At 43.9% G+C, this 72,089-nt stretch overlaps 1 long non-coding RNA gene across 4 annotated transcripts; it reads right to left on the bottom strand.

Annotated features, from left to right (window-relative positions):
* Positions 1–21,108: 21,108 nt before the first annotated feature.
* Positions 21,109–60,780, bottom strand: LOC149747730 (uncharacterized). 4 transcript variants are annotated; one of them, XR_016395424.1, is made up of 3 exons: positions 59,391–60,780; positions 38,804–41,407; positions 21,109–29,379 (listed from the first exon to the last, which is right to left on the bottom strand). It is a non-coding gene; the product is annotated as an uncharacterized LOC149747730 (long non-coding RNA). The 4 variants fall into 4 exon arrangements; XR_016395421.1 differs by lacking the exon at positions 59,391–60,780 and adding an exon at positions 42,038–44,716; XR_016395422.1 differs by lacking the exon at positions 59,391–60,780 and adding an exon at positions 42,083–44,716.
* Positions 60,781–72,089: the final 11,309 nt, after the last annotated feature.

Below are 72,089 nucleotides of genomic sequence, written 5' to 3'. Positions count from 1 at the left end.
CCAAATTCCTGGGTAAGGAGCACAGTGGTCAGTTTGGGGTCAGCTGTGTACTGCTGGAACAATCAACTGAGGCAAGGGGCTGGAGTCACGTCAGGGAATGTACATGCTCTCTCAGTGGCCCTGAGAATGGAGGGAAGAAAAAAAAAGTTCTAGAAAATTATAGGTGAGCAGACAATCCAAATTCCTACAAATACATTGACAACACTGACAAAATTTGCGAGCAACCCTGGACAAACTGTGACACCTGACTCTTCTTTAGCCTCCACTATTTCTGCCCTGCCTCTCACGCCACAAAGTTTTGTCTTCTTCAGCTGTCCAAGGCTTTCAAGTGATCTAAGTAGCAATCCAAGGTGCCCACTATGAGACCCTACCCAGGTGTACATCCTCATCCAAACTCCAGACTTTTCTTTTCGACCCGGAGTTTCAGGATTCAAAAACTGAATCCTTGAAGGAACCTTGAAAAATATTTCAGCAGCCAGGCCTGATGGGATGAATAGGAAGTAGAATTCAGCATGCCTGGTAGAGACAGGAACCAGAAGATCACTCAGTGTTCAAGATCCAGTCTGACAGCTCATGCCCTTCAAAGACCATCTTCGCAGAATCCTTTTCTCATATTGTCATTTAAAGGAGTCAGGTCCTCTCCGTGATCCTTGAGATTTTTCTACTCCTATTCCTGAAACCACTGCCCTTCTCTTCTGTTTAAATTTGTGATTGGTTCATCATGCCCTTTTGATCAGAGGTCAGCTCACAGATTGGCTGGCTTGGAGTCAAATGCCCAACCCCTGCTGTCCAGTTAGCTCTGTGCAGGAGACAGGGTCATGTGCTATAGACGCTCATTACTCCGGGTGTGCTCTGGGGACCAGCAGTGTCACCAGGGAGCTAATTAGAAATGCATATTCTCAGGTCCCACAGAGACCTACTGAATCAAAATATGCATTTTAAGGAGATTCCCCCTAGGTGATTCATAGGCTGATTAAAATTTGAGAAGAGCTGGTATAGAATATAGCCCTTCACGTTGGGAACTGCCTTGAGCTGCATCACAAGCAAGCAGCTGTGGACAGCACTGATAACTCAGTCTCTTTTCAAGCCACTAATCCCACCAATAACAACAGCATTATCTATCTCTCCTTTCAGGAACACTTCCATCTTTTTATAATAGATTCTAGAATCACAAAATCTATAAAAAGAAAAGGAGGGATCTCTTGGTGACATTTCAGGCACCATGATGGGTAGCTGGAGAAGAGAGTACTGTTCATTTATTGTGGGAGAGATTTTTATTGGAAGGGTGTGTTACGTTTTGCTTTGTCTTTTAACAGAGTCTTCATCATCTATTAAAGCTTGCCGTCAGAGAAGCTACTTATTCTGTTGACTCTTCTGTCTCTCTATAAAAAACAACCCTGCCAAAGCAAGTGTCTCTACCTCCTGCTGTAATCAAGTCCTTCCCTGGAAACATCACTGCCAACTTCCTACAGAAAGGGGATTCTAAGGTCTTCTGTCCAACCTCCTTACTTTACAGATGTGGGAACTAAGGCCAAAGAGAGAAGAGGTTGAGACAAGTTCACAGAACTGAGTAAAGCTTCAGCTGAGGCCAGAACCCAGGGATCCTGACTTCTCTGTGAGGGTTCCCTTTGCTAAACGGAGCTGCCACCAAGCAAATGCTCCAGAATATGGCTTGCTGGCGTGGGATGTTGGGAGGACATAGTAAGGGTGATCTGGGAGAACACGCTGCTGGTGAAATTTCGGATGAGGGCCTGGAATCCAAGGGTCTGCCTCAGACTCAGTCCCTCAGAATATGGATGCCACAGGACCTTCCAGAACCTTCTGAAAGGGCTTTTAAGAAAACAGCAAGTACAAAATATGAAAACAACTGCCCCCAGCTGCTCCTGGGGTCGTTGTATTCTGACTGCAGCTGTGGAGAACTGTTGTTGAATTCCATTCTCAATGTTGCTCTAAAAGCATTTCAAAGAAGTTCAGAGAAAGCTGTGTGCACTTTGGTAAATTGGAAACTATTTGTGACTAACCATCCATCACCGTCTCTCAACATTCGCCACTAGAAAGAGGTGGGGGCCAAGGGGGCAGAAGGCCAGACCCAAGTCAGGGGGGAGCTGCTCACAGTCCCAGTTGCCCCTGTCTTTCTGGGACACCCTAGAATAATATATGTCCCTTTCGGTCCTTGCCAAGGAGATTTCAGAAGAAGGAAAAAGAAAGATGAAGAAGCAGCAGACACTTCTGTTTGCCATATACCTGCTTCTCAAGAATTGTAAGCATTTGTGAAGTTAAAATAAAAATCAATCCTTCCATGAACATCCTTCCATAAATACTAATGACAGCGACTCTGCATTGTCTTTAATACCCACCCACTGTAATTGCCTCCAAGCTGGAGACATTTGTTAAGAGTCACTGTTATTCAACTACTTTTTCTCATTATTCAGTCTTATAATGTAGAAATGTTATTGCAATCTGTCCTAAGATTTACAGACAGTATTTCTGGGGGGGGGGGGGCGTGGGGTGAGGGAAAAAGGAAGATGATGACATTTAGCAAAAGAAGCCATATTTTATTATTCCATTAAGATAAATTTCAAAACCAGGCAAGACCAAACTGTAGTGGTTAGGGAGGCCTGCTGAGGTGAAAAGCCAGGAAGTGATCACCGTAAAGCTTAGGGTAGTGGTTAATTTGGGAGTGGTGATGGGTAGAAGCATGGGGGAGGGGAGGGACCTCAGGAGTACAGGCTAAGTTCTAGCTCTTGACCTGAGTAGTGGTTACATGAGGACTCACTTTCTGATCCATTTTTGAACAATGCAATTTTATATATTTGTACCTTTTCATTTGTGTCTATTTCACAATTTTAAAAAATTAAAAGAAAATAAAGGGCCAAGATGAAGAAATGTGTCTCAGCCACCAAGCCCTTTACTTGTATGAAACCCTATTCGGTTGTGTTCCCTCTGAGTGACAGGAACAGACAAGCTCCAAGAAGGGCATGCTGTGGACAAGATGAGAAGCAGGTAAAACCTGCTTCCCTGTTCCATTCCTGTCCTCTAGGTTATTAGAGGGTAACCAGATAGGCTCATTCGCACAAGTTTTTAGTCTCAGGAAGTGCTCCCCAAATATTTTTTTCAAGCAAGACCCTTTAAAGGAACACTTACAAGGAGGTAACCATATGTAAGATACACAAATGGTGCTGCATGGGTATAACCAAATTGCAGATCTGGGGACACCCATCCTGGTTCCTTGTTGGCCTCTATGGTGGCCCCAAAGGTACTTTCTGGGTGGCCTCCTGGGCTCTTGAGAACACAGTTAAAAAGCCCCAGATCTAATGAATAGCCATTGGTTAGCCATGACTAACCTAGAGGCCAAGACAGTGGTCAGGGGAATTGGGATGTAGGACAGATAAGTCTTAACATGAGAATGAAGTTGTCAAGCACAGTTAAGTGTCAGCTGGCGAGCGACCATGGAGGGACTCAGGACAGCTGGAGAGCAGTGGGTGCCGGCCCCAGGCAACATGGTGAACAGGGACCCAGTCATGAGACTAAGTTGTGCAAATGGGCGTGAGAACACGTCCGGTCAGTTAACATGAACACAGCTCCCAAAGACCCCCAAGGAGTCTCGCTAATGGGAGTGGCAGGGACTCCAAAAGGCCCGCAGGGAAACACTTTGGGTCACGCAGACCTTTTTGTAGCTTTCACGTAACAAGTAAGCAACGCGTGCCCCAAGTTCCAATGAAATTAAAGAAACAAAATAGCTGTGATTTTTCAGAAGGGCACCGTCACCAGGAAGATGTTCTGCTGCTACGCGGCCAAGGCTCTCTTTCCCTGCCCCCTCCCCTTATTGAAATGAAACAGAGAGACAGGGAAGTTCACTGGGCAGTCCTCTACTTTTCTCCACGTGGAAGAGAAGAATGTTTCATGTTGGCCTTTAAACTACAAGGCTTTTCAAACCAGATATCCCCATGCTGAAAATCCTTGCTTCAGGCTGGGCTTAGTTTTGCTTTGTTTTTAAATCAAATGAGACCAAGCAGAGGAAGGTAAGCACCTCTGCACAGCTCTCCGGTCACTGCCAAGTGCTTTCCCATTCTGTCCCACCCTCACCCCACTCAGCTAGACTCTGATCAGCTGCGGGGGCAGCGAGCTCTTCCCCAGCCCCTTGGTGACCTCTGGTGTCTCGTGTGAGGTGGGCCCACGTATAGGATTTGGCAAACATGATGTACTCAACAAATGTGAAGTCAGAGTAGTAACAGTAATAGTAGCAGTAATAGCAGTAATGTTTGCCAACAGCCATTAAACTGCTGAACTGCCCAGTCTGCCCCTATTAACGCTTGAGCATGTGGGTAGGAATCGCTGAGGTCCCCACAAGACATAGTATTGAGAACAGAGGACTTACTAAATCTGTGACTAAATCACTGGGTATTTGAGGATCCATAAAGCATCACAACGGACACTGCAGTATTATAGCTGACACTGTATACTACAGTGGCCTGTGTTTGATGCAAAACCAGTTGACAGGCAGAGGTCTCCCACTGAAGACAGGATACCCGCAGAATCACCTCCAGAAGCACAAGCAAAAGTCACCTGCCAAGCACCTGACGGTGCGTCCTGAGAGAACAGAGTCACCACAGTGAGTGCTGAATGTGGGAACTCCTAGGTTACCCTCCTCTGGACCAGGTATTAGGCATCTCTGGAAAAGTCCCTTAGCTTCCCTAGAACGCAGTCTCTCATTCCTGAAAACTTCGTTGAGGTTGGTCTTCAGAGCCCTGTCACCCCCTTTACAGTACTGCTCAATGTCACTCCGCCCCCCACACACACATCCAGGAAAGGTATTTATGCCCTTCCCCCACCTCCCCTCACCCCCAACCAATGGCACCTGGGCAAACAGTGATGCTGGGGTAATCCAGAGGTTCCCCTTAGTCCCAGTACCATTTTTACACTCTTAGCAACAACTGACATCCCCAAACAACTTCTATTTCTACGGGTTATGTTTATCACATTGATCATATTAGAAGTTTAAAATAAATATTTTAAGTACTTATTAACTGGTTTGAAAATAACAATAAACACATTATGTATAAGCATAAATAGCATTGTCATAAAAACAACTATATTTACCAAAACAAAATAAATTAATGAGAAGAGTGGTGTTGTTTAGATTTTTTTCAATCTTTTTGTCTAGCTTTATAGAAGATAGCTGGATTCCCCCATCTGCTTCCACATTCAGTCTATTGTGATCTGTTGCTTTGCTTGAACTATATGAAGAAAATCTGATCTCACATAGAAATGTGTAAGGAGAGAGAAAGGAATATGTAATAAAGTAGTCTTTTCAGATAATTATAGATACTCTTCTTTGACATTACATCAAAATTCAACAGTGCTGATTTAATACTGCACTAAAACTCAAGAAGTGCCAATGAGGGATGGGAAGCCATATTAATAAACTTTTCAGATTCTGTTATATTAAAGTTCATTAGTGGATCTTGTACTTTGAATGGAATTTTTTCCCACACATAATTTTATAACATCATGCCTTGGCCATTTGGAAAATTTTGGTTTACTGAGTTATGCAGATCTTCCAAATGTACAGTGGAAAACTCCACTACATATTCATGAGAAACTAAGAGTGGAAAAGGGAGATAACATCTCAGTATTATAATGAAAGTAATAGTTTTGACCTTGGGGACCCCCAAGAGTCCCTGGACCACACTCTGAGAATTGCTGAGTTAACCCACCACATAAAGTAATAGTTGTGGATGTGTCATTTAGAGAATTGTCACCTCTCCCAGGTGAATGACTTAACCCATTTAGGTAATGCCTACTACTTTTCCTTCAAAACCTGTCAAAAGAGGATGGATAGTGAGTGTGGGTCAGAAGGGAGGCCTGGAGCCCATCAAACTCTGTATGAACTACTCATCCCTGCCCCTACCAGCATCTTGGAATTTTTCAATACAAGCAGTGATGTGCCTGTGAGTGTTGAACAACCAGCTCTCCAGGAAAAAGAAAAGTCCTGTTTTTCAGCATTTGCCAATTCCTATGGTATAAAATGTTCCACCATGTCTGATTTCAAGCGACCAACAGGACATCACTGAACAAGTTGCTGGGACAAGAGGCACACAACTGGTTTTCACAAGCTGGTGTGAGCCAGCTCCAGCACACCACTGAGAAAGAGGCAGAGACCCACCTCTCAATGGGAACAGTGCCAAAGAATTTCCAGTCATTTGGTTTTAGCTTCCACACTCTACCCTCTGGCTGTAGATGATTTACATTCCTGTGACATGCAAGAGCCAGTCTCATCCCATCACAATATCAGACTTAGGCTCAGGCCCAGTATCTAGTTCACTAGACCAGTCCCAGGTGTGAAGGAGGCTTCTCAAGTATCATTGTCAAGTACAGTTCCTGTTGCTTGGAAGACCTGTGAGCTAAAGGGGCAAATTTTCTGCCTCTAACCACGCCCAACATACTATACACCCTACATGCAATAGTGAAACCTGGCTAGGATGACCAAATAGACATTCCTGTTCAAAAACCACGGGAATGCAAGGCACATAGCCATCCCTGGTCCACAGCAGTTCTGAAATCCAGCCTGGCACAAGTCACCAGCAGTTCCTTGATTAAGACTGTTCCTGGGGAATAATTCTTTACAGACCTTGGTTCCACCCATGGGTTCTTGATTCTGCCCTCTGGGTCATCTTTTTTTCTGTAAGAAAAAGCCTGCATTTGAACCTGAGTGGTATTCGTAGCCTGCTTCCTGCCTAAAGTAGTTTGGGTTCCAAAGGTCTCTTCTCATAGTGTACTATCTCTTTCTGTTTTGGTCCCCAAAGGAACAGAGACAGCAAAATCAGGTTAAAGTGAGTGGTGTGGAACAGCATGAGAAGAGAAAAGAGTCTGGGAGGTCAAAGGGTAGCCTGAGAAACATGTGAGGATAAGAGAAGCTGTGCCTTAGGAATAATCCACGGACTGCTGATATAAGATTCCTATGCAGAAGAGGGCCGTTCCTCCACTCCCAGAGGGCCCTGGAGGCATGGCCCCCCCATTACCTGAAACCTAAGCCTAACCCTAGCTTTACTATTTGTCTTTTAGTCTGAAAAGATTTATAAAGATATGTATCTTCTTACTTGGTCATTTTTCTAGTTCTTTTTTTCAACTCAAAAAATAATAAATACTCATAACTTTTAAAGTGTCCAAAAATAAGTGTTCTTCCCACTACAGTTTCTCTGACCAACCCCCAAGGCAGCACTATTAGCAATCTCTTAGTGCATCCTGCCTAAAATAGTCTGTGAGCAAACACATAGATAAATGATGATAGATAGATAGATAGATAGATAGATGATAGATAGATAGATGGTTGTTTTACATAAATGAGGACATGCTGTGCATTCTGGTCTGCCCCATTGCTTTTCATCATTAATTATCTATCTTGGAGATTATTCCATAAGAATACATGTAAATCTACCTATCATGCTTTTCCCCCCTAGTTTATTTTGGATTCAGTCCCCTCCCCCCCTTTATGGAACTTCACTTGCTTCTTTCTTTAATACGTTTCCACAGCATCTGATCTTCTCCCTTTTAAAGCTCATCACACTCAATCAACAGTTATAGATTGCGGACACGATATATGCCAGACATAATTCTAATACTGTGTAAGTATCAACTCATCGAATTCTTGCCCTATGAGGTGAGCAATAGTAGGGTATGAGGCCTTCCAAGGGCCATACAGCTAGAAGTAACAGAGCTGGATTCAAACCCAGGCACTTTGGCACCAGCTCTTGATCACTTTGCTCCACTTCCTTCCCCCACCCCCATACCCCATGCACTGCCTTGACATAATAAGGCCTCACTGTCTGTCTTTCTCACTAGACCTGAGGGTAAGGAGCATGTCTACATTGCTAGCTGTCAAATCCCCTAGTAGGTGCTCAATAAATATTTCTGAATTGAATGTCAGTACTGATGCCATGTTCTGGCAATTCTTTACTGTGGTCGCTGTGCTAAGCATCTCACCATACAGCCACGCTAGGAAATTGCTACCATGATTGCCCCAACTTTACAGCAGAGGAAATTAGAGAGCCAGGTGTGAAGCCACGTCTGTCTGACTCTAAAGCCTACATTGGCCTCCAGACCAGCCATTCTCTCCGACCCACCAACCCCCTTCCCTCACCGAAGCCCACCACAGAGAGCCCCGAGCGCCCAGAACCAGCTATGCAACAAAAGCCTCCTGCAGCAGACTCGCTACGGTTCCTGCTGCTCCAGAGAAGATTTAGAAGGTGCCTGTGTTATTATGATTTTTAAAGAAGTGTCTCTCCACACACAGTGCTGCCTTAGGACCCAGTGCAGTTCAGTTTCAATGGGTCGTAAGGCACTAAATATCCTCTCGATCACCATCACGGGGATTTACATGAGACACTCACACCCCTGAAGAGAAGAGGGTTCGTGTCTGCCACTCAGCCAGGCATAATACTTGATGTCTTGAACTGGGGAAGAGGGGAAAATCTTAGAGGGACTTTCTTCGGAGTGAAGCTAACTAGCATACATTTACTGTAAATCCAATAGACCAGTTTCCCCATCTAACATAATTTATCTTGAAACAACACAGGTGGCCTCTATTAAGAGCAGCTCTGGCCAGGCCACTCGGCTCCCAGCGCTGCAGTCTCACACTGCCCTCTGCAGTCTGACTCCGGTCTTCACACGGCTCCCCGCACCCTCCGCCCCCTGACCAACCCCAAGTGTCACAACTTGGAACATCCTGCACACACCTCTAGTCCTTCAGGTAGAATCACCATGGACCTTTGGTCTGGAGACAAAAGGTAAACGATTATGGAACTTGCTGCCTGAGCTGTTGCATTTACAGCCATGACGCATCTCTTCAGAGCTGGTGGATTTGGAAAGCACACCTTGGGGGGCTCCATTCATAACATTCTTTTCCCATAAGAGGGCTAAATAAGGAAAACAATATTTTACCCGGATCGGTGTGATTTGTTCACTCCAACCGCTCCCAGCCCATCTCCTTTTCACAACACAGCACACAACCCCTGAAGAGAAGGCAGATGCTATCCAGGTCAAAAACATATTGGGTGAAGAGAGAAGCAATCCAAGGGAAAGAAAGCGAGTTCTGCACACTTGACCTATTATTTAAGAAGAAAAATCCTTAACAGATTTTTCTTCCTGAAAGAGGATGAAGAACCTATCCTAAAACCCAAAATAAATACATTCGTGAAGGTCAGAAAAGAGATCTTTTTTTTCTTGGATATATTGTGTATATGTGTATCTTTCTATGTGTATATGTATATGTTCTCCTGGAAATCTCTTCCTAAATTGGTTGGAAGAGAGTTGTCATTGTGTTTCAACATCCCGGCCTCCAAGAAAGACAGCATAAATTCCCTTGGCAAACTTACCACTAGCCTGCCAGATATTCTTAGAAATCTGCTTCCACCCACCACCCCCCCACACACACACACAAACACCCTGCACACACATGCATTCTACAAAACCCTCTCTGTGAGGGAGCTTTTCTGGGAAACCAGCTTGAGACCACAGGCAAACACCAGTTCCACACCACTCTACACCAAGTTCCAGGGCCCTTCCTTAACTGGGCTTTTAACCCAAAGCTCAAGTTTATTGTTTTTGGACTACACATTTGGGTGTCTGATGGGGATGGAGGGAGATCGTTATCTGAAGAAAGAGAAAAGAGAAGATAATGCCCAAGTTTAAAACTTCTAGGAATGGGGCCAAAAAGGGCCTAAGGAAGTCTGTGAACTCAAAAGTTGGCATCATTGGCTTCAGGATCAAGTTCAGGCTCCTTGGTGTATTCAGCGCTCTTCAACCTCTGTCCAGAGTCAACCCCTTGTGTCTTCAACCTCCCACTATCCAGCCCAGGTGTCCTCGGTACATTTACACCACGTCTCCCCACTCCCCTTCCCTGCAGCACCCACTTGCCCATTCCTCCAGCCCTGTCTTTCTAGACATAATCAAACCCCTTTTTAGTGATGAGCTGGATGCCCACTCCAGCCAGACCTGTTCTGCCTGTGGCCGGTCCTTGTTCACCTTCTGCCGCTCCCACGGGAGTTGCATTGCTTAGGGAGCAAAGGCACAGCCCTCACACTGAGTAGACTGCACGTTGCTTGAGGCTGGGCACTGTGTACTTGTCTGCTGACCCACCGGTTCCCTGGCTCCTGCTGGCTGGGCAAGCTGCCTTATGACCACATCAGAGCAGAGGGTCCCTGGAGCAGCAACAGATCTGCTCTAAGTGGCCATCATCATGGCCAGCACAGTTCCAGGCATTTTCTGGGCACTCGGCACACTTTAATTAAATGAACTGAACTGGCAGAAAAAAAATGGAGAGTGACTGCCCGAGGTCACATATGCTAGGAAATATGTCAGTCCACTGATAAACTCCATCCAGTCAGCAAACGGGAAAATACTGAGAGGCCAATTTAAAATGATTTGATAGTTCTGCCCATTGCTCTTATTGTACAATCATTGTCATAAAAGGCTAGTCAATTGTTTATAATTTAAACATACACACACCCAATCACTCCACTGGCAGGGACAGATCTGTCCAGAGTTTCTGAAATGTCAGTGATTCTCCAGGTTACCAGAATTTCCAAAGTTCTAAAAGGAGAGAGACATTTCAGACCAGGAGAAAGGATGTTTTTGCAGGGTCAGTTAGATCCTTTAGAACGACAGCACCAGCCAACGGGTCGAGAGAGGGCACAATTTACAATTTATCCCAATTAGTGAGGCTCGTGTCCTTTGTTTCTCAGTATGAAAGGCTTTCTTGGATTGTAAGGAGGATATCTCCCTCTAACCCCCCAATGTTTCCCCTTTTTATTCCATAATTTATACATAGATAGGTGGATAGGTATATGGTAGATAGAGACAGGGAGATAGATATATAGGTAGATAGATAGATAGATGATAGATAAAAGCAAGAAAGGAAAAATAAAAGATCAATAATAGCCCAAGATATCCAGCCAGGTTTCTAGACATCCTCTGGAGACCGTCAGCTTTAGACATAAGGTTCTAATTTTTATCACTTCTGCAGCATTCATCCTCTGTCTTTGGAAGGAAAAATCTCAAGACATAGGTGAGAAGTAGGAGGCCTTTGAGGTTTTCTTGGGTCCTTTCTTTTAATTTTATCAAAGAAGACCAGAGAGCCTTTTTCCCTGTGAATACTTACTTTACTCTCTGCCTCCAAAATTGACCATACTGACTCAGCTAGGGCTGCAGGAACTCTTATATCCATTCTGCCCTTTGTATCCATCTGTGTATATGGTCACCCAAAGCCTTGAATCAGATTCATTGTGTAAGATTACCCAAACTGTCCAGCATTTTGAGCATTTTGATCATCCAAACTGTCCAGCATGGTGAGGAGCTAGTTTTTACAGTGTCAACAGTTTAAAGGGGAAAAATGTTTTTCTCAAAGATTCCATAGGTTCAGAATCATAAATGGAATTATGCCACATTTCAACCCAGCAGCCCTACATGTCGGTAGAAGAGAAGAGCTAAAACTTTTGTCAGTGCCCAGATTCATTTTTTATTATTAAGCTACATGGATGTGCACAGCATCAAGAGGTGTCTATTTCCAACTCTATTTGTTGTAGACTGTATTAGTAACCAAGTTAGCACATACAAAAATTAAAAAGAGGAGGAAGGAGAGAAAGAAAGGGGGAGGGAGATTTATTAGCAGAATTCTTATTTGGGGTATCTTTCCAAATGCAAAGCCAAGAATATGTAGTCAGACCTAAGAAAAGACTGGAGCTAAGAACTGGAAAAGCATGAGGAGCCCAGGGAACAATTCTTGTCCATCTCCCAACTCTGTTTTTTTCCGTGCCTCTCTCTCTCTCTCTCTCCCCCTCCCACCCTCACCCATAGTCACTTCTCTGTCCTATAGTAGCACATGGCTCAGTCTATTCCAAGCGTCCATACATGGTCCCATCAGAAGTAAGGTCGGCAGGATGGGGGCAGCAGTCACGTGGTCCAGCAGGGCAATAACTTACAGATTGAGGGGATCTGACTATTGGGCTTGGCAGGCTTCTCAAAAGATATCTACCCCATTAATACCTTCAAGCTATTAGAGGGTGAGGAAATGTATATAAATTACAAATTAGTCTGAAACTATGTATATCTTACACACGTCTAGACCATAGCAATTAGGAATTTATGTGTTAGAGGTTGAAACATTCTGCTCTAAAATGATAAAAATAAGTTGCATTTGATGTACTCATCTAAAGAGGCTCTAAGGGGCAACATCCCAGAATCAGGCTTATAAGACGGTGGAATAGATATTTATGTGAGGGTATTTGAGGGAGCCCATGATGGTGGAGGGGTCGTCCTGGGAAAATAACAGAGGCAAGAGGGGTGCAAAAGTAAAGAGAATACACTACAAAAAGGAGGGAGCCATTACAGCCTGAAAAATAAATCGCCTTACTTGAAAATCCTTCTGGGGAACAATATGATATTATGTGCTAAAAAGCCTTAAGTATTCCTTGCCTGGGGATTTATCTCAATTAATATTTCTTCCCAAAAAGAAAGAATTTATGGTATGAAGATATTCATTGTAATATTATTTATAACAGTGAAAAATCATGAGCATTCTAAATCACCAAGAATAAGGAAAGTGACACGTGAATTGTCACATATCCACTTGGAAGACTGTCCATCTACAGAAAATGGTGGTTATAAAGATCAGGTGGTGACCTGGAGAAAATGCACGTGAAAGGATGCTAACCCCCAAAAGGCAAATTACCAAATTATATGAATGTTATGATTAAACCCATATTAAAATACATTTCTATGGAACAAAACAAATAAGGACTCCTTATACTTGAAAATACTTATATGGGGAAGTCTCTGTTTCAGAGACTTTGTATGATGCTATTATGGTATTTATAAAATATATATTTTAAAATTTATTTTATTAAAGTATAGTTGATTTATAATGTTGCGCTAATTTCTACTGTACAGAAAAGCGATTCAGTTATACGTCTACATACAGTCTTTTTCATATTATTTTCCATTGTGGTTTATCACAGGATATTGAATATAGTTCCCCATGCTGTACAGTAGGACCTTGTTGTTTATCCATTCTCTATGTAACAGTTTGCATCTGCTCATCCCAAACTCCCACTCCATCCCTCCCCCACGCCCTGCTCGTTGGCAACCACAAGTCTGTTCTCTGTCTGTGAGTGTTTCTGTTTCATACTTGCTTCATTTGCGTCATATTTAAAATATATTTTTAAAATCTACATGCAGTGAGCCCTGCTGGTTCCCCATCTTCAGCCTCTAGTCCTCGCCTAGAACGTGTCTTTTGCTCAGAAACGTAATTTCCCTAACAGGCTGGAATTCCTGCTTCCCAGGGAAACCCACGAACACCGAACACCCCAACTCTCCGTCAGCACAACTTCCTCTACTGTAAGTGCCAGCCTCTCTTCTGTTGTGCCTGAGGACCACTTGGACGGGTCAGAAACTGAAATGGATTTCTGGAAGCTCCAGAGCAACCAGGAAAAAAGCCAGACACCTCCAGAGGCAGATGGTTTAGTCTTACAGTTTTTATTTATTTTCTCTGCACACCAGGAAAGGTTAGCTGATCTACTGGGCGGGAGGGGGTGTGTGGGAGCTGTGTGTGTGACCAATACGTCTCTGCTTTAGAAAACGTCTGTTTGGCAGGGTGGCATTCACACGGGGCGAAATGTCACATCTTTTGTCCCAGCGTTCCAGGGGATGCTCTATCAGGAGAGTTTTATCAGTGCAATTAACACAAAGGCCCCCTTCTGTCTTAAAAACACAGGCCCCGGATACATGGTGAGATGAACTAGCCATTGTTTCTGCACTGCACAAAAACTCCCCTTCTCCACCCCCCAGCACCCAACCCATTTATGGGGTTTCATTAAGGCCCACGGGTGCCCCTGACTTATTTATTTAGGAAACACTGTTATTGTCTTAATGTAAACAGAACTCAAGATCAGTTGACAGTTGGAATGGAGCAGCAGAAAGGTTTTCAAAGGCGCCTCCTTGGAACGGGGTCCCTGCATTCAGGCCGGGTTCCTGTATCATACTGCCAGCACTGTTCACAAAATAAACAAATGTTTGTTTTACAACATGGCAAAGGGGGCTCCCATTCAACGCTGGCCAGATATGAAAACAAACTTTCACATATAAGGGCTTTTGATACACATGACTTACTTGGATGACAAGGGGCTCGGCTGGGGAGTGCTTAAAGCTTATTAATATTGCACAAAAGACTTTTGTTTATCATTTCGCCGGACTGCCTGGGAATCACAAGACTCAAGCCGCCACCCGGCTGGTGTCCTAGCATTTCAGCAGCCGTAACGTGTGGAGATTGCGAAAGCACTGCTGGTTTGGAGCCAAAAACAAACTCTCCGCAGACCCAGGTGAAAGAACTCCGAGCTTGCCGGCGTCTGAGAACCAGATTTGGAATTTTATAAAGAGTGAAGCGACAAGAGCTCCCCCTACAGGTGGAAAAAATGAATACCTTGCACCTTCCTGTTTGGAAGGGGGTAAACTTCCTTCCAGAAAACCTGGAAGCCGTGGCCTGCCTAATTTGGGGACATTTCCCCTTCTGTTCAAAAGGACTGGTTCTCCAGAAGCTCTGGGGGACTTTCTCTTTTAAGTTGACAGCTCCACTCCCAGAATGTCTTATGAGATGTTAGCTCTCTGAGCAGAAATATGAATGTGTGAGGGTGAAAAACTCACAATCAAAAATCAGTTCTTTAGGCACTGGTTTGTTTAGCTAGAAAGGGAACCGTGTAAATCCGACACAACCCCTCTTCTCAAGACTCGTTCTGCCAATACAGTGGCCACCCACTGCCCACTTAAAATGTGGCTAGCCCAAACTGAGATACATTGTAAAAGAATGTCAAATATCTTGACAATTTCTTACACTGATCACCTGCTGAAATGATCATATTTGGGATATATTGGGTTAAACAAGATCTATTAATTTCACCTATTTCTTTTAATGTTTTGTAATGTGGCTACTAGAAAATTTTAAATTAAATACACATCCTACACATCACATTGTATTTCTACTGTGGTATATTATAGAACTACTTCAGGCTCATAAAATAATAATAATAAATTTTGACTCTATAACATTAGTGATTTGTGCCAGGTGAGATGATTTTTTTTTTTCTTGAGTACATGTATTCAATCCAGACACCCTGAATCTCCTAAAGAAGGTGAAGTTGAAAAACACTACTACCAACTGCCTTGCAATTCTCAGTTTGTTATATTTAAAGTCGCAGAAAAATTAAAGTCTTCAGTGTGGGTTAAGTTCATGTCTGTTGAGAAAAAGTTTTCAAAAGGAAGGACGTATTTTCACTCCACAAACTCCTTCCTTCTCCTGGCCATACCTTATGTGCGTTTAACTACAAATTATTCCAAGAGAAAGAAATTCCTTCTACCGTAACGGTCTTGCAAGAATGTTTTCAAGTCACTAGACAGCAGATATTTGCTTAATCCCCCCCATATCTGACAACCTCACCCACCTAATCAATCCTCCATGTAAGCAATATTTGGGATATGTGAGGTATATGGGATTATGTGAGAAATATGTGACCAGCAAACTCACCATAGTATTTATATAAAACTCCTCAGGAGTCACTTACAGTGGACAATGCTGTCACCCTAATTTCCAAATTAGATTTCAATGATACCAGCAGCTGCCTCTGATAAACACACTCAGATCTGGCCCACGGTCACCAAAACACCTGTAAAAGGAAGACCAGCAGAGAATATTTAGCCTTAGCCATCTGCTGCCTTAGATGTGCCTTGGGTTTTTTTTTAGTCTCAGGAATGTGCCAAGATCTCACTGAAAGTTTAACTACCTCAGTAATCAGACAGCAATTTCGGAATTATACAAATCTTCCTGAAACCTTTCCCTGGAATTTTGCCGTAAAACTAAGTCAAAGGTGGGTACAGCACTACGGAGCCCACAGCAAATGGTCAAGGGGACACCGCTGTAAAACAGAGACAGGGTGAGCTGAGGACGTGTCCCCAAGTCCTCTGAGCCCCTCCAGTGCAGGGTCACTCAGCCAAAGGTGGGTGAGATTAGCAAAGCAAATTGCAGCTACCATCTCTGAGATTACAGGTGAAATTGCCAAGGGAAAAGAAACTCAGACAAACAAGGGTTTCAGTTGTGATTAAATTAAATTCACTTCCTACTCATGTGAAAGAAGTCCAGAACAAAAGTCTAGGGTTGCCTGGCAGGGCTGTGGGGTAAGGCTCCTTCTGTGCTTATGTTCCATCACCTTGACGTGGTTTCCACCTTCAAGGTTGCCCCATGATCTAAGATGGCTGTTGGAGAGGCTCCTGTAGTCACGTCCATATCCAAGCATGTAGTGGGGAAGATGGAAAGAACAAAGGCGAGATACATGTCCGCTGTTGTTCGCTTCTCCAGGAGCTTTCCCGAAGTCCCACCTAACAACTTCCTAATCTAATTGCTAACTTCTAGCTACAAGGGAGGCTGAGTGCATTGTCACTCAAATAAAATCCAATTTCTTTTACCAAAAGGCAGGAAAGAATAAAGCAGGTCGCTTCAGAAGCAAGCAAAGACATCTCTACAGGAGAGTTAGGTGCAGCTTGAAATGTTTATTTCAGCCTTGGTAACCAAATTAACTACAGGCATCATAACCTCTGGGCCACAGTATGCCTTCACGACTTTTGCCTTCTGTTGGATCCTGGAATTAATTTTCTTAAACTCATTTGCAACTTGTGCCAGTTCTCCGTAAAATTCCTTGATATGAAGGACATTATTTCTGGGCCCACAACACTGTCAAAATCTACAACAGTCAACGTGACATCTGTGGACTTGATAGAGAAAAAAATTAAGCCCCATCATTAGGTTAAGATTCTCCTGACTCACTATGTGGATAACGAGGAAAAAAAAACCTACTGCACAATCTGCCACGTACAGATACCCAAAGTGACGCAGACAACGGCTCATCTAACCAGGTGACGTAAACCCTGACGAGTCACCATTACCTGAACATGTTGACTGAAAGTGGCTGTTGGTTTGTAGGGTCGCGGAGAGCAGGAAGATGCTAAATGCAAAGAGGTGTCTAATGAAAACTCCTGGAGGATAGTAATTAAGACAATGATGATGAGGACAATAAGTAGAATGATTAATTACTTTAACTCTTCACTCTGAGAGTACAGTCCTATAGAGTAGGATCCCTTCCATTTCTATTGATCCCTTCAGTTTCTACTATACTTCCTAATTTATAGGCAAATGTATGATCTCATTTGTTCCTCAAAATTCAGAAGTAGGAGGGACAGGTATTGTCCAATCCGTGTGTTCCAATTGTTGGGAGAGAAGCTCAAAACTACCAAGTGACTTAATCAGGTTGTCGCAGTAGAGGGAGAAAGCCAGCATTAAAACCCCACCCTGGCCCCTGGGTTGGGACGCTCAATTATACTTCTCTAGCAGAATATCTGTAAGCTTTAGACTGCTTTACCGAAGGCTGAGGTTATTGCTTAAAGATTTTAAGGTCTTTAAAGGCAAGGGCCATGTCTTACTTATCATGAACTTTGTACACACTAGGCTAGACACTCAATTAATGTTTATTAAAGATAATGATGTACTAGCCAGCATGCAATAAGTTCAGCAACATGTACTGTTAGCATAAGAGAGGGCTGAAAAATGGGGCAACGCTGACCTTTTCTACCAAGAATACAAGGACACTGGCTCCATCTTGGTCGGGGGAAAGAGGAGGGGGAAGTGTGATCAAAATTTGACCTCATTTTGTTGGAGTTGTTTTGTCTGTAACAGAAGGCGATGGGAACTGGAAAAAACCTCTGTGGTACCTCTTGTACTACAACTCTGTGATTCTAACTACCATTCAAACATTTCTGAGAAAAGATCCAGGTAATGCTAGACACGTGAGGTTTAACAGGTCAAATCTCCTTTAGGGTCCTTTTGAAAGAGCTGCAAATCTCGTTTAGAACGTCTGCTCTTCCTCCTCTCAGTAAGTTACACCCCAGCCAATCCCCATTCTCTCAATGTCAACACAATCACTAAAACTAAAGACTACTACCGGGCTTCCCTGGTGGCGCAGTGGTTGAGAGTCCGCCTGCCGATGCAGGGGACGCGGGTTCGTGCCCCGGTTCGGGAAGATCCCACATGCCGCGGAGCGGCTGGGCCCGTGAACCGTGGCCGCTGAGCCTGCGCGTCCGGAGCCTGTTCTCCGCAACGGGAGAGGCCACAATAGTAAGAGGCCCGCGTACCGCAAAAAAAATTTTAAAAAAAAGACTACTACCCATCGGTGAGAAGTACCACAAATATACACTCCAGAGGTTCCCCTCTCAGGACCCTGCTTCCACCTAAACCCTTTGTTCCTGAGCCTCTGCCATCACTGAAACTGCAACAAAAATTTCCAAGGTTTAGGGTTTTCTAAATTCAGCCCCCTTTAAATCCTTCCCCCAAATCTGAGCAAACTCCATCTACAAAACTTCAGATTCCTAATCCCAATGCTTGGTCCACCCCATTGAATCATCCGCCATTTACAATATGATAAAAATCTTGACTTCAATCTTCCCTCCTTCAATAATAGGCAACCCAACCCAGCGAAAGCCTCACAAAGCATTCCATTCTCTGAGACGTGTTTTGGCTGGTGGCCTATGAGACTCTCCTTTTGGGGAAATAAAAGGAGAGTGGGAGCAGGCAGCCTAATGAGTTCCACCACTCTTCATACTAACTCAGATAAATCACCAATATCCAGAAGCCCCTTCTGCTCCCCAATTAAGACAGCTGTGTGTTATAGCTGGAGATGATGATGGTGATGACGACAATGGTGATGACATGGGCTATAACAATAAACGTATTTTGAACATTGTCTGCACTGTCCTGAGCGCTATAGGTACTGTTTCTCATTTAATTTTAACAACCGTCTCCAGCAGTCTTATCAACCACACTAATTTCCTCATTTTACAGATGAGGAAACTGCCATTTAATTGCTGACCATCGCTCCACAGCCGAAAATGAGCTCGAACCCAGGTCTGTAAGATTCCAGATCCTATGCACATTGATTACCCTGCTTCTTGGAGACGGGAAGCAACAGTGAATCTGAGAGTCTTGTCCAGAGCCAGGGTGGATGGAGAAGACCCTCAGCCACGAGAGTCGCAAACAGAGGATTACCCCCAAAAAAGAGATAAACAGGGCAATGCCATTTAGACCAGATTTTACTCTTAAACCAGATTGAACCCTGAAAAATTTGTTAAATTGAAGGCATTGCTCTCTCTATTTTTTATAACCAAATTTAAGAATGCCATCATTTAGGGAATTTCCGTAATATGGGAATACTAAAATAGTAACAATAACAAAGCATCGATTTCCTTTCTTTTACCACCTGTGGACCTCATGGGATAAGAGGCAGATGGTAAATTTGGGGGGAAGCTGGTCTATTTTGAATGCTTATTTACAAGGCTACATTCACGCCATCCACCAAACACCATCTGCTGGGCTATTTCTTCCATGAGACTAAAGCATTTTTTTCCATAGCAAATAAAAGTGCGACCAAAATTCTATCAGCATGCTGTGTTTGGGTGAGCACCAACACATTTCAAAACCGGCTTTAATCCTTCTCCAAGTCCAATGCAAAGAAGGCTCCCCTAAGAACAGTAACCCAATCAACACATTCATTCATTCATTCGCAAACTCACTTTGAAAGAAAGCTGGCCCCGTGTGGATCAGCAAAATGTGGAAAGTTAATTTTACAATGGGAACTGTTCTCACCCCGGGCCAAGACACAAGTATAGGCACCCTACGACCTGGGTGTGATTTAGGAGTATCTCAGGACTCCGAGACATGAGGGCATTTCAGCAAGGAGCCCCCTCCTTTTCTCCCTGCCCCTCCTCCCCAGCCACTAAAGCTCCCAAAGAATGTCTTTCATGTTTGCTGCATTCACTTCACGATGTGCTCCTGCTGCCCATCCTTGAATTCTCAGCTCACTGCCCCCGAATCAAGGGAAGTCAAGTTGAATCTTTCAAACTGAGAGCCAGCCGTGAGGACACACATCAGCAACGCGAGGCAGGAAAATCCACCCCCAGCTACTTTTTTGAAACTCCAAGTTCCGTTTGTTATCCTTAAGAGATGGAAGGCCCTGTCATTTCCAGGGAAGTGCCTTGGATCAGGAATCAGATCTCAGTTTTATTTCCAGCACTGTCACTGACAGGCTGTGTGGATCTGGACAAGTCGTTTAATCTCTTAGGACCCCCAATTTGCTCATCTATTAAATAAGGAGGCGGTGCCACAATAAATACCTGGTAATAGCACTAGAGCCTGTATGGCTGTAAGTTAAGAAGCAAAATCTCCATAAAGTGAGGGAGGGTGAGAAGGGCTAGCCCAGGAGCCAGGATACCTCCAAAGAAGTTCTACAGTGAACATCATACGTGACCTACAGGGGAAGCCCCAGGAAACCAGAATGGGTTTTACATCAGCCGGAGTCGAGCTGCCTGCTTCCTAGTTTTGTGGCCACTCTGACAGCGTGGGAAGGAAGTTTAGGAAAGTAGTGCAGTGCAATCAGTGGTCAAGAACATCGTGTTTTGGAGGCCTTCTGGACCTGGGTTCTGTCCTTTACTGTCTCCGTGACCTTCACCTGTTACTTACTTCTTGCACTTCATCCTCTGCATCTGTGAAATGGTATGATACCTATCTCCGGCGGTGTGCTCACAGCGGCTCGCCAAAGCCAATTTTTAAGTTTTCTGGAATTTCATCAGCTGGTTGGCTGCCATCACGCTGGTAGTTTGAAACAGGCCATGGTGGGAGTATCTACCACAGAAAGTAGCAAATGCCACAAATCTGGGCAGCCTCCCAGGACTGGCTGTGAAACACTCATGAGCACACCGCTGTCTACCTCCCGGCGAGGCGAGAAGGACCAATGGGAGGCGATGCATACAAAGTGTTTAGCACGATGTTTGGTGCATGACAAGAAATGAGAGTCAGTATGGTTGTTAGTGACTCAAGACACAGTCTCTCTCATCCTCATCTCTCACTCTTCTCTTGCCCACAGATCTCATGCTTTTCTCTGGAGACCCAGAGAGGGATGCCCTTCAGTAAAAGCTTTTCTCATTCATCCTGTTTATGGCCACTCATTCAACAGACATGGACTGACTACCTACTGTGGGCCCAATCTTGTACCCGGCACTACAGATACCAACATGATTGACTACAACCTAGCCGTGGCCTTGAGATGTCCACAGGCCCTTTGGTGGACAGGATGCAACTGAGTCTAAGAGGGGCACCTTTTACCAACAACATGGAAATCAGAGGAAGGCAAAGCATTCCCAACACTGCCAACTCTCCTGCCACCTGAGATCCCAAGACCTTTGAAGCCTTCGGGGTTAACTTCAGCTACAAAATGCAACCACCTTCTCTAAGATGGCATAATTATCAGGACTACAGGGCACTCAGCTTTCCTGCTCTCCGTGCCCTAATGGCATCACCCTCCGATTGGCAACATCCTTCCCCACTGGCTATGATGGTTGCTTGTATGCCGCCTGGAAACCAGAAGTGTGGAACATCCAGCCTGGCCCCTCGCCAAATTTCTACAGGGCATTAGTAACAAACTGGTGAAGCTCATTAAAAAAAGAGAGAGAAACCTATAACCATTAAAAGTCCATTAAGCAGCCTGTCATTTTGTAGAGCTAAATAGCCCACAGTAATCAAAAGCATATGAACCCCAGCTGGGATACCCAGTGAATTGTTTCGATTTAGGGGAGAATTCATCAAGAAAGATTGTTCTTGGGATTGGGTTGATTTTTCTCCTTCAGTTCCTGGCCCCATGTTCCATTATAATTAAAGTGATTGATGCACCTCCCAGACAGAGGTGAGCAGTGACCACCAGAGCCAAAACATCTGCTCCTTCCAAGCAAACAGCTAATACGGAAGTTCAGTCGAAAGGCACGTAACCTGAGGTTACCCCTCCACTGTCAATTAGGTATGGCACAGTCAACTCTTTGCTGTCCGGCTGGGTTACCTCTCAGTTAGCTGTGAAATTTCTCTTTCCAACCATACTTGGACTTTTATCCACACCCAGATTATGGTCAAGAAAGAACTGAGTCTGAGGCCAACAAGGGACAATCCCTAAAGTGGATGATGGAAGATGCACCCATCAGTTGATGAAATGTCTTCCTGTCAATGGACGGACACTTGTTCACGTTGGAAATGTGGGTTCGTTCCTTCAAATTTACCACAATCCCTCCCCTTCCTGTTGCCCATTACCCCTCCCCTGTGTGGTGTGCCCCTGCCATGCCACTGCTGTTAGCACCTCCGTAGGTGGCCACATGCTGAGGACCGAGGTAAAACTCAGAATGACGGTTTATGGTAGCACATTAGCAGTTCTGGCTCTGACATCATGATGGTGAGAAAAGAGAGAAAATGAATGATTCAACATGGGTTTAGGAGGCCATTGGAGGAGTCACTTCTTCATGCTTATCTATCCCATGACACTAGGTGAAAGCAAAGTGTTGAAAGAAAATGATAGAATGAAGATATGCAAAGTCAATATGAAGTCTTCTGAGAGCAATCACGTGTTCCCTTGATCTATCTTTATTATCATTGCTTCTCTTAAAATTTTCCCCTGGACTTCCCTGGTGGTGCAGTGGTTAAGAATCCACCTGCCAATGCAGGGGACACGGGTTCGAGCCCTGGTCCAGGAAGACCCCACATGCTGCAGAGCAACTAAGCCCGTGAGCTACAACTACTGAGCCCGTGCCACAGCTACTGAAGCCAGCGCACCCTAGAGACAACTACTGAGCCTGCGCTCTAGAGCCTGCGAGCCACAACAACTGAAGGCCACACGCCTTTAGAGCCCATGCTTCACCACAAGAGAAGCCACCACAATGAGAAACCCGTGCACCGCAAGGAAGAGTAGTCCCCGCTTGCTGCAACTAGAGAATGCCCGCACACAGCAACGAAGACCCAACGCAGCCAAAAATTAAATAAATAAATTTAAAATAAAAAATAAAACTTTTCCCCCAAAATGTCAAGAGTTTGATTTTAAATACATATATATATATATATATATATACACATACATATATCTGGGACTAATAGATACACACTACTGTATATAAAATAGATAAACAACAAGGACCTACTGTATAGCACAGGGAACTACATGCAATATCTTCTAATAACCTACAATGGAAAAGGATCTGAAAAATAACATATATATATATATAGCTGAATCACTTTGCTGTACACCTGAAAGTAACACAACACTGTAAATCAACTATACTTCAATATAAATAAGTAAGTAAATAAAATTTTTTTTAAAGTCATGCTCAGTATAATCAACACTCTTCCCTCCTCCCCCACTGCCATCTATTCCAACTCCTATAGTAGTTTCGGAGCACTACCTATTTATATTGATCCTTTGAGAGCCCTGCACTGTTAAATGTGTTCTTGTGTCCAACCCCCATCATTGACTCTGCAGTTCTCAAGGGCAGGGACAACATCTTCTTTTACCCTGTATCTCCCATTGCATCTCCTTAGTAGAATCTTTGCAAGTCAGAGTTCCTCACTAAATATTGACGGAGTCCTCTTTCAGGGTTGCCAGGCTCAGCATTCCAGTCTCTCAGAAACTGCCTTCCGATTCACCAAGCACTTAATGAGCCCCCGTGCTGCCCGCACAAGTTCATTTGCCTTGGGAATAAAAACAGATCAATGTCCCCTTTAGGCACTGAATCCACTTAAACACACATCACAGATTTACATACATACGGTGTGCATGAAGGCAACTGCCCCCCTAGCCTCTTCTCACCATCCACATCCCAATTCTGCCCAACTTTCAAGGCTTGGCCGTCCTCCCATGACCACTGCGAAGCCATCACAGAACACCCAGTCCGGGCCAGCAATCTCTCCCTCTGAATCCTTAAACTTCTGGTAACTAACAATCTACTGATAACTCTCAAAACTGCCTTGAATTGATTTAGTTAAAGGAGTAATTTAATTCCTTAGGTTATAAAAAGTCTCCCCCAGTAAATTCTTCGAGGGCAGCCTTTGTAGTTTATCCTACTTCGTCTTCTCACAAACCAAGCAGAGGGTGAGACACACAGTGAGCGGCATGAAAAAGTGAGCAAGAGAGTCAGGGAGCGACAGTGGGCATGGGTGGAAGGGTGGGACCGAGTGCGATGGAGTCAAAATGAGTGTAGGAGGGTTGAATCTAGATGAGGAGTGAGGCCCACTGTTGGCCCAGGTCAGTGAAAGCGTGTCCTTCTCCCATCACTTCTCCAGGGAACCTGGGGAGATGTGGCCTATCACTAGACAGAGGGAGTCTCTGACCCTTATGTTCTTTCCTCCTTGGAGGTCTAATAGTGAAGGAAAAATAAACACATAAAACACCATAAATCCTCCTGTAAAAATAAAGATCCCTTTTTAAGGCCCAATAGCTAATGACTTAAGTTAAATTCCAGACCCTTACAAAAAATGATAAGACGTCTTCCACCTCTCTGCTGTCTTGACCCCTTCCAGAGTCAGGAAACTCCCTATGTGTCTCTTTATTGATGGACGTCTGTAAGTGGTGCTTATGGCCATATTAAGGGCTTGAAAACAATCACACACTTTCAAATCAACTGGAGAACTGTCCTGGGAACCAGGACCCAGGTCCTCCATCTCGGAGTATTTTCTCCCAAATTCACAGTTGGCAATGAAAGATGCTTTTCTCGGCAACAACCTGTTTTGTTGAGAACCGGCATGCCGAGTGTGTCCGTGGCACTCAGGACCACCTGTTGTTCTAGGAGAGATAAAGAATCTACCTTCTTCTTGGTCTCTTGCTGGCACAGGACTTCCTGGGAAGGAGGATGTTCAGTAACATCCCCTCCACCGTCCAAAGCCCTCACTCTCATATGGCTTTCTCTCTGCAGGTGACCTGGCAGCTTAGGACAGCAACGAAAGACAGAAGCCATGAGGAGAGCTGCTCCTGGGGTCAGCTCCACGCCTTGCTAGCTGAGCGACTCCAGCTCTGAACCTCTTTATAATCTGTGAGAGGAAGGTGTCCCACTATGTCATCCCTACATCCTTCCTAGCCTGGCTTCTGCCATCCTTCCTACTCATCCTGTTACTCTCCACCTCGAGTTCTCTTGCTTCCGCTCCACACCTGTGTCAAACAACACACAGTGCTGTCTCCTTTGTAATGCCCATTCCCTCCTACATTCAGGAGACCACTTCTACTGCTTCTCTCCACGGTTATACCTACCTCAGCCTCCCATCCCACTCTAGTATTTTCAGTCTCTCCCTCTCATTAATCTCATCCCCTCTGACTCTCCATAGGCTCTGATTTCTTCTAGTCTAAAAAGCAAGCAACCTTCTGTGACTGTATGACCCTGTCACTCTCTTGAACCTTCCACCATCAAACTTCTCCATTGAATGTTCTCTACTGAAGTCTCCAGCCAGCTCCTTATCCAGTCCCTCCTCAACCCTTTCCAACCTGGCACCTACTTCTCAGCACTCTACCTACTAAGCACTTACTAATGGTTGTTCCATCCTCAGGAGTGCTCTCCCAAGACCACTCAATCATAGATCCCATTCCCTAGAAGCAGACCCTGCAATGAGGATTCATAGACAAGTGATGAGATAAAGCAATGCTCCAGAGAAAAACAGGTCAGGAAGTGGGGGAAGCAGGGCAATGTAGGAAAAGAAAACAAGCAAAGTCTCAGGGGGAAGTTCTAGAGTATAAATTATTCCTCGGGTTTGTCCTGACTTAAGACAAGGGAGCGGGGCTTTCACACTCCCCAGTTGGCAGTCATGGGCTACGGGCTCGGGTGGGACGGTAATTCCAGGCACTTGCTCCCCTCTGATGTTGCCAGCAGTCATACCAGGAGCCTGAAGGCGGTCTTCAAAAGAAACGTCACAGGGGCCAGCAGTTGGAGCTAAAAGCACATCCAGGCTGGGTAAGGGACACCCAGAGACCCTGAAGGAGACCCAAAGGACACGCAGGGCATTAAAACTGTCCGCTACCCACACACCTTTCATCCTGCTGCAGCTTCTACCAGCGCTGAATGTGCTCCCTTTTGGAACATTCTCCCCCCCGGTCTCGTGCAAGGAGAGCATCCCTGTCTTGCTCTTCTTCCGTTCGTTCCTTTTCTTCCTGCGTCATCCCCATTCCCCTCCCAGCTGTCCCACCTCCTTTATTTTTGCCCCTTAGTGACCTCACCTACCCTTATAGCATCGATTACCACATGTAAAATCTCTCAGTCCCCATTTCCCACTCGGAAAGGAGCTTCTACTCAAATGCCCACCCAAGCACTCCAAAATCTAGAATTAGAACACAGGGACTTTTTAGTTCAAGTTCAACAAAGCCACTGATATAAAGTGGATATTCATATGCTTATTGCTGTACCAAGCAATATAAAACAGTAAGAAGTCTTCAGAAGATATGTGTTCACTTTTAACTAACAGTTTTGCTTTTCAATATTTTTTGAACAATAAGTAAGTGACCTTTAAAAGAAATGTATTACCATGTTGAACCCCACTCACAATTTTAAACAGTGCACTTCTATTTCAGATCCTGTGGCAAACTGAAAATAACCATCAACAAGAAGGTAAATGGTATCTTGCAGCTTATTAATATAATTAGACGTCATAGCATGTGAGAAGAAAACTTCAGTGTGCCTTTAAATGCCATCTTACAGATCGTTCCCATCATTCCTATGAGCTTCACTATTAAGTTTTAAAATTCTAACATTTATAAAGTACACAGAACCTTATAAAGTCCCCATTTTATAAAACTCTTCCATGTGTGAGAGGACCCAGCACACTCTTCCCTTCCCTTCCCAAACACCAACTCTGCTCCCGGGCTTTGATTTATCAGGACAAGTGCTCTGGCCACTCTGGTCTGAAGAACACCCAGGATGGAAAATGATTTTGATAACTAAGCTGCTTCATTTGTGTTGATCAAATATCATATAAGACTGTGCTCAAAGTATCGGGAGCTGAGACAAGTGTCAGAAATCCATCCAGTCATTCGTTGCCCACACTTCCCCCTTAAAGACATCCTAAGGAAAAGGGCATGGCAGGGTGTGGCTAGTCCACAGCTTTCTTCCACCAAAAAGGAAAGACTCAAGCTCAGGAGAAGAGTGCAGCCCCGAGTGTTGTCCATGGACCAATCCTGGTTACACACTGTTACCATCTTAGGATAAGTAGAGAAAGCAAGAGAAAGCATTTAGACACGTGTATAGCAATTTGACCTTGTCAGGACACCCAAGCACATGAGCTTGTATTCCACAAATTATCAGTCTGCAATCAACTGAAAAAACATTTTTAATGGCCCATCGCCACAAATCATTTGAGAAGCGCTGCCTGAGAGAGAACGGTGTATATAATCCAGTGCAGCCTCCATACACGCAAGATGGTAAAGATGGTGCCCATTGGGCAGAACTTGGACTTCTTGTGTTCTGACTCCCCTTCTGTCTACAGGAAGCTAATGCAGGGAACCGGAGCTAATAGGACCAAAGGCCCAAACCCACTCTCTCAACCCCATTCCTTCAAGGGTACGTTGAGAGAAGTATGTCCCTTATTACTGGCTCATAATCTAGCAAAACCAAAGAAACCAAAGCAAGGGAGACTGAGAAAGAGATTTCTCAGGAGGGCCCGGCCTCATTTACAGACACATGTTGGACTGTGGGTGGGTCAATCACACGCTCTTCCAATAGAAAAGTCTGTTCATTTCTAGCACAGAGACAATAATCTCTGTCCCATCCCCTCAGCAGACATAATGCTGACTCAAACTGTGATATTTTTAAGCTATTTGCATTCCTTCTTCAGAGCAGGAGATTTTATGTTTCAAGAGTGACTTTTTCTTTAGGACTTGTCACCTAGTTTATTCTGGGACCAAACTCTACCAGGATACATTCATCCTTCAGGAGCAAAAAAATTGAATTTTAAAACATTCATTCATCCATGGACTACAGAAGAAATAGTCCTGGGAAAGAGGCGCCATGAGCTGAGAGGTATCGAACTGATTAACAAGAGTGACAGATCACAGGAAAAATGAAAAACCAGCCAGCAATCTGCACAAGCCCCCAAACAGGGGAAGAGATGAGAATGGATTGTTTAAACCAGAAAGCAGAAGTTAGCACCTGTTAATGACCAGTTTGTTGGCTCACAAGCTGTTAACACTCAGACAAACTGGTCGTTAAATGTGGTCATTACTTATTTCAATGCAAAATTTATTAGAGCCCCCATTGGAAGATTTAATGGAAGGGCAGCTCTCGCCCTCCACACCTGCTATACCCGGAGGAAGCTGGGAGCCGGCCTCTAGCTGCTATGTCTGGATTTAAAAAAAATAAGTAATAATAATAATAATGGCCATCCTGTCACATCAATTACCGATTTCTTTCAGCAATCAGAATGTTAGATGAGTCCTGATTCACAGCTGGATACCTAATAAGGACCACTTGAGTCTTCATTACTTTGTGGGACCATTACGGTTAAGTGCGCATGGTCTGCACTCTTTACAACCCCGCTGCAGGACTCACTATTATTAGACAGACTTTCGATTAAGCTCAGAACATTTTTTTCATCTTTTCAGGCTTTTGCAGATCACAAAAAATATAAAATAAAATAAGAAGAGAGAGGGCTGAGGATTCACAGTGCTTACAGCAACAGAGGCGGATGGTGAGTCCTGGGAGAGGAGATGTGAGTAGCATTATTTTGTCTCAGGCTGTCCCCAGGATGATGACAGAAAGGGTGGCCACCTGGAACCTCAAGGGCCGGAAATTCTCAAAGCAAAATCTTTCCCACCACGACACCTAAATCTACGTTCATTTGTGGATTTTGCAAAATAATGCCTGGGGCGGGGAAGAAATTAAATCTCAGGAGCCTCAGCCAACACCGGTTAACAACTCGTGTTTTTTATTGAGGGGAAAGTTGACCTTAGAGCACTCTGTGCATCTCAGAGAGCGATCGAAAGTGCATGAAAACACCGGCCCCTTTTCCTTACATGCCTCTCGTACTATGGCACCAGAGCTGCCGAATCTAGCCAATAAAAAATCCAGGGTTTATTTATTTAAAAAGATAAATAAATATTTGTTTCAGATAAACATTGAATACTTTTAGCATAAATATGTTCTGTGTAATATCTGAGACATACTTATGCCAACATAAAATAGTATTCATTGTTTCATTGACATGCAAATTTCACGAAGCCACCCTGTATTTTATCTGGCCACCCTCGAGAAGACCCTTGGCTTTTGGAGAAAATGAAACTCTTTGGAGTTAGTAGCTCTTCAAACTGGCGGATCATGTAAATCAACTGGGAGATTATCAGGTGAAGATTGTGCCTAGCGAATCTGTTTTGTTGAAGGCTTTGAAGAAGATGACGATGATGACGGGCCAGCTGAGAGGGGGGACCAGTGTTCTACAATATGTCTGCATGACTCCTGTAATTAAGGAGAAAGTGGAGGGTTAATTGGTGAACTCAGCACTGACAAAGGTTGGCCTCCCAAGGCCCTACAGAGCCCTATTCATTACAAAGTTCCTGAGTTCCCACCAGGAGCAGGGATGTGTCCTTGGGGAACTAGAATCCAGTAGAGGGAAGAGACAAGGATTTAGAAGACAGACATTGATAGAAGGTCTTCTGCGTGCCAGGTACCACACTGGTGCTTCTACATCCATTATCACAGTTAATACTTACAGCAGCCCTTTTTATGTAGGTGCCGCTATCCTACTTCTACAGATGAGGAGCCCATAAAAGCTTAACTTGCCCAAGATGAGGCCATTACCAAGTGCCAGAGGGCACGTTCATGCCCAGGTTGGTCTGGCTCCAAGCATTTGCTGTTTGTACTACAAGCTCATCATATCCAATAAGCGCCAAGTGAGTGGAACAAATTAAGTACAAGAGACAAGCATCTTGATACTTGGTTCAAGTGTCACTCTGGCACTTCCTAGCCCTATAACCTTGGGCAAATGACTTAACTTCTCTGTGTTTCCAAAGTTGCTGCTACTTTGCAACTGCCATCATTGCCACTCAGAGAAAATAAATGAAGAGAATTGGGGTGTAAAAATACGTTCACATCATTAAAATACAGAAGAGGTCAAAACAATGAGATCAATAGAAGAGAAACTTCTTCAAAACCTGGGCTCACGGAGTCAGGATCCCTTCCATTTTGAGCTCATCTGCTGTGTGACTATGAATAGCAGAGTCCCCACTTAAGCCTTCTTTGCAGAAGATGTCCCCACAGGGAGGGCTGTCTGTGTCTGGACATCCAGTGGTGGCCCCCAGAGCCTCTCCTATATCTTAGCAGTGGAAGAAGCGTGAAAGTATATAGGAATTAAACACATAAGCACTTGGGGTTTTACGGGATGGAGCTTATCAGATTTAAGGCTGATGGGCTTTAGAAAAGCACTTCCTAAAGTCAAAGTAGCCTTCGTATCCAATATTTCTAGCCCAGCAATCATTTTCCTCACCTGTAAAAGGTACTTCAAAAATTTCTCTGAGGATTAAATGAGATAATATATTTTAAATGCTTATTGCAATGCCTGATATATAGTTAAAGCTCAATAAATGTTAGCTGCTATTATTATTACAAGTTCTCTCCTACCAAACTGTGAGCTCCTTAAGGGCAGAAAACTATACTATTCTTCGCTTGGCCAACATTAGCACAGTTGCTTACAAAGAGAAAGCACCAGGTGGGTGGGTGGGTAGGTGAGTGGATGGAAAGAAGAAAGGAAGGAAGGAAAGATATATGGGTAGATGAATGGATGGGTGGGTGGATGGATGGTTGGATAAAAGGATGGATGAATTCAAGAATGGATCTTCTGGCAATGATGACTGGGAAAATCTTCATGAAGAAGGTAAGAATCAAGCTAAACAATTAAAGGTAAACCATATGACAATTTCATGGTTTCCTACGTGCATAATACTTTCATTCTTCTTTTTCTTACTTCTATAGATGGATTATAGGATACCAGCCTTTTCGAAAAATACCAGTCAAAAGGTGTAGACGATCAGCACAATGCTATGCACCTAGTAGATGCTCAAAAGATATACTAATTCATTCAAAAATATTGGTAATTTACCTTTTTCTCATTGGGAAGAAGAATTTTAATGTGACTTATACCATGTTTAAATCCATAATATTCTTTAAGATAAAACCATGTCAAAGCAAGTGGTCAGGAAGGAAAAGAAGAGTTGGTGTTTTTATTCTGTCCTCAAATTGCCTGGGTTTCCGAGATCAGTGTGATTGCTGCCCTGGCTTCATTTAACATAGAATAATTGGGCTAGTAAAATTTTAAAAGTATCTTTTAATTTGCTCCAGTCTGTGCAAGCTCAAAGAAGAGGGAGAGTGCGAGAGAGGATATGACCGGGATAGAAAAGAAGGACATAGGGAGGAGAAAGGACAGACTGTAAAACAAGGGCCAGCCGGCAACAGACATGAAAAAGGGCCTGGCAGAATTAAAATAATCAGGAACTAAGAGGAAAAACCAAGGGTTCAGAAAAAGTGAAGAGGATTCCATTAATAATCATTTCAGAAGGCAGTAGCGGGTAGAACACTTGCAAGGGAACGAACAGGAGGGAGTGAAAATAAAGTGAACAGCTGCACATTCCTCTCTCAATCCGCAGCGGTCACCACAGCCCCAAGCTCTTGACCTTGCCACGGAAAGGGCTCCTGAAAGCACTAGCACAAGGCGGACCAGCCCCCGGAGGAGGGAGCTGAGCCCAAGGAGTGCCGAAGACCTACTGGCCCCTTAAGGGTCGAGGACATCACCAACACGCCGGGGCCACTTTGTGTGTAGACAGAGGTGGCAGCCTACCCTAGTGATTTTGAGGGTCCAGGCCCTGCACCCCAGAGGAAGAATTCCCTAACTTGCTGTCTGACACCTGCAATTCCACAGTTACAGATTTCTGTTTTGTCCAGTTTCTTCTTCTCAGTTACAGTGAAGATGCTCCTAGCAAATAGATATGAAATGTACCAGCCATCCATACTTGTGAATGAGTCCAGCAAAACATTTTCTGAAGCTACCTTGTTAATAAGACGGTCAAGAGATGCTGAGCCCCAGGGTGCCTGCACCAAGGTCCAACAGGTCAAGGAGAAGGTTTGAGGCACCCAAACCTGCCAGGATCCTTTTCCATTCTGCCTGGCCACCATCTGGTGCTGACGTCTCGTCCCTAATGGGGCCCAACCCCAGCGGGTCTTGCTAACTGCTCCCTTAATTGTGCCAACTTTTGCTTCCTAAAAGAGAAAAATAACCCCCAAGTATCTCTCCGTTGGATATTTGGGGGCTATTTTGATTTAAAAGAGCAAATGAGATTGAAAGGTAGACACAGGCTCTTCTTCAATACAAAAACTCATTAAAATTCCCCTGAACTCATCTTCCTAAAATGAGTATGTATCAAGAATGACAAACTATTGATCATTGTTAGTACTGAGTTATGGGCACCTTGGGGATCATAATATTCTCTCCACTTTTGTATATGTTTTTAAATCGCCACAATAAAAAAGGGAATAATAATCATTTCTTAAAGACTATGTTTCCAGTGAATTAATTCCACTGAATTAAAATGAATGAAGAGTAAACAATTCCTCCATCGCTTAGATGTTTTACCCATTCTCACCCCAACACAAAATGCCTAAGTGATCGGAAATACTCGGTTGCTTCTGCCTGGGGGAGGGGGACTTTGCTTTCCATTTCGACGTCTTTATGACAGGTGGACGCTGCCCGAATGCTCCTCCCTACTCAGCCGGGGCTCCCGCCTTTTCTCTGACTCGTTCATGAACTTTGCCATTTGCCATCCTCAGGTCTTCACTTTTAGCCTCTTATTGCTAACTCCATTCTTCTTCCAGTTTCCTCATCCCAGCCTCCAGCCTTTGCCACTGGCTACTCTCTTCAGACGTCAGGAATCTCTGTTTCACAGATTCCCTGCTTCTCAGCCCCTCGCTCTCCTGCTAAAGATGCTTCTTCTCTTTTTTTCTCCCCTCAACGGCTGGTTTGTTCATCCTGTGTGATTAATTAATGCCTCGGCTGGCTCAATCTTATCACATGATCGCTGGCATTAATTAACCCTGCAGAGTCTTTGCCTTGTTAGACGCAAAAGGAAAAGGATTGCAGCACTGATGCCCTCATGTTAGAGAGAGAGAGAGAATTTATGCTGATTTCTCAAAGAGAGAACTCACAACCAAACCACATCAAAAAGGATTCCTAAATTAGCACGCATGATTCCTTGGGGCATAGAGGGCAAACATATTCACAAAATTCACAGTCAGCAACAACAACACCTTTAATAAGGATACTGTAATTTCTGTATTTCATTTGGAGTCTTCCACAAGAGTGACTGTTTTGGGCTAAATGTGAAGGTCAAACTGCAAAATAAAGACCAGGTGTAGAATCTCCACACGTGACCCAGACCAGTTCTGACTGAGCAGGTGTCAGTCATAAAGGCCTCAGAGAACCAGGGTCCAGTCTGACCCATCTAAAATCTCTGTGACATCAACACTTATGTTCACTCTGGTGGTTGGAGAGTAAAAGGACCTGCAAATGAAATAAAAGAAGCCAATTCTATATTCTATTAGGGCTTATAAAAAGAAACCCACCTCCGAACGTAAATTGGGGCAGCCACTATGGAAAACAGTACGGAGGTTCCTCAAAAAACTAAAAATAGAGTTGCCACATGATCCAGCGATCCCAATCCTGGGCATATATCCAGACAAAACTCTAATTTGAAAAGAAACATGCACCCCTATGTTCATAGCAGCACTATTTACAATAGCCAAGACATGGAAACAACTTAAATGTCCATCAACAGATGAATAGATAAAGAAGATGTGGTACATATATACAACAGAATTCTACCTAGCCATAAAAAAGAATGAAATAATGCCATTTGCAGCAACATGAATGGACCTAGAGATTATCATACAAAGTGAAGTAAATCGGAAAGAGAAGGACAAACATTATATGATATCACTTATATGTAGAATCTAAAATATGACATAAATTAACTTATCCACAAAACAAAAACAGACTCACAGACATAGAGAACAGACTTGTGGCTGCCAAGGGGAAAGGGGGTGGGGGAGGGAAAGAGTAGGAGTTCGGGATTAGCAGATGCAAACTAGTATATACAGAATGGATAAACAACAAGGTCCTACTGTAGAGCACAGTGAACTACAGTCAATATCCTGTGATAAACCATAATGGAAAAGAATATGAAAAAAGTATCCCCGAAATTGGCAGAACTAATCTATGCTGTTAGAAGTCAGAAGTGTGTTCCTTTGGGGGAAGGGGGAGTGGCTAGAAAGGAGCATGAGAGGGGCTTCTGGGGTTCTGGTCATGTTCTATTTCTTAACCTGGGTGCTGGTGATGAAAGAGGATGTTTAGTCTGTGAACAAGTATTGAACTGGGTGCTTATGATCTCTGTACTTTATGAATATTATACCTCACCATAAAGTTTTCAGAATGAAAAAAACAATAATGGTGATTGGAAGCACACTGGAATTTCTCTTCCCTTAATTGGATAAAGGTTCCTGAAACGCTAAAAGAAAAAAAATAATAAAATCCACCTCCAAGGTGGCAGCTGGGAGGATAAACTTGCTATAGATACTCTAGAGAGGAGGATTGGAATTCCAAATGTCTCTTCCAGGGACAAGATAAAATCAATCTGCTTCAACTTTCACTATCTCTATCAATTCTTTTTTAAAACTCTTTCATTCAACATTATGTCTGTGAGATTAATCCATCTTGATGCAGGTATAGTATTTCATTTTCTAATTGCTGTGTACTATTATAATTATGTACAATTAAATATGTTACAATTTATTATCCGTTGGGCTATCGGCATACACATGGCTATTAGGAATAAGACTGCCCTGAAGAGTCTTGTATGTGTACAGGTGTGTGCCCATACATACCCATTCCTGTGGATGCCGAGGCTGAGGTCCAAGGTCACATGAGTATGCATGCATGCTCAGCTGTGGTAGACACTGCTCTTAGCCATCTAACAATTGAGTAGGCCCTCTTAACAATTATCCTGCATAATTCCTCTTCTCCTAGCTTTGAACACCTTCACCTTCCCTTATGCATACCTCTTCCTCCCAAGATTCTTACCTTGACTGCCCCCTTCCCTCTGTATCCTGTGCCCCGTAGTGACCTCACTTCTTCTAACACATGTAACTGACCTTCCATTTCTTTCGCCACACGCCGACTTCATGTCAAAGCATCAGTCATGTTCTTGCATCTTCTAGCTCAACACTCACCCCTGGATGTTCTTCCAGTGTTTGAAACATGTCCAGTCAAACCCCTCTTCCTCTCCCTCCCACTCGTCATTTCTCCTTCAGACCCTCCTGGTTTGAAACATGTCCAGTCAAACCCCTCTTCCTCTCCCTCCCACTCGTCATTTCTCCTTCAGACCTTCCTGGTTTGATTACCCTTCTCTTGGCCATCTGGGCTGGTAACCTTGGCGGTCCAACATCTAGATGGAATTTAAATCCTACTGGTGGCCCTTCTACCACAGACCTCAAAGGGGAATGGATTTCTCCTACAAGACAGTTCCAACTGTTAGTTTATTTGAAATGGCTACCAAACTGAGAAATAGCAGAAAATGATTTTTATGTTTCCTATCTCCCAAATCATAAGGAAACACCATTTAACGGCTGGGAACCTAACCCACTGTCTTCAAATTGCAATTTGTAAAGGAACATTTCTCTTTAAGAAGTGATGTCCGGAAAAGGGAAAAGGCGGTTTATATAACATTTAAGAGCATGGCTTTGGATCAAATAGACCTAGGATTCAAGTCTGGCTTCTGCCACCTTCTAGCTGTGTGACTTTGGGTAACTTACTTCCCTCTCTGAGCCTTGGTTCCCTCATCTATAAAATAAACGGAAATATTGTTATGTTGCCCATTTGCTGTGAAAATTAAATGAGATCAAGAGACTTAGTACAAGGACTTCCCTGGTGGTGCAGTGGTTAAGAATCCGCCTGCCAAGGCAGGGGACACGGGTTCGAGCCCTGGTCCGGGAAGATCCCACATGCCACGGAGCAAATAAACCCATGAGCCACAACTACTGAGCCTGGGCATCTAGAGCCCGTGCTCCACAACAAAAGAAGCCACCGCAATGAGAAGCCCGCGCATCACAAGGAAGAGTAGCCCCCGCTCGCCGCAACTAGAGAAAGCCCGCGCGCAGCAACAAAGAGTCAATGCGGCCAAAAATTAAAATAAAGGAATAAATAAATTTTTTTTTAAAAGAGAGAGACTTAGCACAGCACCTACCGCGTCTATACTCATTAACTGTGGTTGGCAGCTGTGTTGCCAATTCTATATGTGGGAAAACTGGATAAATCGCAACTCGTTCTGTGTCCCAGAGAGGTTACCACCGGACAAGCAGCAATTTCGAAGTTCTAATTTCTTTTACTTTGCTCTCTAAATAGCTCAGAAGGGATGGCGAGGCGGTGAAAAACGTTCTCGGGCTGGTCAGTTTGAGGTATTTCATTTCGCGGATCTGTCTGGAAAGTGCCAGCTCATTTCATTGATCAGCGGCCAGCCCGCGGCCAGTGTTGGAGTTTAAGTTACTATCATCCTAAACTAAAGCTGAATGGGATCCTTAGGAGCCAGAAGCTCCGACAGTCTCCATCGGAGACACAGCTGCGGTCCGCAGTCAGGCTTCAATCCATCGGAGATGCAATTTGCATTTGTGCCAGACTCCCTTCTCTCGGGATGGAACTTTCTCCACTGGCTCATGGATGGTCTTTTGCAGCTGCCTCAGATGGTACTTTCTGCAGAGCTATCAGTGCGTACGCCTGTAGCTGTCTGTCCTGTCTCGCCCTCAAAATGCCCTGTCTTTTAAAGTATAAACAGAACCCAAGCAGATACTGTGTCAATCCGTCAATCAATCAAACGTACATCAAGCATCTGCTAAGTACGGGGCCAGGAACCTCACGGCAGGAAAACACACAGGTTCTCCAATCACAAAGCCTGGGAAACTAACAATACAGGTGAGCTTGTGGCTCAAGTAGTTACATGTCAAGATACTAACAGGAAGGAGAAGTCACTTCCGGATTCATGGATTCCAGACACAATGGTAACCAATCCCCACTCCTCTGACACAACCAAGAGCGGAACTCTACACAGAGTGGGTGACTAATAAACGCCAACAAATAACTGCTAAGGGTGCATTCTTAACATGTTCTTTAATTATTATTCTTTCTTTCAGAAAATCTTTCCTCCTTGTGAGCAGAAGTTTAGATGCTGAGTCCTCACAAACTAAAGTGATTTATCATATGACACAGCAGAAATATCGTAAGTTTGTAGCTAGTAGGTAGGTAATAACTGAGAGTCAAACCCCATCCTACCTACCAGCCATAAATCCTGAGCGAGTTATTTAACCTTCCGAGCCTCAGTGTCTTCATCTGAAAAAAACGAGTGAACAACATCTCTTTCACAAGATGACTGTTGGGTTTAGAAACAGTGTAAGTAAAGGATGCAATGGTACAGAAAAGTGCTAAATAAAGTACATCCATTAACATTACTCTGTTGAACAAAAGTAGTCCAACTCCCACCCCTCCAGCTCCCTTCCATGGTGGATGAAGCTCCCAGCTGAGCCGTGCAGGACTCTGAGCTCGGAAGACACCCACAATAATTAACAAAGCTCAGGATTCTTTTGGCCCTATCTCATCTGGCTTTCCTAAAAGGAAAAAGAGAAAACGCAATGACAGGCATTCAGAAACTGAGAGAAACTGAACAAACTAAAGCTCCCCCAAATACTCCATGAATCCCTGCTCTCGTAGAAGCTTCCCTGCCCAAGTTCGCACCCACATTCAGTCTTGAGTTACAGGAACCCACCTCTGGCCTAGGGCTATCCATACGTCCTCTTTGTAAGTGACTCTGTGTGCAACGGCAATTATCTCTAAGAGCTTGTATTTTCCCATTGATAATTGTTCACGAGACCGATTGCACCGAAAATCAATAGAACCCATCAGAAGGATGGAAAGAAGCAAATCTCTTCCATTCAGTTACATCGTCAGTCTCACACCAAGATTTTTCATCTCTCTAATTTTCCCAATTCCAACAGATCTTGCAGGGGTTGAAGTGAAATGATAGGAAAATACACGTGTTCCACCACAAGTCACATGGATGCTACTGGCAGAGGCTGAAATGTGGAGGCACACACATAAAATACGCATTTTCTTCCCATTTGTGCATCTAACCAGCTCTCTGGGTTGCTGTTTCAGGGCCGGGCTTATACCAGGTCCAGTGAAAGATGGAGAGTCCCACTTTCTGGAAATGAACTTGGACAAAGTTCTGGAAAGCAAGGCCAACACAGCGTGGCCAAAGTTCTGATGAGCCAGAAAAGAGAGGAAATGGCACTTTCCTCCTCGGATTCATGCAAAAACCTCGGTCCTTCTAACTATTCATGGTCTGAAAACATGGTGCAGCTGTCCTCAAGAGCCATCCCACTCCCACGGTGTCACTCCCAGTCCGAGCTGACACAGAAATCAGACCCAAAGTGAAAGCAAGGGGGTGGCCTCTACCCTAACCGTTCACAGATGGAGAAGGGACGCACCATAAGTGCTCTCTCTTGTTTCAGCACTATAAAAACGTCGGACTAACCCATGAAAGATGGAGATGGAGGCTCACGCTGCCATGAGGAGGCATGCCTGCCTCGGAGCAATAAACTCATTCCCACGGTATTATGAAAATGGTTTTATTGCAGTGGGTTACATTTTTGCCCCCTCTGCAAAAAATTACTGCTTATCAGCGTCACAGAAATCACGCTAAAAAATCCCCACCTTTTCTCTCTTCTAATACAATCCCTCCCTCTGGCCAGGAACTTAATAAAATGGAACATTTCATTATTCCAGTTTGCATACCTCTTTTGAAGCTGAAACTGTCATCTCGAGTGAGTGCTCGGAAGTGGCCAGTGTTAGGCTAATTTGATTGCCCCTTGCGTTTGCTCAGACACCACCTGAAGGCTTGAAGAAGCCACTCAGCGTCCAGGCCTCTTGCTGGACTGGATTTGGGAGTTGCCATGGGAAGGAAGTCATTCAAAAAGCAGTACTTTCTGATTCCTTCAAAGTACAGTTTGGATACGGCTCTTTCATGAGCTATTAACTGCCTGTCAGATGCCTTAAGAGAGGAAAACAAAACCAGGTGTACTGAGAATTCATATATTCACAAAGAGCTCAGCCCAGAGAGGCCTCTTTTTCTCTTAAGGCTCAGTGCAGTGGTCTGGGCAATAGGAATAACCAGATTGAAATGATCACCTCTGACACCAGCCATTTCCGAGGAGAACCTTCTGCTGTATTCAGACAACTGAGCCTCAATGGATTAACACACCCAATTGGAATCCTCAGTTAATACCTTTATGGGGAGTATGAAATCTCGGGAGGTGTGCAGAACCTCAGGCTCAACCCCAGATTTACTGAACAGGAATCTCCAGTTTTACCAGATCTCTAGGTCATTTGTAAGCATAACAAAGTTTGAGAAGTACTAGTTTATACAACAGAAGCAATACTGATGGCCTCACTCTGGCCGCCCAGGTTACTCAGCTAGTACCCAGTTAGTACTCATGTTACACCCTGCTGCAGTCACAACAACCAGGAAGGCATGGTCCTGGCCTTCTGGGAGTTCAGCATCTGGGTAGACCACATACAGAGACGGTTAGTGTCTACAAGGAGTTAGGCAGCCTTGGAAAGGGGCCTCACAAATCTACAGACTTTAAGTGGTGAGCATCAGACCCTCCAGCACACCTGCCTCCTTGTGTGGTATGTGGTCCCCCAGGAAGGCAATCAGATCCTCTGCCTGTGGCCTCTAAATGTCTCCCACAATCCTGTCTACCCAAACCCAGCAGTCCAAGCAAGCAAGAGCTGACTCCAGCTCTTCTGCCTTTGAGAAGGCCTTGACCATTGCACCTCCCAGCAGTCCAGCTCTCTGCAAGCTTCTCTAGAACACTCCTACCACACAAATACGGGTCATTAACAAAATGAGACCCTCTTAACATAGCATTCATCCCAGTTATGCTTTGAGGCAGAGACATTTAGCCCTCACTACGTGTCCCCCACATCTCCCAGTTCAGATGCAGTTAAGAGGGGCACTGTGGCTAATTATGGTCAACGAGTTGCAAGCAGAGATGATGTATGTCACTTCTGGGATGAAGCACTGAAGAGCTGGTATGCCGAGCCCTTCCCATGCCTCAGGAACCAAAATGGAAGATGTGTTCCAGATAGCAACAGATGCAAGCAACCTAGATCTCTTGGAAAGGAGCTTCCTGAAGAGCTACAAGTTGAACCACTAGTAGAATTTTCATGAGAAAGAAATGAGTCTTTATATGTTAAGCCACTGAGATTTGGGGATTGTTTGTTACCGCAGCATAACCTAGCCTATCCTGACTTATACATCTTTGAGTCATCCTTTTTTTCCATATTAGCTTCACATGAAGAATTCAACTTGACTTTTGCCTAAAATGTGGCAAGAAGTGATTGAACATAGCAAGGACTTTTCCTCAGGTTTTCTCAGCTAAATGCCTTTTCTATTTTCTAATCATTATTTTTTCTTAAAATAAAATTAGAAAATAGAATGAGATTTGCCTTCTTTATATGATGTTTTGTATTATTGTCCATTTTCCATTGAATTACTGTCCCAACCTCAAAGTTGAGAAAGCTGTTGGCACTTGGACGTGGTAAACAAATGTGGTCCCCACTAGATTCAATGATTAGATCTGAAGTAGCAAATGAAAGCAGTCATTTGAACAGGTCAATAACCACATATTGGGGGACAGTGGTTTTCTAACCCAGGTTACAGGCTGGAGAAAATGTGGAGAAAATACCGTGGTTATTCTTTTTCCCATCCACTGCGTAGACATTATGCTACAGCGGCAAGCTTCTCTTTTTCTAGGGATAACAACTCAACCTAGGTTTTCTCTTTTTCCAAATACATTGATCGACTCTTGATAAGAATTGCAAGTCGAAAAGCTATTTAATGTTGTAGGAATATCCACAAGATAAAGTCATGTTGTGACTTTAAATAACATGTAAATAATATTTAAACCATCTGCTCCAGAATCATCCTATCTGCCTGCCAAAATCCTTTTTTGGAGGAATGAGCTTTTCCTTTTTTCCTTTTAACTAGCGTTTAAAATGGAAAAAAACTCAGCCCACTCCCACAAGAGATACCCTAATAAAATCACTAGGTATTAGCAATCTGGCTTCAAGTGCCAAGAATCCAGGGTAATTCTGATTTAGGACTGAAATTCTGCCCTGCATTTAGCTTGTTGTGAATGGTGATGGGAAAAGCTCATACTGCTTGGTAGGTCAGAACACCCACTGTTAGGAAGTCTTTCAGATAATGGACCATTTGAGATACAATACCTGGGCAAGGTTACATAGTCTGAAGAGAGGGAAGTTCTACTAACCCATTGGTGACAGTTCAGGAGTCAGGCTTTGAAGAGATGTTTTCCTTGCTTCCTGCTTGAAAATCTATAATCAGATAAAAAAAAATGATAAGACCATAGAAGTGAACGGAAAATATTTAATTGTAGAAAATGTGAGTGAAGCCATCCTAAGGAAACAGAAACAGAAGAAAAAGAAAAGAAACAGAAGAAGGAGAAAAACAAGACAAAGGGAAAAGAGGGAAAAGTTCAAGGAAAGAAATCTACAGAGACAGAGACTGAAGGATAAGAGATTAGATATACCCCCAAGATATGCTGCCCTGTGCACAGGGATTGTGTTTTCTATTTTGTGCATTTCCCACTCCTCTAAAACCTAGCATAGTGCTGAGGACCCAGCTGCTCTGGACTGACAACATAAATTGAACTAATGATCTTCATTCTACTCTTGGTTCATGGAACCGGAAACCAGTCTAGTTGAGGCAAGGAAATTCTGGATTGAATCATGAGTCTCATGACCAACACGGAACAAAAATTCCCACAGAAGAATCATGGAGCTAAATGAAACCCATCTGCCAGTTACACAGAGTTTAGCACTTCCCCGGCGTCCTTTACAGCTATAAAGACCTGCGTGATGTAAAAAGGAAGAAGGAAAAAAAAAAAAAAAGTCCTTCCATGGTCTTCCTGACAGCTGGATATGAAATTACCAACGGAAACATACAAAACTAAACATAAGCAGAAAACAAGATCATTGCAGATCTCTGACCGATGACAGAGTCAGGGGTTGGCTTCTGAGCTGTTACTCCAATGCAACCCAGAATGACAACTGGTGTCATGTTGCCCTGTAATATCCACTTACAATGGGCGAGGACCAGCATTACACAACCTGAGAAAGTCCATATGGACGCCCTGAGGCTAACTGTCTCAAGGTCACCCCTGATTAAGCTCCTTTTCAGTCTGCATCAACTCAGGTGTGGGGCTCATCTCCTTTCCCTGGATGGACACACATGTACACAGCATACACAGCCACCCTCACCAGTGAAGTCCATGTGAAGCACACTTTACTGAAGTGTGAAGATGGATGGCGCTAGAAAAAGTGAGCACAGACAACGTAATAATAAATCCAGAATACATCATCAATCCTGTGTTTAAAACTCTGTCAGCCTTTCTACGCTGTAGTTCCCCTTTCTACCCTGTAGTTCCCCTTTCTACCCTGTAGTTTCTCTGCTCCTTTTCCTGCTTCCCTTTCCTTTTGCCCCCAAGACAACAAATTCTCCCATTCTCCTAAGCATGCCCATTTTTTTCTCCTAAGCACACCCTCTCCTTCCAGAAACTTCCCTGAGACTTATCTTTTCAACTCCCAGTGACCCACCAGGTTATCTTATGAAACAAAGTCAGTCCTTTTCTGAAGAAATGAATTTTCGTGTGAATTGTTTTTGTTTTACACAATTTTTTAAAATATATTTATTTATTTGTTTGTTTATTTTGGGCTGCATTGGGTCTTCGTTGCTGTGCTTGGGCTTTCTCTACTTGTGGCGAGCGGGGGCTACTCTTCATTGCGGTGTGTGGGCTTCTCATTGCGTCGGCTTCTCTTTTTGCGGAGCATGGGCTCTACACGCACCAGCTTCAGCAGTTGTGGCACATAGGCTTAGTTGCTCCGTGGCATGTGGGATCTTCCTGGACCAGGGCTCAAACCCGTGTCCCTTGCATTGGCAGGTGGATTCCTAACCACAGCACCACCAGGGAAGTCCCTGGTGCGAATCATTAACAATCTTCTTGTGATAACCCATATCATTTAAAAAGCACTGGACATACAAATGACTTTACAAAACAGAAACAGACTCACAGATGCAGAAAACAAATTTATGGTTACCAAAGGGGAAAGAACGGGGGGAAGGGATAAATTAGGAGTTTGGGATTAATATATACATACTACTATATATAAAATAGGTAAACAACAAGGATCTAATGTATAACACAAGGAACTATATTCAATATCTTGTATTAACCTCTGATGGAAAAGAATCTGAAAAAGAATAAGTATATTCAGTTATAGATATATAACTACTTTGCTGTACACTTGAAATTAACACATTATAAATCAACTATACCTCAGTTAAAAAAAGAAAGTAACGAGGGCATCAATCCCTTAGTATTAAAAGAAAAATATTGAGCATTTAAGCTGACTTTCTTGTAAGAATTGTATTTGATTATGGACTGCATACTAAATGACACAGGTATTCCTGTTAATTTTTTTGTTTTATTTTTATTACTGTTAATTTTATTAGGCGCGATTGTGCATAATCATACCTAATAAAATGTAGAGCTAAAATGACATAATGTTTGAGATTTTAAAAAAATATTTCAGTAAAAAAAACGAGGTGAAACAAGTGTAGCAAAATGTTGATTACTGTTGAATCTGGGAAATGTAATATATGTGATTCATTGTTCTAGTCTCTCTACTTCTGTCTTCATTTGAATTATTTCCAAATAAAAATTTTATGAAAGAAAAAAAAAAAAAACACTGGCCAGGTCGCTTTGATTGAAAATATCTCCCTCATTTAACACTGTGTTTTCTAACAAGTTGTCATTAGCAGTCAAATGTTCATCAAGTCTTCTGTAGCTGAGGATGTTTACAGCTATGTTTATGTCCATATCTGTATCTGTATCTATAGCTCTAATTACGTCTAAATCATAAACTTGCCTGCCAACAAATCCCAAGCCAGCAGCAAAACATTGTGTGCCTGGAGGTTCAGGAAAGAGGAAATGAAGAGCGAGGAGGGGACGGGTAGGAGGAGGTGGGGAGGGAGAGGGGAAGAGGAAGAGCCATCACCATCAAAGACAAGGTGAAGGTCATCAATGAAAATCTGCCTCTTTCACACACTCCCAAGAGCCAGTCCTGAATACAGTCCCCAGTGAATCCAGCAGAAGTCCCTTTGCCCAGGAGACCCATCCTTGGCAGCTGTCCGTGATCCCTCCCTCCCTGCAAACCAGGTAGATCTTGCAGCCCGAGGACATGAAGCCCCACACAGCCCTAGCCCCGCCTGCCCCTGCCCTGAAGCCTCCCCTCTGCCTGTCTGGGGACTCAGGCAGACAACCAACTGCTCCAGGAGTGGGAAGCAATTAGGCAGAGGGGCCCCCTCCCTACCCGCTGCCCAGCCAGCATGATTAGCATAATTACAATATGTTCCTGCAGCACCAGGATGAAAACTTGCGCAAGAGGGGGACGGGTTAACACACACAGGCCAGCCAAACAATAGTCAGGCTTTGTAATTAGCTAACAGTTCCTCTTTAGGAGCTTTCCTGGGATACTCGCAGGAAGCCCCAGGCTCCAGGCAGCACCTTCAGGACCAAAGGCAGCAGTAGGAACACGGAGTCCCTGCTTGAAAGCAGGGAGCTGATTCCCCCCACCCCCTCCAAAGAGGTAGCATATGCCATTTTGAAGTGGAATGTGACATCTCCAGACCTTTCCAGTGGGTGTTAAGGAAACACCTCTTCACCCCTCAACTGTCCCTTCTTAACTGGCCTTAAAAAGTGCTAACCTTCCTGGGGCTGAATTTCCTCATCACCAAAGAAGGAAAAATAATCCATGCCTAGTGTAAGAAATAATTAGATAATTGCTAGGAAACCTCTAAATAGCAAGAATGCTAAATAAATACCAGGTGACAATGATGATCTAAAAAGTATTTGGATTTGAATTATGGAAGTCATCTAATATCTGAAGGCATATTTCTGCCCTCTCATCCCAGAGTTAGATTTTCAGCATTTCCCTCTTGCAACACTTACGCATACACATTGCCATAGTTAGTACATTAACACAGTAATAATAGAATTATTCGGGTTCCCTATAGCATGTTTTCCTTTTTCCTGCCATGGCATACATAGAAATTGATATTTGTAATAGTCCCCAGGGTAAAAGTTTGCTCATGGCAACCCAGGTCCCATCCTGCTGCCTCCAAGGCCTGATGGGATCAATAATTCCACATCCACCCAACACATCCATGAGACCCAAATGTGTCCCTCCATATTGCTGGGAAGCTCTACTCCACGTCATTGGTTTTATTCTGATCGTTGCATTGTTGGCTGGTTGTTTTGTTTTGTTTTTTTGCGGTACACGGGCCTCTCATTGTTGTGGCCTCTCGCGTTGCGGAGCACAGGCTCTGGATGCGCAGGCTCAGCAGCCATGGCTCACGGGCCCAGCTGCTCCGCGGCATGTGGGATCTTCCCGGACCAGGGCACGAACCCGTGTCCCCTGCATCGGCAGGCGGACTCTCAACTACTGCGCCACCAGGGAAGCCCTGTTTTGTTTTTTAACAGCCATAGCCCCCTGTGATTCTGGAGCCTGTGGTGGTCCAAAGCAATTGCTCTCAGCTTTGACTGTATGTAAGAATCACTAGGGAAACTTTTAATAAACACCAACACTTGGGCATCACCCCAAGAAATTCTGATTTAATTGGTCTGGGGTGGGGCCTGAGCATGAGGTGCAGCCGAGGTTGAGAAACAGTGCTCTAAGCTGTGCTTCTGAAGCTTTAAAGTGCAATCAGATCACCCAGGGAACTTGTTAAAATGCAGATTCTGATTTAACAGATCTGAGAGAGAGGTGGGCCTGGCATACAGGATTTCTAGGAATCTCTTAGGATACTGATGCTGTGATCCACAGAGCACACTTTGGATAGCCTTAGTCTAAAGAAGGAGATCTCAGATTTGAGCATGCCTTGCAATCACATGGAAGGCCTTGCTGAAACAGACTGCCAGGCCCAACCCCAGAGGTTCTGATCCAGGAGGTCTAGTGTGGGGACTGATCATTTGCATTTCCATCCCAAAATCACGAGCACAGGTTACCTGTGGAAGTGGTTCAACCTGAGAGCCTGGAAAGGCCTGGATGCAGCCCTCCTGGAGAAGGTGGCTTCCTTTCTCCCTGTGTTGGGAAGACCCAGAGGAACCCTGCAAGCACTCAGTTTCTAGCCACACTGACCTCTCTGGTGACTCAGTCCACTGGCTCACAACAAAGCTGACATTCTTTCCTTGAGAGATGAAAGGGGCTCAGCCTACCTTTAGAGCACAGAGCATCTCATCCCATCCCACCACCCAGGAGCCCTGTACTGGGAATCCGAAACCCACGGGTTCCACCCCCTTTCATATTCCCATGAGTTTCAACTTGAAAGAAAAGAATGGAAACAAGGAAGGTTAAGAGGAGTGATGCAGGGAAAACAATGCACCCAAAGCGACCTGGAAATACACTCAGTGCCTCCCGGGTTTGCCAGTACTCCTCTAATGGGTTGCCGGTAATTGACCATAACCACTACCCCTCAGCCAGTTTTCATCATTGGATCTGGACAGCTCCCAGGTAACAAACTCCAACGGGGAGGCTCGATCTCTATCAAGCCGAGTGAGGGAGGTCTCCAGCTCAGTAAAGCTGCCAGGCTGGCAGCAGCACGTGTGTCATCCACGTGAGCGGTTTCCAGCTCCAGGATGCCCCAGAAGAAAAGTCTGTTAACAGCAGCTGGAAAGCCAGGCCAGGCTGGGGACCACCGGGGTTTTATCACATGATGATCACATTTGATAGGACGTCCTGCCCAGCCCCAGGGCAAGCTCACCAGAATTAGCGCTGCCCTGTGTTCGCCGGCAGCCTCCCGGAGCATCACAGGACCCAGGGACAGCAGGAATTTGGTTGTCTGTTAATTACAGAGTAATTAACCAGGGTCATGGCAGGGGCTGGTTTCAGAGAAGCCTGCCTGGGGACTCACATCACGTTCCAGACCCCCAGGAGCTGGCCTCCACTGCCTTATTCCTCTTCGTCTTGGAGTCAGATGAGCCCCGAGTGAAGTGCTGCTGACCTGTGGGTCCCGGGCTCTACAATCCAGCCCTCACATTTCACTTCAGTGGACCCTTGACTCTGCAAAAGGTCCCCCCAATAATCAACAAGAGGGATGTAACTTGGTATATTGGATAAACCTAGGATTTCAGCCAGAAGGACACTTATTCCAATACTGGCTCCAGGACTTAACTAGTTTTTATCTGTAGTTTTTGTCTGTGGGCAAAATAGCTTAACCATTCTGGGCCTCAGTTTTCTCATCTGTAAAATAATAACAAAAACACCTACTCGTGATGTTGTAGGAATTCAAGAAAAGTATGTATAAATCACCTGAAACACAGTGGACACTATATTATCATTATTATCATGATTATAGTTTTCAGCTATTTTTATTAGTAGTGTTACTATTCTTGGTTTCGACTTCTCTCCCTCACTTCCACCAAGTCTTTGTAATGTTCTTGAATAGAGCAGCCAAGGAGATTACTCTATTGAACAAGATCATAGACACAAATGGTGAGTTCCAAATATACCATAGATTTCAACCACAAAATCTAGAATTCAGGAACTCAAAGAGTAAACTTCTCAATTCAGTTTTGTCACCAGCATTTAATGAGTCCCTCTCTGCTTAAGCTAGTTTTGGAGTTTAAAGGAACACTGGCTAACCCAGCTGTCTCAATCAGGAGTTAAACACAGAGATCTCCGCCTTCTCAGCCCCCAAACTGGGAACAAGAGTAGGAGAGGGGCTCACAGAAGTGGAAGCGGGATTTAGTGTCTTCTAGTCTCTTGGAACTTCTCCAGCACAAGGACATCGGGCTTAAAACAATTTTCCCACTCAGTAAATGTGGCCAATTCTGATAGGATCCACTAGAGTCGATCAACCAGCAAGTGTTTTTTGAGCGAAGAGTGGTGAAGGGGTATGAAAGATCAGCTCCTAAGAACTCAGAACAAGACTCCCAGATGCAACTGAGCTAGAGAAAATTCCACAGCTGAAAATCCTGGGCCACATACAGATGGTGTTCAAGTTCTATATGTGGGTGGGCTTAACTGGCAGCACGTCACCATAGGACATGACAAAGTGGTGTTGGGGAATCATTTTCAGGTGATCGTGGTCAGGATGGGGTGGTATGGTGTGAAGGGAGTGTTGAGAGAGAGAGAAACCAAGCAGAAAGCCACATAGGAGCTCCCTGCAAAGGGTAAACACCCTCTAGAGTAAATCACTGAGCACATGAACATTTGGGGTCAATGCTGTTGATAGTTGGAACCCCTTTAGTGGCAATGGAATGGAGTCAACAAGATGGATATGAGAGGCTCAGTACACAAAGAATGGATAGAAATTGGAATCCAATAAATGTCTAGGATATCTAGTCCTTAATGCTTCTTTCCAAAGAGGCTTCAGCCTATGGGATGACCCAGTAAAGTCCAGCTGAGCTTTGCTCACCCATTTCCCATATTATATGGACATCTCTATTTTAGAAAGACTAGCTGCTTAGCGTTACCAGGGTTAGCAAATAAAAGTATGAATAATTTGTAATCATTGTTTATCTGAAATTCAAATTTAACTTGGTGTTCTGTATTTTATCTGGCAAGCTGAGAAATCCTCCCCTAGAATTTGAGAGTCAGTTCCATTCTGTGAAAGAGCCTTTCCTCCAAATCATGGGTAAATCCCATTCTTATTCTATAGTCTTTAAGTACCAAGGATTGACCATCAACCTCCATGTCAACGCTCCTCCTTTCTTCAGAGCTGGACACCACCACAGGCCCTACAAGTAGAGAAGTCAGCTTTCTTGGCAATTAATTGGCTTGCTCACAGGGTCTAGTTGTTGGAAGGATTTTTTCATAAGTGGAATGCTATTTATAGATCTTTACCCTTCTCTAACAGCGCAGCCAGTGAAACTCGCCATATTGCCAAAGCATGAAGCTGGATAAACAGAAACCAACAAGGAGAGAGCTACGCCATATGCCAATCAAGCAGCCCTTCTTCCTGCACCCTGCTGTGCTAACAGAACCTTGATGGCTGGTGGCAAGGCTGCTAAACATGGACAGGAAAAGAGAGGCTAGATTCCTGCCAAGTCAGGGATTTATGGCCATTTGGGGAACTCCGGTGCCATTTGAAAAAATTTTCACTTGGAACAAGATTTTTTTAAACTGTCTTACTATTCATCTACTGCTCTCACTTCCCAGGAAAGCAAATCCATGCTCCAGTTGACCCCACTATAACATCAGGGAAAGCTAACTTTTTCACATTTGCATTGCATGCCAGTTTAGGGTTGGAAGCATGCTCACTATAAATGAAACCATTGATAATCAGTTCCCATGTGAGCCCACAGATTCTGAGACTGGCACCTGTGTTCCTTGTCCAGCTGCATGTGTGTGTGCGTGCACGCACACACACACACACACACACATCACATAGGCATCCAAGCTTCTGGATTTTTCTATCACATGTGGAGGACTCTCTGATGAATGCAATGAGTAGCACATAAAAGACAAGGAAGAGTAGCATGTCTCTTTCCTGCACGATCCCTAATCACTCTCTCAGCTGGCTCCTGGTATAGGTCCCATTCCCTCCTACTTAACCTTGACAGCATTTGATAGTGTTGAAATCCTGCTCTTCAAAATGCATCCTCCCCTAGCTTCCACTGCAGTCTCCTGATTCTTCCCCCCACATCTCTCCTTCTCTTCCCCTTCATGCCTCTTTTCATAAGTCTTCCAGAATATACAAAAATCAATCGCTTTCCTAATGCAAACAAGATGCAAAATACGATGGAGGGAGGAAAAGAATCATTTGTCCAAGAACAAAAACAACTATAAAATATCTAACAATAAACTTAAGAAATGTGCAAGACCTATATGAAGAAAACTTGAGAACTCCATTTAATAACAAAAAACATTTGAATATGTAAAATAAACCTTCTTAAACAGGAAGATTCGTTATTATAAGGATGACAGCTCTGATTTATCTAGTAACTCAATTCCAATTACAAAAAACATCCAGTAGAGCTTTTTCTTAATTTGATAAAATAATGTTAAAGTTCACCTGAAAAAATAAACATGTGAGAAAATTCTAAATAGGAAGGGTAATTGAGGATGACTTAGTCTTACCAGATATTAAAATGTATTATAAAGCCAGTTATTAAAACAGTATAATATTAATGCTTGAATAGACAGATAATTGGAACAGAATAAAGAATCCAGAAACAAGTGCGAATGTATGTGGAAATTTAGTGTATGATAAAGAGAACATTCCAAATTACAAGAAATTACAAGAAAAAAACAATAAGAGCAAAGAACAGGAATAGAAGTTTGAACAGAAAGCCAAATAGCCAATAAACATATGAAAAGGTAATCAACTCCTCTCTTATGAAATAAATACAGATTAAAACAGATACCATTCTCCATCTCCAAAAGTAAACAACTTAAAACTTGAAAAATACACAGCATTTATAAGGGAATGAGGAACTTGTAGTTAGGCATATAAATTAGTACAATTTTGGAAGACAATTTGTTAATGCCTATCCAAATTTTCAATATACTTAACCACAGACCTAGTAATTCCATGTCTAAGGATTGGTCCTATGAATAAACAGAACTTCCAAAATTACACAAATGTATACACAAGAAGGTTCGCTGAAACATATTACAACACAGTGAACTACCAACACAACCTAAATGGCTATCATAGGTTAGGGAAATTATGGGGTCATACCATGGAGTATCACACAACTGGCAATAAGTATGGGGTCATTCTAAATTCACAGACATGGTATGATAATCACTTAGCATGATCATACTAAGTGAAGTAAGTCAGAAAGAGAAAGACAAATACCATATGATATCACTTATATGTGGAATCTAATATATGACCCAAATTAACCTATCTATAAAGCAGAAACAGACTCCCAGATATAGAGAACAGACTTGTGGTTGCCAAGGGGTGTGTAGGGGAGGGATGGACTGGGAGTGTGGGGTTAGTAGATGCAAACTATTACATATAGAATGGATGGACAACTAGGTCCTACTGTATAGCACAGAGAACTATATTTAATGTCCTGGGATAAACCACAATAGAAAAGAATGCATACATATGTATAACTGAGTCACTGTGCTGTACAGCAGAAATTAACACAACATTGTAAATCAACTATACTTCAACTATAAAAAAAAGACAAAGCTGAAAAAAAATACAGACATGGAAAGATGTCAAAAATATATTGAAATGTGAAAACAAGTTACAGAACAATTTACACAACATGGCCCCATTTGTGTACAATATTAAATGTGCATACATATATGCTTATACACAAAAAGAAAAAAATGTTGATATATACACACAACATACCATCCCAAGAGGCTCTGGGAAATGGAACACAGGATGCTAGAAGAGAAACTTTTGCTTTATATTCTTCTGTAGAGTTTTAATTTTTCCTTTTTTCTACAAGTCTGTAGCACTCTTTGGATTAAAATTGAAAAAAAAACAGTGTCATTCTAATTAAATAGATATTCCCTAAGGTTCTGACCATGGATGTCTCAAGTACAACACAACCCAGCATCAGTAAAACCAAACTGATGACAGAAAAGGAGAATTTTGCAATTCTTGAACTGAAAGAAATTTAGGGGCCATCAAGTTCAACTCTTCACTTTCCATATAAGGAAACTGAGGTCCCATAACAAATTCAAGGCAGAGCTGGGATGAGAATAATTTCTCAAGTTCTCTGTCCTTATCTCAGGTCCTTAATGGCGCTCCAGGCCCCAAATCTCCCAGAGTAGAATATGTGTAGCATGACCTGTGGTTCTACACTGACAGGACAAGGCTCTCCATGGCAGCCACTATCGCAGCCAGCCCAGTCTCTCCTCCCAACTTTTCCCACATCACAACTGTTGTTTTGAGGTACTACAGTACTATGTTTCTTTCCCAGCACATTCCAGGCTCCGTAATTCCTCTTTGCCCATGCTCCTGTGGTTTCTTCCATCTCAAGTATTATCCACTTTGCACATTAGAATCACCTGGAAAGATTTAAAAGCTCCTTCCTTGCAAGTAGGTCACACCCAGAAATTCTATGAAATCAGAATCTCTGAGGGTGTCGAGCAGGCTCAGGAGTTTTGTAGGCTACCACAGTGATTCCAATGTGTACCCAAGGTTTGAGCACCTTCCAACCTCCTGCTTTGCCCGATAATACTCAGTGATCCTTAAAAAACCCTCTCTGGGTATCCTCCCTGATCTGACCTTGACCCTATTCATCCTGTACATATCAGCACCATTGACCTTTCCACATGGAACTGAGAATAATCTTTCATGTCTTAAGCTCCTGGGGGACAATAGTAACATCTTACTCTTCTTTGAGCTGCTGGTGTTTATCACAGTGACACATAGTAAATACACAATAAACATCTGTGGAACTGAACTCCCTCCCTCACAGCTCCCATGAAATCAATTCATCTTCACACCATCTCTGTATCAGCCTCCACCTTTCTAAACCCAGTACCACCACATCGTGATTTCTGCCTGAACTATTATCATAACCTTCTAACAAGGCTTTCTTTCTGTTCTCTCTCCTCTCCACTCGGTGTTCCCCCATAATCTTGCCATATGCTGGGACAGATCACGTCAATTCTGCTAAAACTTAACAGAATCAAGTCCAAGTTCATCGCCAGGTTCCTCCAAATCCATCCAGAACATCTTTCTTTTAGCCAGATGATCTGAACCTTGAAAATTAGGGAAGAAGGTGATTACACGCCTTTTCAAAGTCATTTTAGAGCACTGTGAAAAAAGTCTGCTTTGGGCTCATCAGATGCTCTAGAAAAATGCAAATTTTGTTTGTCTTACATTTTACCATTGATTCTGGCCCAGGTTCCACAGAGTTGGGTGAACATGTATAAAATTGGCAAGCTACAAATGATTTTTTTGGCCCAGTTCAATTGCAAATGAATACTGTCTGATAGAAAAAATAGCTCCACAGGTTATAACTTTATTGCTCTGTAGAACATTAACCAGATTCATATCTAACTGTGCAGCCTTCTTTCAGCTTTCCTTCTTTTATTGATTATATATGCTTTGGTCTCTCCAATTCTTCTTTGAACCAATTTTCCACTCTGCTGGTTCCCTAATTAATGAGTTGAATAAGTCTTTGACATGGGCTCACCAGATGTTTGTATGAGAATTTTTTTTAGGTGTTTTAAAAAGTTATATTTTGACATTTCAGACCAGAAGTTCAGCCTCACTGCATACTTGCCAGTGCAGCTTTGTGCCTAGAAGCCTGTGCTCTTGTCATTGACACTAACCAGAAATCCCCATCTTGACCCAACATCCTTCAAACTCTCATCCTCCAAGGCTCTTCCCCCAGTGCCCCTCTCTGTGACAACGTTCCTGGTCTCTCAGTCTAATTGATTCCGTCCTCTGTGTTCTCACTGCGGCTGGCTCGTCTCTATTCCTGTTGTGGCCGTTCCTACTCTGCATTCCACCAACTCCCTTGCATCTTTCTCCTACCACAGCATCCAGCTCGATGCCTCACCAATAAACGTTCACTGACTATCTGTTTAATTGGGAATAATCAGTCTTAAGCAACCCACGATTTCAACACTTGGCCTCCGCCAAAATCTAAGCAATCCAACAGAGGATGGCTGGGGTGTTTCCCAACTTTTTTCCAAAACCACAAAAGATGACTGAAATCGAACAGGCATCTATGGAGCACCTTCTAGGTGCCAAAAGCAAAGATGACTAAGACACGGAACTAGGCTATCCTCTCAGGAATCACTGAGCTTGCTTTCCAAGCCTTCTGTGCTCTGTTTAAAAAGAAACATTAAATCCTAAATAAGTTACTGAGAGCTGCCCAGGCTAAGTTTACCAAGTGTTTTCCTTGGCCTGTGGTGTCTTCCTGAGATGGAGGCACTGGTGGCCACAGGGGTTCTCAGCCAGCTGTGGCCCCCTACCTCCCTGGGGTGGTTTGGCTCATGGCAGAAGGTAGCAGCTCCCCAGGGGGGCTGGGGGGAGCACAGCCGAGAGCCTGGGGACAGGATCTGGGCTAAACCCAGCCTCAGCCTGGGGGTTCCTTCTGTGGAATTCTCTAGTAGCCCTGTGTTCCCAGAGTTCTCTGTACACCCCAAGTTTGCCTCAACTGTGCCAAAAGGTACAACTGAAGAGTCGACACCTTATCCAACTGCATCAAAGGGATGAGCTGGAGACTCCCCAATCTCCCACCAACATTGCAAAACAGCCCTCCACTTGCTGCTCTGGGCTTCAAAGGGATATTATGTTTTAATGAGCTGCTGTGTGATTCATCAGCCTTCACCCTTCCTAGCTGAAATTACCGGCGGAAATAAGCAAACACCCCAAATTTGCTATTTCCCTTTCCCAATGCCAAGAGTCAGGAAACGTCCCCATGTAAATCAAAGCTGGGTGTGGATGAGTTCTGGGCTCCAACAAGTCTGCTCTCCAACCTCATACCTCAGACTCACGGCAGAGACCTTGGCTCCTCTAGGGGATGGCAGAGGTCACGAACCCTGCCCTCATCCATCCGCATCTACTGTGCAGAGGGCATGGCTCTTGGTGCCGTCTGCCTGGACACGCTGAGGCCATTTAATCCATCCAAATGCCCAGGACCCAGCCACACAACAAACCACAGGCACAGGATGCCAGCAGCTTTCAATCTCAGCTCTGCCCAGAGCTGTGCTATGTTGAGCAAGTTATTTGCCTCTCTGGGACTCAGTTTTTTCATCTGTAATAATAATAACAACAATGATAAACTCTTTCTTGAGTGGCAAGTATAGTAGCAAGACAACTAAGAGTAAGTGCTCTAGAGTCAAACAGCCCAGGTTATGACCTGACTATCATTTACTGGCCATGTGACGTGAGCAAGTGCCTTAACCTCTCTGAGTCTCAGAGTCCTCATCTGTCAAATGGGGATGATAACCTCATAGGGCTATTGTGAGTATTAAACGAAATAATATAAGTAAAGTACTTCAATCAGTGCTTGGCACACAGCAAGAACACTTTAATGTTAGTTGTTGTTAATATTATCATCATTATTATTACCTTTTTTTTTTTTAGTATGCATCAGGTAGTATGCTATCAATGTTTTAATCTCCATTATATAGATGAAAAAACTGAGACTCAGAAAGGTGAAGTAACTCAGTCCAGGTCATAATAACGATTAATAGTAGATCCAGGATATTAAAAACCTATACAACTGCAGAACCACCATAAGGATTTGAGATGACAAGGCCGGCACAACAAATTCTCAAGAAATGTAATGATAGTTACTAGAAAAAGAAAAAAAAAATGTGCTAAGAAATAAGACAGAACACGTTTCCAAGCGCTATTTCTGATTTATCTGTGCAATTCACACTTCACACCCAACCAGAGGAAAGACGCTTCCCTCCATAAAGAAGAAGGACCATGTTTGTCATGAGCAGGAGACTGGTAGGAAATTTGAGCAGAACTCTTTCCCATCTGTAGTATAACCTGAGTGTGCCTTGTCCTCCAAACTTCTGGGATCCCTTTTCCTCTCAATACCAAATAAGTACAAATGCTTCCACCCCACATAATATGGAAAATCCAGAGCCCACCTCAGTGCATCCACAGACACTCAAGAGGAGGCTGACACTTTCCTGGACAGCTCTGCCTCTGAATTCCCCGACTGCGCTAGACTCTCCGACTGGGCTAGACCTATGGCTACCCCCTTACTCTCTGCTGTCCACCAGCTGTGGATATAGACCCAGCCTCAATCTCCAAGCACCACCAACATGCAGACATTGTGTGTAACAGACTATTGAAGGTTGGGGAATTAGCACAACCCAACAAGGAAACAAGTTAAAACTGTCATTATGCATCGTCCCCAGCACGTGGAATTTCTTAACTACTACTCTCCTCTTTACACTTTGGCCAGCTGTCATTTTTCCCCTTCTCTCTCTTTGAATCAAAACAGGCCCTTCCCCCATATCCCTTCTCTGAGTTTTACACCCATTTACTAGCTCATCTGCCAAAAACAAAATACCTGGGATTGTTCAATGGAAACCAGGTTAGTTCTCTTTTTGTTTGAAATCTCTTCCACCTACAGCAGCGTTCCTTAAAGTGGAATCCACTCAGTGGTGTTGGTCCAAGAACTTTGGTTCCCAGTCCACAACGAGATAAGCACAGATGTTAAGGTTTTACAACAACTTGACAGAGTAATTTTATGTCTCCTGAAGTAATTTTATGTCTCTTAATAATAAAAGAAAAATAGGATTTGTGCTTTGTATGTCTCTTTTATTTCATGTTTTTAAGACTACATTTTCTTGTATTTTACAAAAGTAACTGTCCACAATGGATTGGAATTTTAAATGGTCCTTCACCACAGGACATTTGAGAAGTCTGATCTAGACTGGCCCAGGGGGTCTGTCTTATGAACAAAATATCCCACTTGTATATTCCCAAAGAAAAGGGTAGTTTTTTCTCTCCAAGGAATTCTGCTCCTCTCCTAGGGAAACTGGAATAACTCATAAAATATTTTTTTCCTCCATGTCAGACACAAAAATATTAAAACATGACTTGCCAGGCAACACGTGTCATGGGACAAGAGAAGGATGTAGGGAGGACAAAAACATCCATTTGCACCACCCGTTGGTGTTTATAAATCACATTCCCATGCATCACGCCATTAGATCTTCCTGACAGTTCAATCAAGCAGCATTAGTATGCTCCCTACTGTATGCATGAGGAAATCGAGGCACTGAGAAGGGTCTTGATGCTTCACCTAAAACATGAGACCAGGATTCAAATCCAGGTGCTTGGAGTCTAGACTCCGTGTCCTACCAAGATGTCACAATATGATAAAACTCACTGGACAAACTCATTTCTGATTACAGTCTACAGGTCTTGAATAGACACCCAAATCCTTTCAATCCTGATCAGCCATCTGGAACTAAAATTGTCCTCCATATCTCTAGCTAGTTAATAAAAGTAGCTGGGTTTTTTTGTCTTTTCATGTTGCTTTGCCCAGAGATACACAGGTCCCTCTCACCTCTGCTCCTTCCCTGTTCTGCTTTCCAGCCTTACCTACCTAGCTGCTACCTTCTTGACTAGAAGAAAACGGGTCAGGAGTCACCAGGGACCTAGTTCAAGAACAAAAGCCAAGCTCAGAAGGGAACCTTGAGCTTCCCCAATGTTGTCCCTGACTTGAACCCAGCCATCTAGTACGTGCTGTTTTCTAATAAGGCAAATACTCTGGGTTGACATGAAATGCCTTTATGGGGCATAGCCACATGCTGACAAAAGAGGTGGCCAAAACAAGTGTGAGGCAAGAGTTGAAAAACGATTACGGTTTTAATCTGATTAAGTTGTTGCCCAAAAGAAAACCAGAGGGATTTTTTAGAACCCTACTTCTGTAATTCCAATTTCTTCCATTCTTATAGCATATAAATAATTAAAATTATGCCCACAATACATGTGGCTTCATTCAGCAGGTATACTGACGAACATTACATTTAGTAATTTACATACACCAGAAACATAATACATTAGATTATCCAGAAAGCTAAGAACAGCAGGCCAACGTGGACTAATCTCTTATGTAACGTCTGCAGTAGTCGATTGCAGGCACATAAAGAGAGCTTGGATTTTCCTAGGAACCATTTTCTTGCAAATGAAACATTTAATTACGGAGCTGGGTCCATAAATAGACCGTTAACATTGGGAGTGGGGGATGGCTGCAGCTATATGGCTGGATTAGCAGGGGAATATCTTACAAGAAATTCATCAATGCCATAGATAATTAATTACAGCTCACCTTCTCCTCATATAGCCATGCCTTTATCAGCCAGCGCTGGAGAAACAGCAGATGGCCAACCAAATACAGAATGCAATTTTCTGTCAACTCATTACTTACAGAATCATGGATTAGGTACAAGACCCCTGGAAGGTCACCTAAGCCATTCCCCTATGTCCAGTACAGTCTGCACCAAAATCGTCTTGGTCACACAACTACCAATCTCCCTTACTCAGAAATCATCCCCAGAGAGAGGACTGTCAGTGTCTGCAGAAGCTTTGAATTCCACAGACTCTGAGCCCTTCCATTGGGAAACGTTCCCTGAAGACTAAATTTCTCAGGATTTTTTTCTTCATCAGTCTTTGGACCAGTGTCCCCAAGTGACACTGACTGTCCCAAATCTGCATGGCCCCCTGGGTTCAGCCAGGACGCTGTGCGCCAGGTCCCCTATTCTTTCCTTACTGAATACCAGCTGGAGGGTACGACAAGGATACTTACTCCCAGGCTTTTTTTTTTTTTTTGCGGTACGCGGGCCTCTCACTGCTGCGGCCTCTCCCGCTAAGGAGCACAGGCTCCGGACGCGCAGGCTCAGCGGCCATGGCTCACGGGCCCAGCCGCTCCGTGGCATGCGGGATCCTCCCGGACCGGGGCACGAACCCATATCCCCTGCATCGGCAGGCGGACTCCCAACCACTGAGCCACCAGGGAAGCCCCAGGCTATTTTTTATAAAAGTCTCAAAAGACAACTGAAAAGTTTCAAAAGGCTTCATGACTATTTTAAGTTTATTTAAGATTAAAGTTTTTTATTTGAAAGTTCACAACTTTCTTTTTATCCATATGTATCAGGGTTGCTCTGTTATATCACAGTCAGTTGTACATGGAAATGAAGTTTCCTTATTCCCCGAAAAGGACCTGCTCCTAGCTAGGTAGCTGGGAATCTTAAACTTGAGAAACAGTAGTATAGTTGACCCTAGAACAACACAAGTGTGAACTGTGTGGCAAATGAGGATTTTTTTTCCCTAAATATATTGGAAAATTTTTCTGGAGATTTGCTACAATTTGAAAAGACTTGCTGATAAACTGCGTAGCCTAGAAATATCAAAAAAATTAAGAGATAGCTTCCGGGAAGATGGCGGAAGAGTAAGACGCGGAGATCACCTTCCTCCCCACAGATACACCAGAAATACATCTACACGTGGAACAACTCCTACAGAACACCTACTGAACGCTGGCAGAAGACCTCAGACCTCCCAAAAGGCAAGAAACCCCCCACGTACCTGGGTAGGGCAAAAGAAAAAAGAATAAACAGAGACAAAAGGATAGGAACGGGACCTGCACCAGTGGGAGGGAGCTGTGAAGGAGGAAAGGCTGCCACACACTAGGAAGCCCCTTCGCGGGTGGAGACTGCGGGTGGCGGAGGGGAAAAGCTTCAGAGCCGCGGAGGAGAGCACAGCAACAGGGGTGCGGAGGGCAAAGAGGAGAGATTCCCGCACAGAGGATCAGTGCTGACCAGTACTCACCAGGCCGAGAGGCTTGTCTGCTCACCGGCCGGGGCGGACGGGGCCTGGAGTTGAGGCTTGGGCTTCGGTCGGAGCGCCGGGAGAGGACTGGGGTTGGCGGCGTGAACACAGCCTGACGGGGGTTAGTGCGCCACGGCTAGCCGGGAGGGAGTCCGGGAAAAAGTCTGGACCTGCCGAAGAGGCGAGAGACTTTTTCTTCCCTCTTTGTTTCCTGGTGCGCGAGGAGAGGGGATTAAGAGCGCTGCTTAAAGGAGCTCCAGAGACGGGCGCGAGCCGCGGCTAAAAGTGCGGACACCAGAGACGGGCATGAGACGCTAAGGCTGCTGCTGCCGCCACCAAGAAGCCTGTGTGCGAGCACAGGTCACTATCCACACCCCGCTTCCGGGAAGCCTGTGCAGCCCGCCACTGCCAGGGTCCCGGGATCCAGGGACAACTCCCGCGGAAGAATGCACGGCGCGCCTCAGGCTGGTGCCACGTCACGCCGGCCTCTGCCGCCGCAGGCCCGCCCCGCACTCCGTGCCCCTCCCTCCCCCGGCCTGAGTGAGCCAGAGACCCCGAAGCAGCGGCTCCTTTAACCCCGTCCTGTCTGAGCGAAGAACAGACGCCCTCAGGCGATCTACACGCAGAGGCGGGGCCCAATCCAAAGCTGAGGCCCCGGGAGCTGTGCGAACAAAGAAGAGAAAGGGAAATCTCTCCCAGCAGCCTCAGAAGCAGCGGATTAAAGCTGCACAATCAACTTGATGTACCCTGCATCTGTGGAATACATGAATACACAACGAATCATCCCGAATTAAGGAGGTGGGCTTTGAGAGCAAGATTTATGATTTTTTCCCCTTTTCCTCTTTTTGTGAGTGTGTATGTGTATGCTTCTGTGTGAGATTTTGTCTGTATAGCTTTGCTTCCACCATTTGTCCTAGGGTTCTATCCGTACTTTTTTTTTTAAATTTTTTTCCTCTTAATAATTATTTTTTATTTTAATAACTTTATTATATTTTATCTTACTTTATTTTACTTTATCTTCTTTCTTTTTTTCCTTCCTTCCCTCCTTCCTTCCTTCCTTCCTTCCTTCCTGCCTCCCTCCCTCCCTCTCTCCCTCCCTCCCTTCTTTCTTTCTTTCTTTCTTTCGTTCTTTCTTTCTTTCTACTTCTACTAATTCTTTCTTTCTACTTTTTCTCCCTTTTATTCTGAGCCGTGTGGATGAAAGGCTCTTGGTGCTCCAGCCAGGAGTCAGTGCTGTGCCTCTGAGGTGGGAGAGCCAACTTCAGGACACTGGTCCACAAGAGACCTCCCAGCTCCACATAATATCAAATGGCGAAAATCTCCCAGAGATCTCCATCTCAACACCAGCACCCAGCTTCACTCAATGACAAGCAAGCTACAGTGCTGGACATCCTATGCCAAACAACTAGCAAGACAGGAACACAACCCCACCCATTAGCAGAGAGGCTGCCTAAAATCATAATAAGGCCACAGACACCCCAAAACACACCACCAAACGTGGACCTGCCCACCAGAAAGACAAGATCCAGCCTCATCCACCAGAACACAGGCACTAGTCCCCTCCACCAGGAAGCCTACACAACCCACTGAACCAACCTGAGCCATTGGGGACAGACACCAAAAACAACGGGAACTACGAACCTGCAGCCTGTGAAAAGGAGACCCCAAACACAGTAAGATAAGCAAAATGAGAAGACAGAAAAACACACAGCAGATGAAGGAGCAAGATAAAAACCCACCAGACCTAACAAATGAAGAGGAAATAGGCAGTCTACCTGAAAAAGAATTCAGAATAATGATAGTAAAGATGATCCAAAATCTTGGAAATAGAATAGACAAAATGCAAGAAACATTTAACAAGGACCTAGAATAACTAAAGATGAAACAAACAACAATGAACAACACAATAAATGAAATTAAAAATACTCTAGATGGGATCAATAGCAGAATAACTGAGGCAGAAGAACGGATAAGTGACCTGGAAGATAAAATAGTGGAAATAACTACTGCAGAGCAGAATAAAGAAAAAATAATGAAAAGAACTGAGGACAGTCTCAGAGACCTCTGGGACAACATGAAATGCACCAACATTCGAATTATAGGGGTTCCAGAAGAAGAAGAGAAAAAGAAAGGGACTGAGAAAATATTTGAAGAGATTATAGTTGAAAACTTCCCTAATATGGGAAAGGAAATAGTTAATCAAGTCCAGGAAGCACAGAGAGTCCCATACAGGATAAATCCAAGGAGAAATATGCCAAGACACATATTAATCAAACTGTCAAAAATTACATACACAGAAAACATATTAAAAGCAGCAAGGGAAAAACAACAAATAACACACAAGGGAATCCCCATAAGGTTAACAGCTGATCTTTCAGCAGAAACTCTGCAAGCCAGAAGGGACTGGCAGGACATATTTAAAGTGATGAAGGAGAAACACAAAAGACCCCGAATAGCCAAAGCAATCTTGAGAACGAAAAACGGAGCTGGAGGAAGCAGGCTCCCTGACTTCAGACTATACTACAAAGCTACAGTAATCAAGACAGTATGGTACTGGCACAAAAACAGAAAGATAGATCAATGGAACAGGATAGAAAGCCCAGAGATAAACTCACACACATATGGTCACCTTATCTTTGATAAAGGAGGCAGGAATGTACAGTGGAGAAAGGACAGCCTCTTCAATAAGTGGTGCTGGGAAAACTGGACAGGTACATGGAAAAGTATGAGATTAGATCACTCCCTAACACCATACACAAAAATAAGCTCAAAATGGATTAAAGACCTAAATGTAAGGCCAGAAACTATCAAACTCTTAGAGGAAAACATAGGCAGAACACTCTGTGACATAAAGCACAGCAAGATCTTTTTTGACCCACCTCCTAGAGAAATGGAAATAAAAACAAAATAAACAAATGGGACCTAATGAAACTTCAAAGCTTTTGCACAGCAAAGGAAACCATAAACAAGACCAAAAGACAACCCTCAGAATGGGAGAAAATATTTGCAAATGAAGCAACTGACAGAGGATTAATCTCCAAAATTTATAAGCAGCTCATGCAGCTCAATAACAAAAAAACAACCCAATCCAAAAATGGGCAGAAGACCTAAATAGACATTTCTCCAAAGAAGATATACAGACTGCCAACAAACACATGAAAGAATGCTCAACATCGTTAATCATTAGAGAAATGCAAATCAAAACTACAATGAGATATCATCTCACACCAGTCAGAATGGCCATCATCAAAAAATCTAGAAACAATAAATGCTGGAGAGGGTGTGGAGAAAAGGGAACCCTCTTTCACTGTTGGTGGGAGACCGCCTGGAGGCGTGGGGTAGGGAGGGTGGGAGGGAGGGAGACGCAAGAGGGAAGAGATATGGGAACATATGTATATGTGTAACTGATTCACTTTGTTATGAAGCAGAAACTAACACACCATTGTAAAGCAATTATACTCCAATAAAGATGAAAAAAGAAAGATGAAATAAATGATGTCTTACCTATGAAAATTAAAAAGAAAAAAATTAAGAAATGGCATGAATGCATAAATATATGTAGGTATACATGTAACACAAAAATATATATGTTAATCAACTGTGTATGTTATGGTAAGGCTTCTGGTCAAAAGTAGGCTATTAGTAGTTCACTTTGGGAGGAGTCAAAAATTAGACTTGAATTTTCGACTGTCTGTGTGGGATCAGCGTCCCTAACCTCTGCATTGTTCACGGGTCAACTGTATTTCTGTTCCATCCCTTAGAAAATGTCCCCTTAGACACTTAATCTTTTCAAAATAGAATTCCCTATTTAGATGAATTTTGGTCTCTTGGATTTCATCTCCCCTTCTTTTCCCTAAGATGTCGTCTTAATGTATGAAGGGATCATTTTCTCCTCTTGCCAGCAAGGGAGAAAGTTCTCTGGATTATCCCTGGTCCCAGCTGCGTATCACCCAGAGCAGATCTGTTCCCTAGAGTAGTGACAGTAGAAGTGGTAATGACAGTGGTGTGCTTACTTCTTGGGGAACGGGGAGAGGGAGCATTATCACTTGAGGCCAACATGATGGCATTCACCACTGGAGTGTGTGGTCCCTGCCTACTGCAGCCTCTTCACTCTGACCACAGGCATCCAGCACATCAACAGACCCTCTCAGCCCTCCTCCATGCCCTCACCAGGTAGATGGGTCCTTCTGGGCTCCTCGCAAGCCCCAGTCAGATCATGGTAACCTGGCCTCCGGTCTTTCAATCTATCCTTCTTCTGTTGCCTAGCTTCCTCCTCACCAGACCTCCCAAGTCATGATGGAGGTCTGGGACCTCTTTTTCTCTCTCTCTCTCTCTCTCTCTCTCTGTCTCTCTCTGTCTCTCTCTCTCTCTCTCTCTTTCTCACACACACACACACACACACACACCACTACCAGCCCACTAGCCCAGTGTTCTCCTTCTACATCATGCTTCTCTGAGCACAGAAGATGGGGACCAAAGAAGTGAGAGAAACAGAGACCCTTAAGTCTGCTTTCCTCCACTACTCATCCCCATTCCATTCCAACCTTAGCTCAGTGCACGGGGCGGGTTTTCCCTTTTACTCCAGTCTGTCTTCCCCTTAGTCTAAGGCCACAACCTCACGACCCAGTCATCATGCCAGAAGGGCACTTTCCTTACACATAGGAGCATCTCAATGATCTAATCCTACAAATGTAATGGCTCTTCAACTCCAAGTTCATTTGCAACTAGGAATTCCTGAGGACAAAGAAAGTTGACTTGCCATCTCAGAATGTACTCTCATGACATCTAGTTTTCCTCTGTAAATTCTGTGGCTCCCAGCCAACTCCCTTCATACTCGCACAAACACACCCAGTTGTGCACATGTAGCAAACATACGCACATACGCACACTCCTCGTTACCTTGGATGAGAGAAAAGGGCAGCACCAAGATTCAGACCGGCAGATGGTCCAGGTTTACTAACAGCCCAAGGAGCAGGAGTGAGCCCTTAAATCCTTTTTCCAGAAAACCTATCATCATGGTAGAGGCATAAAGATCATGGAAATGGTTGTCTCATTCCATTATTATTTATTTTGAATCTTAGGGGCTTATAATATTCCACTATATATGAAAAAGTGTGTCAAATGCCTCTAAGCAATGTTACACTAAACTCCAAAACACATACAGACACAGAGAGAGAGAATTTTAATAACTAGATCTCAAATTGATATGTTTTCAAATTTCATTACCTTCTCAATTGTATCTTTAAATTGCAAGTTAATCCTATGTATATCCCCAGCACATATCACACAGTAGGCTCTTAAACTGTGTGATGAAAGTCAAACCTTCCATGCAATGCCATAGTGAGAGGAGGAATTGACATCACAGACAAATCTTACCCCCTCCTAGTTTCTAGCAAAATGAGATAAAGCCTCTTAATCATATGGTATTTTGTGAGAATTTTTTTCCTCAGCTATTTATTTACTAGCTCACTTCTCATCATAATGTGTGGAATATGCATGCAGCATTGTAAAGAGATTTATGGGACAGATTTTAATCTCAGCTGCAGGGCATGCATCAGTGCTTATCTCTAAATTGAGGTATGTTTTATGTGGTCATTGTTTCATGTGATCACAGGGCTCAACCAGCCAAATGACTGCATACCTGAGGCCCAGGAGAAAGAGCAACCTTGGGGGAGTAGAATGAGCTGGAACAGAGGGCAAGGTGCCTGAGAGAAAGGTGTTTGTTATGAACTCTTAAGCCATGGCACATAAATTCAATTCATCTCAAGCATGGTGAGTGGAGATGAGGAATTTGGGCCTGAGATGTGAAAATCTCATTGGTGTATCAGATGCCCCAAACCATGGAGCTTCCCTAGGTGTGAGCTCTCGGCTAAAGCACAGAAACTCAGAAGGCAGATTCTTTCCTGGAAATCTGATCCCTCCACTCCCTTCCTCTGCATTCCAGGCTGAGAGAGGAGTGTGAGGGATGAAACTGAAGGGACCCACAAGATGTGGTTTAAAGTTGCCACTGAGGGAGTCTCAGTGACCTCCCCCTGCCCTCTGAGGCCCAGGCAAGCTGGCTTTCTCATCAGGGCTGTGGGGAGGGGTAGTTCTTGGCTCCTATTACAGGGCCAAGGAAAGCCCTACTTAAGGTCCCTGGGGCCTTTGACACTTGATCCTCTGTCACTGTCTTCCACTGACCTAATGGGCCAGAATATGTCTTTTAGATTGAAAAGATATTTTTGAACTTGAGAGCTCATCTGTTTTCTTCCAGAGAAGGCCCATTTTAAGCAGCCCTTGACTGTATTCCTTCATTCAGCAGTATCAATTAAGGGCCTATTCTACCAGATAGGGTGTATGATACTAGTTAAAGAACAGATCTCTGAAGGTTTGTGCTATTTTTGCCAAAATTTCTCTTCAGAGAAGATGGAAGATGATACAAGGAGACAACTGCCCAAACACAGCTTTATAAGAACCTTAGGCCAAGGTCACTCTACTCCTCACCCACCTGGGTTTGGAGGTGCGGAGCATGACTAAGTGGGAAGGCGACCCAGCCGTCCTAGACCACTTCCCCTCCTGACCTGCCATCATAAATCAGGAAGCAGATCACAGCCTGAAGGATGCTCTGGGAAGTCAGGGGGAAGTGTTAGGGCCAGGTCGCCAGCTCTGGTCCTGCCTTCCCTTCTCTCTAATCCTTTCTGTGCTGTGTGTATATATGAGCAGTGAGTTGAATCGTGTCTCCCAGACATTCTTGTCCACCAAGAATCTCAGTATGTGACCTTATTTGGAAATAGGGTCTTTGCAGAAGTAATTAGTTATGGCTCTCAAGGCGAAATCACCTTAGAATTAGGGTGGGTGTCCCTAAATGACAGGTGTACTTATAAGAAGAGGAGAAGACACACAGAGAGACACACAGAGAAGGGCATGTGAAGATAGAAGTAGAGATTGGAATATGTCTACAAGCCAAGAAGTGACACGGATTGCTGGTGATCACCAGAAGCTAGGAGAAATGCGGGGTGGTTCCTCGCTTAGAGACTCCAGAAGGAACCAGCTGATGGGGTTCAGGGCAGGCTGCCCAGAATGTGCCACTTGGGCCTGTGAATTACTTTGAGCTGAACACAGTCATGGCCCAACAGACTCAAGAAGGGCTTTTTACCTTTCCTTTAACTGCCTAAAAGAATTTACATATGGGGCCTATACCAGGAAGAACACTATTACCAGAGATAACTTTTTTCTTTTTTCTTTTTTTTTTTTTGCGGTACGCGGGCCTCTCTCTGTTGTGGCCTCTCCCGTTACGGAGCACAGGCTCCGGACGCGCAGGCTCAGCGGCCATGGCTCACGGGCCCAGCCGCTCCACAGCATGTGGGATCTTCCCGGACCGGGGCACAAACCCGTGTACCCTGCATCGGCAGTCAGACTCTCAACCACTGAGCCACCAGGGAAGCCCCAGAGATAACTTTTTACATCAGAAAGACTTATCTGCATGGCATGGCAAACGTTGTTTTCCAAACATTGCTCTTTCCATCTTCCTGTGAGCTCTTTTCCTCCCCTTTGAAGTCCTAGACCCCTTGCCCCTTCTTCTTATCTCAGGATGGTATATAAGCCTCACTTGCCTGACTGAGAGTCCCATATATTTAGGATTCCCATGTCTACAAAATTAAATTTGCTTTTCTCCTGTTAATCTGTCTTACACCAATTTAATTATTAGGCCAAGAACCTAGAAAAGAATAAGGGAGAAGTTTTCCTCCCCTACACAACCCTGTCAACACCTTGATTTTAGACTTCTGGACTCCAGAACTGTGAAAGCATACATTTCTGTTGTTCTAAGCCACCCAGTTTGCTACTGACCTAGGAAACTAATACAATATGGGAGTCACCAGTGTTTCCCAGCACTAGATCTGCCTCCCTCTTGTCATTGTCTTCCTCTGAACGGTTCCTGCCACCTAAGCTCCTAACATATTTTGGGACTAGAGGTGAGAAGAGGACAGGAAACAGGCAACCATCCCAGTTTCTCTATTCAGTGATGCGGAGGACCCAGGTGGTACTGACTTACATGGGCCAATTATATATTTCTTCCCAAATCCATGGTCAGTGACATCACATGGGTACCTTGAAATCCAGCCATAGTGAGGGTATTTACACCATGGAAATTGGCAAACACTACAAATCAGAGCTTTTTTCACCAGAGAGCTGATTGCTAGACACTTACCGGTCCACCACTGTCCCAACCATGTTCCAACTACTTTCCCGGCTCTCTCCATAGCTCCATTCTGTCCTATTCCTGCCAGAGGATGAGGGGATCAGGGAAATGACACTCATGTTACTGTAAGCAAAGCTGCAGCCACCTCCTTACTAGAGAAGGCCATCACTGAGCTCCGTTTCCCTCTGAGCTCTGATCATTACTCTGTGTATTATTGTATATGAGGTCAACCCCCCCCATGGGTATTTGATTATTTATAACTTCAGAAAGTTTCTTTTGCACAGTTATTTGCCAGGCTTTCATCTACAGCAGGCAGCATTTGATAGAAATATGGAAAATGGTCTGAACCTTAAATGACAAGCAGATGAGGAGGTCTGATGAAAATCACACATGTTTGAAGACCATGTGTTTTCATGTGAAATATATATGGGACTTTGAATTGATGTTGACTTTAGCTCATGGTAACATTTTTACTTATCTTAATTAGTGAGTTACAAGAAACAGTAAAGGAAGGAATGTGATCAAGTTCACCCTAGAGAAAACCTGGCTTTGAGTGACCTCTCTTTACCCCCCATGGCCACCACCCCCCACCCAGCACAGTATCCATTATCTCATTGAAAAGGAAACATTCTCTTGTCCGACCTGTCCCTCTGACCACAGTGCAATATTAGCAGCCCTGCCTGCCTGACTTTGCTAGCCTCCCCAGTCATGCAGGATTCTAAAGGGACATTGTGGCATTCGTACTGTAGGTGGTCGTTAATGCTGTTCTCCAAATATTTCCAGTTGTCTGCCCTTGGGGCACATGGTTAAGAGTGTACATTCTACCCGCTATGGTTGGATGGGCCCATGGGACTAGTTCTGGTTAGTGAGTCAGGAGAGACCGAGGCATATGCCATTTTCTGGGCCAGAGTATTTAATTTCCAGCACAATACCTTCCAGAGCTTTCTTTCCCTCAGGCAGAGTGCCCCTCAACATTAGAGATGGTAGCTGCCCCACCAGTCTGGATTCTGGGGGACCACTGCGTCCCTGGACACCCGAAATGGACACCAAAACACACGAGATATAACAAACGCTGGGTTGTTTATGGCACTGAGATTTGAAGGCCATTTGTTACCGCAAGATATCTTGACCATTAATTCATCCCTCTTTACAAGAACACCAGGGCTCAAATAGTGCTAGGGCTGAGCTCCAATGAGAGCTCAGGAAATGAACACTGAAGATCACAGACACAGACCACTTTAAAAATCATAGGTGAGACCTGAGATGGACTTACAAATTATCCCGGTCAACCCTTTGATTTGCCCCGAGGAATCTGAGGCCAAGAGAGGGACATTTCTTACCTTATACCATCCAGCTAGATAGTGGTGTTTTGCATATACCGCCTCTTCCACTAAGGAACCAGGTTCCCTTGATCCGATCACAATTCCTCTGCATGTCTGTATCCTCAGAGCATAATCCCACCAAGAGGTTTCAAGTTGACAAGGATAGGATTTGGAGTCAGACTGGCTGACTCAGCTCTGCGACTTACCAGCTGTGAGCCTCACCCAAGTCCCTTTAAGCTCTGTTGGCCTTATGTCCAACAGCTGCTAAGTGGGGATCGTAATAGGCTCATTGTGATGACATCTAAATGAGATCTATTTAAAATGCTTAACAGTGCCTAGAACACACACCAGTAAACGTCCACCACTGTTATTACATTCATGGGGTTCCTCTGTGCCATACTCCCAAGGAGGTGAATGGGGACAACCAAGAAAGCTTGCTGAAGTCCATTTGAGTATCCCCCAAAGAAAAGGTGCTTTCCTTTCCTAGAAGCTAAAAAGGACTGAGCAGATTCGGTGTATTGTTCTATTTGGGTAACTCCAAACTTTGCAACCCATTGAGGATAGTTGGTTGTTTTGTCCAAATTATCCAGACAATTACCTCAGCTCTCCCTTTGCTTTAACTGTAGTGACTACTGATTTATTAGACTTCATCACCCCAGGAGGCAGTAAGTTCTATTTTAGCATCAAAAAGAGGAAGACATCCCTCAGAAAGCTGGCAATGGCCCAGGAAAGAAAAAATTATTCCGTGAACCCCGTTTGATCCTAAAATGCCAACTCAAGGATTGTTACTCAGGTAACAGTGCGTGGCTGTGAGTGCTGTTTGCATATCAGCAGGGAAAGAGTACAAATTACAAAATACAATGTGCATTTGCTAGGAGGTTTCCTTATTTACTTTCTCTTCGGTCCCCAGGGGGCTCTAGAATGTTTCTGGCAAAAGAAAAGTGCCAGGACTGGGCTTCAGCCACAGGTTAGCATTTCAAGATCATTGAAACACACAAAACCCCATCCCCTTCAAAAGGATTTCCACCTTCTGGAGAAAATTCTTTCCAAACAGTAAAAATCTTGTATCCTGGTTAGAAACAAGACTTGAATTGTAAGATATACTGAGAAAGGCAACATTTAAATGTTTCCTGAGTTTAAGCAGATTCTTTCCTGAAATGAGACTGGTGGAAGGAGAGAGTTGTATATACCTTGGGTATAGGGAGGGAAGGAAGGAAGGAAGGAAAGAAGGGAGGGAGCGAGGGAGGGAGGGAAGGAGGGAGGAGGAAGAGAGAGAGGGAGGGCAGGCCATGGAAAGGAATAGCCTAGGGCTGGTGTGGTAGATGATTTTACCCACTTCACAGTTTCCTCCACCTCCAGCTTTACAGACAAGCCTAAGGGTTTCCCTAGGCCAAGACTTGAGTTTAGGATCCAGTTTTACTTGGCATCCCGGGACTTTTCACCAACCCAAGGACAGAAATACCGAGGAGCCATAGGCCAGATGAGATCATCATCAAGCAGCACCAGCAGCCAGAGGATGAAGCTGTGTCCAGCAAGGCCTGTCTGGCGTCTGGTTTTCCTTGCTTCTGTCCATGGCCTCCTCTTCTCCTTAGGATGGGGCCCAGAGCATCACACCTGCAGAAGAGGTGTTCTTAAACCTCAAGCAGTAAGGGGATGGGGCTGGGTGGTGCAGAAGGGAAGGCAGGGGATGTATTCATCCACACTAATAAATTACATATTTGATGCCATAGAATTTTGTTTTCCTCAGAGACGGCAGTGCTTGGTCTATGAGTCATCTGGGTCAGGCTTGGCTGATCTTGGCTGGGCATATTCACACACCTGTGTTTGTCTGGCAGGACTACTGGGATTTGACTGGTCTAGAATGGCCTGGATTTGGAGGTCTTGGCTCTTCTGCATGTGCCTCTCACATTTCTCTGGCAGACTAGTAGCGGGATTCACAGGGCAAAAGACATGAAGACAGGGAGAACATTAATTGGGATGAGTAACAAAATCAATCTACTACAGCATCTATCTTTCGTGTTGGCAGACTCTCTCAAATGGCTCATGATCCTTGGCTGTCCATTTATATTTAAGTGTGAGGCAACCGAAAGCCTGTTGGAGGTGCAGTATAGGAGGGTGGGACTAGCTGACAGCTGGAGATCACTGGAGGGTAATCAGATGACAGCTGGCCTTTTCACTAGGGTCCTCCAAACACTGGTATCTGGGTCTCTCCTTGGGGACATTTAGCTTCTCTAGATAAAAATATTCTGATCTTCTTGTAGCATTCTTTTATTTTTTTTAACTTTTCCCCAGCTTTATTGAGATACAATTGACATATAACATTGTCTGAGTTTAAAGTATACAGTGTCATGATTTGCTACAGGTATACTGCAAAATGATTACCATAATAAGGTTAGTTAACACATCTACCACCTCACATAATTACTTGAGTGTGTGTGTGTGTGTGTGGTGAGAACATTTAAGATTTATTTATTCTCCCAGCAACCTTCAAGTAAATAATACAGTATTGTTAACTATAGTCACCATGCTGTGCAGTAGATCCCCAGAACTTATTCATCCTACAAATGGAAGTTTGTACCCTTTTGACCAACATCTCTCCATTTCCCCCACTTCCATTCTACTCTCTGTTTCTATGAGTTCAACTTTTTTACTTTCCACGTGTCAGATCATACAGTATTCATCCTTCTTTCTCTGACATATTTTACTTAGAAAAATGCCCTCAAGGTCCATTCATATTGTCACAAATGACAGCGCTGCCTTCCTTTTCATGGCTGAGTAATATGCCATTGTATATATTTACCACATTTTCTTTTCCCATTTCATCTATTGATGGACACTTGGGTTGTTTCCATATCTTGGCTATTGCAAATAATGCTGCAATGGACATGGAGGTGTAGATGTCTCTTTGAGATAGTGTTTTCATTTCATTTGGATAAATACCCAGAAGTGGAACTGCTGGATTGTATGGTAGTTCTACTTTTAATTTTTTTTGGAACTTCAATACCATTTTCCATAGTGGCTGAACCAATTCAAACTCCCACCACCAGTGCCCTAAGGTTCCCATTGCTCTACATGCTCACCAACACTTGTCTCTCGTCTTTTCGATAATAGCCATCCTAACAGGTATGAGGTGGTATCTCATAATGGTCTTTGTTTGCATTTCTCTGATTATTAGTGATGTTTAGCCTCTTTTTTTTT

This window comes from Delphinapterus leucas, chromosome 13, assembly GCF_059928025.1.
Source record: "Delphinapterus leucas isolate spDelLeu-1000000601 "Yukka" chromosome 13, BTC_Dleu_Yukka2, whole genome shotgun sequence".
NCBI lineage: Eukaryota > Metazoa > Chordata > Mammalia > Artiodactyla > Monodontidae > Delphinapterus > Delphinapterus leucas.
This window is presented reverse-complemented; position numbering and strand designations above follow the sequence as displayed.